This window comes from Astyanax mexicanus, chromosome 2, assembly GCF_023375975.1.
Source record: "Astyanax mexicanus isolate ESR-SI-001 chromosome 2, AstMex3_surface, whole genome shotgun sequence".
NCBI classification, from domain to species: Eukaryota; Metazoa; Chordata; class Actinopteri; order Characiformes; family Acestrorhamphidae; genus Astyanax; species Astyanax mexicanus.
In genome coordinates, this window is record NC_064409.1 from 27432515 (window position 1) to 27487635 (window position 55121).

At 37.8% G+C, this 55121-nt stretch overlaps 2 protein-coding genes across 3 annotated transcripts; one reads left to right on the plus strand and one right to left on the minus strand.

Annotated features, from left to right (window-relative positions):
• Positions 1-1801: 1801 nt before the first annotated feature.
• On the plus strand, positions 1802-17855 carry slc13a4 (solute carrier family 13 member 4). 2 transcript variants are annotated; one of them, XM_007237765.4, is made up of 16 exons: positions 1802-2294; positions 4736-4864; positions 7724-7860; positions 8513-8688; positions 8849-8903; positions 8984-9014; positions 9097-9171; positions 9254-9438; positions 11870-11989; positions 12345-12446; positions 13484-13585; positions 13800-13906; positions 14230-14366; positions 14465-14626; positions 16325-16462; positions 16641-17855. In XM_007237765.4, the coding sequence occupies exons 1-16, from the start codon at positions 2175-2177 to the stop codon at positions 16776-16778; spliced, it is 1914 nt and encodes a 637-aa protein (XP_007237827.2). In that variant the 5' UTR covers positions 1802-2174; the 3' UTR covers positions 16779-17855. The 2 variants fall into 2 exon arrangements, with proteins under 2 accessions (XP_007237827.2, XP_049330101.1); XM_049474144.1 differs by lacking the exon at positions 1802-2294 and adding an exon at positions 2594-2696.
• Positions 16826-32555, minus strand: LOC103022513 (cytochrome c oxidase assembly factor 6 homolog). Its single transcript, XM_007237768.4, has 3 exons — positions 32197-32555; positions 29249-29429; positions 16826-17729 (listed from the first exon to the last, which is right to left on the minus strand). Exons 2-3 carry the CDS (start codon positions 29390-29392, stop codon positions 17634-17636), a joined length of 240 nt encoding a protein of 79 aa, XP_007237830.2. The 5' UTR covers positions 29393-29429; positions 32197-32555; the 3' UTR covers positions 16826-17633.
• Between the last annotated feature and the right edge of the window lie 22566 nt (positions 32556-55121).

The following is a 55121-nucleotide window of genomic DNA, read 5'->3' on the forward strand; positions in this document are numbered from 1 at the left end:
GTGATTCTGGAATCGCCCCTGAGAACAGCGATTATAGCATTATTTATTGCCCTCTTTTGTAATACAAAGAGGTCTAAAAAATATTTGATCATGATCGTTCCGCGGGGTACTGCCCCAAACCCCCATCCACCCGCTAAACATTATCAAATAACCTTCATTCACAATAGTAGAGGAAAAACAATCATCAAGCCACGGCCAAAACTTCAGGCATTGTCACCACTTATATTATTCAAATTGCTCATACACTGCCAAAGCTTTAAAAAATAGAAATGTCCATTATGGTACGTTTGTTTTATATTCGCCTGCTGTGTAGTGTAATTATTAGTTGTACCTAAAATGAAGAAGCAGATCACGTACCCTTTGATTGTCTGATTCTAACGTCTTTTAAACCACACAATATTATCTACCCACATCTCTACCTACCAGCGGCGGAGTTGTCACAGTGTCTGTATTTAGTGTACCTGCATGTGGTTTGGGACACTGGATACAACAGCACATATGCTATAATTGTTTTTTTAACAATATCTTTAACAGGACATTTTTCCCTATGTGTGATGTGTGGCAAAAATAAATAACTAAAAAATAACTGTTGATTACACACTGGCAAATTTGCCGTGCATTACTAAAATGATTATCCATCGGACTTGTCTCATTTTATAAGGCAAATCAAAGTCCTTTTCTCAGATTAGAGGTCCTGTGTTTCAAAAGAACCGGTAAATGGGCAGGATTTAGACTGTTACACAACACAATGGCGGGGAAGACAGGTGAGCTTGTTGTTGGTTGTGTTGAGTCGCGGCGCGGTCCACTATCATGTGACACGCTTTACAGCTCAGTGTGAAATAATTTCCTCTAATAAATTCCTTTGCTTTCTGTCTGTTGTTGCCTCTGAATTCCAGTAGATGGCAACTTGCGGCTATTTTTAGGTTTAGGCAACAAAAACACTTCTGTTAAACTGACTTAGTTAGTCCGACGTGATCATTGTTTTATCTACAATTTTAAACTGTACATTTTGAATGGAGGTGGACAGGGAGGTTTTATTATAAATAGTGTTTGACAACCACTGCAGTCACTGTATCTTCCAAACTAAATTTGCTTTTTAAAATGTACATATTTTTTTTCCACACAGATAAGAACAAGACATTGTACATCAATACACACATATAGAAGGAATAACATGTTTACATCTCTTCCTTTTACATAAAATCTGTTATAAAAAAAACTTAAAAGCATGGTCTTTTTAATATACTTTATTAACAATACATAATACATTCCAAGAAAAGTCTCTTACTTGGGGGCGTATAATCCAAAACACCTTACATCACAAATGTACAGTTTATATCCACATTTGTTTTAATCTGTTAGAATGCCCTCGCGCATTCTATTTACAAACGTTTCGACCAGAAACAGTCCTATGCAGAGACTGCATATCGAAATGCACGTATTTTAAAACTATCTCACTTCACGCGCCTCAAACTATAATGCATTTGGTTAAGTTGTAATGCTTTCTCGTGCTGGTGCTTGGTCTTTGCTTGGTGCAAAAGATGATTCTTCAATGGTCGAGCGAGGTTCACACAGAGCATTCTCACTGTCTTCATGTGTATATCTTTAAGGCTAAGATGCTTTTGGGAAAGTGGGTCCAGTTTGAGATGACCATGTTCCTCTTTTCAGCGGAGCAATTATTTTATTACCAGAGCCCATTCATTCCCTGCCGCTACTAAGCCTTCACAGAGAAATGGGGCGGGGTCTGGGCGTGGCTTAGAAAGTACACTCACTCATAGAGCTTTAAATTTGAGCAGCAGACTGGAAAAAGTTTATGTCTTAAGGGACCAGTGTTTAATCTACCGAAAATTGGAAGGAAATGGCGAAGCACAGATAAGGGGCAAATACAAGAGGGGAAAACTTTTTTTTTTTCAACACACTGTATAAGTGTTAAAAGAAGGATTTGGGGAAAGTCACTGCACTGACCGCTCGTTCATGCCACAGGTTTTTAGTGCCATGCAGAAAGGAAAATACTTGTTTTGTTAGTTACTACCAAAGTCAATTATTTAGGTAAGCCAAGTTACAAACAGGAGGAGCGCTATTTAGAGTTATATCTGATTTGTACTAAAGCTGCTAATTACAACTTTGGACGCCTGAGGGAAACAAGACAAAAGAATACACCTAAAAAAAGTCAGATGAGGCTGGAGACCGCTAGAATGGACCTGTTCAGAAGATTATGGACGGCTCGGAAGCTCATTGTCGTGGTGATGATTCCGCTGTCTCTACTGCCCCTGCCGCTTATCCACCCGAGCAGTGTAAGTGCTTCCAGTGTTTCAGTTAGAGTGAGAACAGACTCTGAATTTAAGAAACAGTTATGAGCAAAAACGGGTAATGTAGTCTTCTTAACCTTAAACTTTCTTTTTAACCTTCTTCTTAAAGTGACAGTCAGGTTTTAGGTAAGAATGTGTAATTGCATTAGGCATTCTAAAAAGTACTTTCATAAGGTGCATCGTGGTGCAGTCTCTTATCAGAGTCTATGCGTTAATGATTTTAGCGAGAACTGTAGTGCGCTCTGTTTCAGATTGCCAGCTCGCTTCAGCTCCTGCATTTCTTTGGTTTAATTTGTGAATTAGAAGATGAAGACTGAGTTTGCCATTTTAAAATATGTGTTCACAGTAGCTCTTCATCATCATGGTTAGCTCCACCAAGTAATTCAGGTAAGACTGGTGTTTCCAGGAAAAGATCTACCAGACACCTCTGGTTTTAGAATGTGGCTTTGCCGGCATGGTACCAGAAGAACACTGATGACACTTTATATAATATTTTGCTCTCTCTCCACTAAGAAGACAACTTCTTTCAATTTAAAAGAAAAAATAAGGGCTGCTGCTTAAAGCGAGAATACTGTTGCCTATAAATTTTTTAAAAACTATCTCAAACTACCAAAACATCAAACATGAGAAATGCATTACTTTAAGCTGAAATACATGGGACTTAACAAAAGCAGTTCCTTGTGCTGCAGTGATATTTCAAGCTATAAAGTCATGTTTGAGTCTTAATAGATACCTCCAGCTGCAGAGTGACCTCTTACCAAGTTGAAAAGTTTCCAGACTTAATATGAAGCAAGATGTTGCTAAGGATGTTGTGTTTTGTTTGCTTAAATGAAGCATGTATGTGTTTCTAAAGATAACTGTTTAAAATTCTAGTAGCTTTGACATGTGATGTTTGCTTACAGATTGTAATGTGGAATCTGTTAAATTAAACAAGCCTAAAACCTATTGTGATGTTTTTACAAATGATTTATAAAGCCTCCAGGATTATTGTAATTAACCACACACTCACAATTCACAACTAAATCTATAGCATTCATCAGAATAAATAACTCTTAACAGGCTTTATCTGTTCTGGCTGTTATTCCAATCAGACAAGTCATTGACGAGTAATCAGTGCCAGTTAGAGTGATCTGTCCTTTTGTACACCACCGCCCTTTCCGATTAGTTTTCCATCAAAAAGTAAACTAATTAGCTTTCTTTTGTCATTGTTAGAATTTTTCCCCTAATCAAGGGTTTGCAAAAGGATAAAAAGACAGCCTTCATCAGTTAAAATATATTGACACTAATCCTTTCTCTCCCATAAGGCAATTATTGAACTGTGCAGTTGTGTCAGACTTTAAGAGAGTGTCTTTATCAAATTGTTTTGCCTATAGAATAGCTCAAAGTTATAGCATGGTGTGTTCTTAACATATTCTTTGAAATAGAGCGTAATCTTATCACAATTCCATGAAGAGCAGACCAGTCAGAGTCAGAGCATGCTTCCTCACTTTATTCACCAGAAAGGGACAAGAAATCAGAACAGGAAGCGTTCCAGGTCAAAACACTTAATGGAAATCAATTGTGTCTGAATGGACAGATTTCCTTGAGCAACAAACAGATTAGAGCCCAGCAAAACACCATGTGCTGGCCTGGAGCTTAATCTGCCAGCTATGCACATTACTGTGGCTTGTCTTCACCTTTGAGCCCAGCTACAGCTGGCAGGAGACTGTGAGGGAGAGTTGTGAGGGAAAGCATGCAAAGCAAAGCTTTAGCAGGTTCACTTATTATGGCAATGAACAAAATGCAAAGTATTTTAATAAAAAAAAGTAGAAAAGCTAAATGTGTGAAGGACAGCAAGTGTTTGATTAGTCATATATTTGCAGAGCTTCAACAGTCCATAATCAATGCATGGCAGCGATTATGATATTTGCAGTATGGTTGTAGAATGTGTAAGTGGGTAATTAATTCTGCTTGGCTGCTTTTAGCCTGTTATGAAATCTGATTAACACATCAATATGAATCGCCTGACTAACTTCCTCTCTATTCCAGCCTAACAGTCATGTATTGTATGCAGAGAGCTAGACAAATGAAATCTGCACTCCAGAAGAAAAAGGCATTAAATTAATTCGCTAATTAAATTTTACGCTAATTTTACTGAGTAATGAAGCTCAGCACTGTCTGTTTTTTGTCAACTTGTGAACAGAAACATAATATTTACTGATAATGAGCACAACACTTTTATTCAAAACTAATTCGAAAACTAATCACACAAATAATAGAAATAAAGTAAAGTAAACTGGGAAATCATACATGTCATATAAAATAACAACATTAAAAAGGTAAAGATGTAATAAGAAAAGTTTCATGTTTGATTTTATGTTATTTAATGATTGAATTACAAATGTTGATAGCTAATCGTATGCTTTTGGTGAACCCTTCTTTTGTAGGAATCATCCTGTGCCTATGTGCTGATCGTGACAGCTGTGTATTGGGTATCTGAGGCTGTGCCCCTGGGAGCTGCTGCATTGGTGCCAGCCTTCTTGTACCCACTGTTTGGGGTCCTCAAATCAAGTGAGGTAAAGGAATTTTTCCTACTTATTTCCTACATATATAACATAGCGTTGGATTAAAGCCTTACTATTTTTTGGCAATTAACAACGGCAATTTGAAACAGCACCCCTCATCATACACACACACACACACACACCTTCTGTAGTGATTAGTATGGTTTGCCTAGATTAGGAAACAGCAGGATATATGTTCTCTGTGATGAGAAGTGACATGTTGAAGATCGTGAACTAAGCAACAGGGAATTCAGTGTATAGAGTGGCGTAAAATATTTGCCCCCTACAGAGTTCTTGTATTTTTGATTATCAAACAAACTTTAATATCAGAAAAAGACAAATATAAAAAGTACTTTTTAAATTATAATTTTATTTATTAACCAATTTAGCCCTGTGTGAGCCCTGTTTGACTAGGCGCCAAGTACGCCAAAGCTTGAGGTGACGAAAAGATGGTCGGACATTCTCCTTCAGGATTTTCTGGTTTCATCTATTACAGCCAGTTATTCAGGCACTGAAGCAGCAAAACAGTCCGAATCTGAATCGATATGTTAGTTTTACACCAGATGTAATAAGACACAGCTTCCAAAATGTTACACTTTTGTTACGTTAGTCCAAAGAATATTTACCCAAAGTACTCCTGGAGATCATCAACATGTGTTTAGGTGAATGTGAAATGGGCCTTTGTGTTATTTTGGGTCAGCAGAGTTTTTTTTTGCCTAATTTTCTTATTTTCATCCAGTCTCTTTCTTATTATTGAATCATTAACACTGACCTTAACTGAGGTAAGTGAGACCTGAAGTTCTTTAAATGTTGTTCTGGGTTTTTTGGGGCCTCCCTCTAGATGAGTTGTTCTTGCCCTTTTGAGATCATTTTGGTAGGCTGGTCACTCCTGGGAAGGTTCACCTGTGTTCCATATTTTCTCTATTGTGAATAAAAGCTCTCACTGTCGGTTGCTTGAGTCCCAAAGCTTAAGAAATGATTTTTTAACCTTTTCCAGAAGGATAGATGATCAATTATTTAGTTTTCTCATCTGGTTTAAAATTTCTTCTGATCGCAGAACAATGTGTTGCTTTTTAGCTGCTTCATGTTGTCAGACAGGTTCTATTTAAGTGATTTCTTGGTTCTGCAGGTCTGGCAGTAACCAGGCCTGGTTGTGGTTAGTAGTGAAATTAAACTCATTTTTCTAAAAAGTGTGATTAATTACAGGTGATTTATAAGGAGCAAACACTTTTTCACATAGGGGCAGATTGGTTTGGATAGTGTTTTTCCCTCAATAAAACATTATTTAAAAAGTGATTTTTATATTTACTCAGTTCATATTTTTTTGATATTAAAGTTTGTTTGATAATCTGAAAAATGTAAGTAAAAGAGAAATACAAAGGGGCCAAATAATTTTTCATGCCACTGCAATATTGTATTTTAAAACTTGGTTTCTTTTTCACATTAACTATTAAAAAGGGGATTTTTTTTTCATTCTGTCTTTTGAAATATTTTCAAACTTTGAAAGAGAGACAAGCAGGAAGTTTGTGTGTGTGTGTGTGTGTGTGTGTGTTTGTGTGTGTGTGTGTGTGTGTGAAAAAAAGAGAAAGGCACAGATGAGCTTGTGTAACAGTCCTTCACTGTAGGGTCCCTGTCATGTACTCTCTTGACCTTCTGTGAAAAGCTCTCAGCAGCACATCTTAGAAGTACTGCTGCGCACACCTGTTTAATTAAAAGTAACAGAGGGGAGCTATTGTACCTGAGGGTCTTTCCTAGTAGGGAGTAATTAGATAGATTTAGTATGTATAATAAATCTCAACACATGTATCAATATAATGTATAACTCAGGTTGAATAACTGTGTTTGTAAATTGAATTGTCTCATCTAAACCTTCATGCTATTTATGACACATCTATTCATAACTGTTTTATTATTCTATATTAGAAGTATCTACAACAATGCCAAACAAGGCTGCACTATTAAAAGGAAAGGGAAAAGTAACACATTTGTAAATGGGATTACACACATATAGCTTAGTTTTCTAAATGTTTTACTGTATGAGTAACTTTAATCTTAATGACAGAGATTACAAAACATTCTTCCTACGTTACTAATCCATTACAAGTGCATTACTAATACAATTATGAAGTTTAATTAAAATGAAAAAAAAGATATTTGGATAAATGAAATCATGGTCAATAAAGTTTGGCTTCCATTTACAACAATTTACAAAAATCTCTTTAACTTCAAGGTAAAAATAGATTTCTACAACGTGGTGTCAGTTAAATAAAACACAATGTTCAAAAGTTATTGCATAAATAATGAGCCTTTTTGAGGTGGCAATGCAATGCTTTCTGAATTTACTATTTAATGTTATTAACAGAGGTTACAGAACATTCCAAATTTAATTTCACTTGCATATCCATCATGTGTACCTTTTAATAGCATTTTAATAAAACCGACTGATACATTACGTAAACCAAAATGCTGCATCATGTGACTAAATCCCATTGACAAACTTGACAAAGCAACCTGTTATCTTAAGTCTGTGTAATCGTGTTTAGTAAATATGCCCTTTTTACGCAAGTCTACCCCTTTATGCTCCAGTTCCAACACTGCGTTAACCCCTTATGTCCTATTTCCAATTGCTTATTTAGCAACCACCAAAATAAAGCACTGGTCTTTTTATTGTTGGGCAGAATACAGAGGGCAAAAAACTTGTGTAGCAACAGATGAGCTCCAGTAAAATCCAGTGAAAATAAAGGTTGATTGATATTGTGAACTTATAGAATGGCTCAGTGACCAACAGGACAATGCAATGCATCTTCTGTCATCAACTTATGGTGTTCTATAAACATTTCTTGTGTGCCTGTTTTTATTTGTTTTTTTCAGGTGGCATCAGAATACTTTAAGGACACAACCCTATTGCTTATGGGAGTTATATGTCTGGCAGCCTCCATAGAAAAGTGGAACCTGCACAAACGTATTGCTCTCCGTATGGTCATGATAGCTGGGGCCAAACCTGGAATGTAAGGTTTTATTCACAATTATTTACAACAATATATTTAATGTCAAAGTAAAAACAGGAAGTAGTCAGTTAAATAAAAATATATGTAATATTTGTAAAAAAAAAAAAAAAAGGTTTGCATAAATGTCCAAACTAATTTAACAGTTGGTGCTGCTAATAATCACACAGTTAGTAAAATACAATAGTTTTACAATAGTGCAATGCTTAGTTTAATAAAAAGGTCAGTGGATTTCTTTTAGTGAAAAAAAAATATTGTCAAAAAGCATGTATTTGAAATTTAACTTTAGCCACAAAAATAGATTATGTGCTACAGTTAAATGTCTAGTTAGATTGTAGGATTACCTGTGGTGAAGTAGATGTAATGGGGTTCTGTGTATGGACTGATTCAAATAAATGAATCATATACATTTTGTCAAAAAATAGTTGCAGCCACATTTAACTAAAATGCAAACCATGTAAATAAGCAAATAATGCTGTGTAAGGCTGTGTAATGCTATTGCTTGGCCTGATTGGACACAGGATGATATTGTTTATGTTGGGTATATGGGAACAATGTTGGATTGATGTGTTACATGCTGGTCAGAGGTTTAAGTGTGACATGTCATTGTTGGCCAGATATATTTTAGGCTAATTTTAGGGTTGATGTGTTACAGGTTGGTTTTGGGTTTCATGTGCTGCACAGTGTTTCTGTCCATGTGGCTGAGTAACACCTCCACCACTGCCATGGTGATGCCTATCGCTGAAGCTGTACTCCAGCAGCTTATCTACACTGGCATCGCTGACTCTCACGATGACTCTGACACTGTGGAGACACAAGAAGATGAAAGTGGTAACAAAGTTATGCATAAGAACATCACTCATCTTTTATTAAAATATATAAACATTATTAAAAACACCTGCCGTTTAGTGTTGACATTTATCATAAGCTGTACCGGGACACTTTTGCAGATGCTTGTGTTCTTTAAGTCACAATTTGATCATCTTTGCAGATAAAGAAGAGACACTTCAGAAGAATCAACTTGAGCTTTTTTACCACAAATACAGGTAAGTGTTCTATAATAAAATAAAATAAAATAAAATAAAATAAAATAAAATAATTGATCATGTTTATTTGATTTGTGCAGCTGTGAAAAACCAGAACTTTGCATGACTGAGGTAGGACATGTAACATCATCTGAACTATAATACCACTGTTCTGTAAATGCACCAAACCTAATATTCCTTCTTTGTGCTAAAGGAAGCTAATGGTCTTGCACTGAAGTCAGGTCTGGGAGCAAATCTTCCAATTCAGACAAATGGATATTTACCTGAGGTGAGAAGATAGCAAGCTAAGCAATGTAGGACTATGAGCTGAACATTCATATTTCATCCCTCATTGCTTTCATTTTTCTTAGACTCCAATTGACATGCCTGTTCCAAAGAAACCGAAAATTCGGAGAGACTCCTTGTACCCTACCAAGAGGGACCACATGATCTGCAAGTGCCTGTCTCTCAGCATCACGTATGCAGCCACAATCGGCGGTCTAATCACCATCACTGGCACCTCCACTAACCTCATCTTTGCAGAACAGTTCAATAAGTATGTTTTTTATAAATTGATTTTACAAATTGAAAGATAATGACAAAAAATATTGAATTTCTCGTTTCTTTAAACAGGCAACTTTCTTTTTCCACAGCATATTACAGAAGCTACAATATTATGCAGTGAATTTCGTGCCAAATGTTTTATGAAAAAAATTGCAATCAAAATGTAAAAAATCAAAATGAAAAATTGTATGTTTCCAATTCATTGGGCTACTGAGTTAGTTAGTTACCTAGTAGGTGAACTAGTAAAAAACTTTTAAATGAAGCAGATATTTTTTCCAGTTAAATGTCATACAAACGTTATGTTTCATTTTATTTATATTTCTCTAAGAAAGTGTTTTACTCCATTAAAAAGCTCACATTAGTGAAGTGTGCTAAATATTTATGCGCAAAGTATGATAGTTACCTAGTCAGTGAATAAACTAGTTACTTACTCAGTTAGCTAGTTACCTAGTCAGTGAGCTAGTGAGTTCCTAGTTAGTAAAATACTGAGTTAGCTAGTTACTTATTAAGTGAACTAGTGAGTTACCTAGTTATTGAGCTACTGAGTTAGTTAGTTACCTAGTCAGTGGACCAGTGAATAACGTTTGTGTGAAATTTAATTGGAAAAAGTATCTGCTGCTGCTGTTGTGTACATGAACCTGTTCGTTCCCATGTTTGGAAGAATGTTTGTAACTGGTCAGTCTCAGAGAAGGGTTCAGGGCACAGACATCATATAAAAAAACAACAATGCTCATTTTAATCAAACATCTACCTATAAATAGCAAAATCAGAGAAACTGATGTGGTCTGTTTATAGTATATATATATATATATATATATATATATATATATATATATATATATATATATATATATATATATATATATTAGGGGTGTCAACATTAAAGCGTTAACGCGCGCTGTTAATTTGGAATCAGTAAGGCGTTACTATTTTTTTAATGCAAGTTAATTAAGACACCAAGTTTGACTCCTACTTCCGCCGTAATCTACCCCACCCCCGCCCAACACACTGATCTATTTTCTGGCTAAATGACTGAACAGTGCACTCATACGGTGTCCAGCAGTTACACTCCGGTTCAGACTTCCAGCTTAGAGCCGGTTAGATTCACTGAGTTACTCCACTATAAAAGTAACTAGTTACCAATAAAAGTTACTATTGAGTTACCCCCACCCCCCATGACGTTTTTATTTATTTAAATCAAGCAACAGGTGTAGTCAATCGTAAGTTTAAGGTTTTTTTTATCAACCTCACTGTGATCTATAGTTCTATAAATCCGTTTTCAGCTTCTCCTCCATGGCTCCAAGTGTGTGAGGCTCGTACCACACACAGCTGAACTGTTTTGTCGGAGGGCGGGGCTGCGCTCATGCAGCGGCTCTCTCGCATAAATGAATAGGATGCGCTGTGCTGGTGGACGGGGAGAGGGTGCGTCTTTCTTGCATGCGCGCCGCACTAACACTACAATTAAATTTTAAGTCGCAGCCCACAAAATATCGTTCTGCCGGCCGCAAGTTTGAGATCCCTGATTTAAAGTGCTCACTACACAATACTTTCTCCCTCTGAGGATGAGCCTGCTGACCTCTAGAGAAACCCTGGTCTCATTCTCCCCTCCCTTGTGACTCGCACACACACACACACACACACATTTGCGCCTTTGTCTGTATGCGAGAAGTTCATTGAGCGGCTAAAGTAACGTGCGGTAACGGGGTGTCGGAAATGGTATTGGCGTTATAGTTACAGTCAGAGTAATTAGTTAGATTACTCCTTACTGAAAAAAGTAACGGCGTTAGTAACGCCGTTTATTTCAACGCTGTTACTCCCATCACTGCTCATCTCTGATATTTTTTAAATATTCAAATTCATAAATCATATATAAAAAATCACAAATAAAAAGTTCGAATTCATAAATCCTCACAACCAATTTTACAGTCAAATTTATCATGCATTCTTTATTCCAGCACCCTGCGTTGATTTTTATCTCCCCTCAATTACAAGTATATATTATTATTTTAGATGACACCACTAATATACATATATTTGCATTTTACATTTCCTACATTCATTCTATTTACATTTAAATATCCACCATATAATAATTTATGTAAATTATTATATGGTGGATATTTAAATGTAAATAGAATGAATGTAGGAAAAACAAATGCGATTAATCACAGTTAATAACAGAATTTTGTTGTGATTAATCGGATTAAATTTTTTAATCGATTGACACCCCTATATATATATACATAAAAATTGAACAGCCAGAGGGTAAAAAAACAATGATGCAAACAATTCGCACAAACTTTTTGCATACAAACATTTTGTCTGTGTAAAAGCAGCGTTTAGACATAAATCATAATGCTCACAATGCACAAACGTCAATCCAATACTCTGTCAAACAAAAAAATATTCAACCTCTTTTTCAGTCGATACCCAGAGGCAAAAGTCATCAACTTTGGCACATGGTTCATCTTCAGCCTGCCGATTGCTCTTATTATGTTGGTGTTAACTTGGATCTGGCTTCACTGTCTGTTCCTTGGATGCAAGTAAGAATAAACCACTGCTGTACTAAGAACACCTTCTACAATAAATATAGTGTATTTACCCATTGATATTTATCATTTTTTTAAGAATAAATATATAACCAAAATTCTTATATGTTGTTTTCGGAAAAGCAATAGGAAAAGTACACTACATGTGCAAATGTTTGTGGACACCACTTCTCGTGAATGCATTCAGATGTTACAATAGAGACAGAATAAACTATTTTTAATAGTCTTGATTATGAAAGAAATATTACACGAGCAGTTGTCCTAATACTTTTGTGCATATAGTGTTAGTATTCCTGTACTGGTTTTCAGCAAAGTCATATCCAGTGTCTGATTTTTAAACATTTCAAAGTTTCAGAGAAACTTGTTCTTGGAGTAAGAAACGTAAAACCAAACGTGAAATCCTCTCAGAGAAAAGGATCCATGAAGAATACCAAAAGCTTGGTCCCATCAGGTAAAAAAAAAAAAAACGTGTATTATGTGGATTCTAGGCTGGATTTGAAGGTGAAATTCAAAATTTAGATATTTTTTTTATACCCGTGCTGTAGGCACTCAATTAGCTGTGTGTGTGTGTGTGTGTGTGTGTCACTGTTCAGCTACTATTTAATCCTTTTAGTAATTATTTTTTATAAACATAGCTGTATTTGAATTACTTACCTTTGTAACAATGGAACAACTACATTGTCTTTACAACCACAAACATTTATTATATTGACATTTTAATTGATAGACCAACACAAAGTAGCACATAATTTTCAAGTGGATCAAAAATTATACATGGTTTTCAAAACTTTTTATCAGGTAAAAATCTAAACAAAAAAAAGTGTGACATGCAAAAGTATTCAGGCCCCTTTACAGTGAAACCCATAAATAAAATCCAGTGCAATCAACTGCCTTCATAAGTCACCTAATTAGTTAATAGAGTTGTATGTAATTTTGTCTCAGTATAAATACACTTGTTCTATGAAGGCCTTAGTGGTTTGTTAGAGAAGACTAGTAAACATACACCACCGTGAAACATGGTGGTGGCAGTATCATGCTTAGGGGATGCTTTTCTTCAGTAGGGACAGGAAAGCTGGTCAGAGTTGAGGGGAGGATGGAGCTAAATACAGGGCAATCCTGGAAGAAAACCTGTTGGAGGAAACAAAAGAAAATTCACCTTCCAGCAGGACAATTACCCTAAACATACAGCCAGAGCTGCAGTGAAATTATTTAGATAAAAAAATATTTTGTGTTAGAATTGCCCAATCAAAGTCCTGACCTAAATCCCACTGAGCTTCTGGGACATGACATGAAAATTGCTGTTCATAATCAGTCTCCATTCAACCTGAGCTTAGCGATTTTGCAAGTTCAAGGGGTATGAATACTTTTGCAAGCCACAATAATTATTTTATGAGTATTATGTTACTACCTCGTCCTACTGTTAGGATGCATCTATTTAATGTTTATAATTCATCATCTAAAGCACTCACAATCTTCCTTGCCAAACAGCTATCCTGAGGTTGTGACTGGCGTTTTCTTCATTTTGATGACTCTTCTGTGGTTCACAAGAGAACCAGGATTTGTTCCAGGCTGGACATCCCTGTTTGAGAAGTGTGTTAAGACCCTATATACCTATACCTATACATATGCATTGTAAATTTGCTTTTATTTGCATTTTATATTTGATAAATACAACAAATGCAACAGAATGTCAATAGTATAATTTGTTTACTGTTTACAGTTACTGTGTATTTAATATCTAAGGACAATGAAAAAATTACTTTAGAATGTGTCACACTGTCACTAACAGCATGCTGCCTTGCAGGAAAGGCTACAGGACTGACGCCACAGTCTCTGTGCTGTTGGGCTTCCTACTTTTCCTCATCCCTGCACGCAAGCCATGGCCATCTGCGTTCTTTAACAAGTGCAAAGGTCAGAACTCTCAGCATGGCTCCTTAACACCCATAAACTTTCACCCAGAGTGCTTCTTTTCTAAATACTTAATGATTGCTGCTCATCAGGCCACAGATCTATTATGAATCATAAGCCAGGTGCAACTAAGGTTTAGACAGACAAAATCTATTTTTATTTTGTTAATAGATAATGCAGTGATGGCTGTCAATGTTGCAACATGGAAATGAGTTTGGGCAAATATGTTCTTGGCTATAATTTATATTCAATTAAAGATCTAGTAAATTGTACAACAGTGCCCATTCATGGCAATATTTGAAAAATCTCGTCTTCTGTTCATACAGTAGATGATGATGATGATGAAGAGGATGAGGAAGATCCCTTGGCTCCCATGATCACTTGGAAAGACTTCCTAAGATTGATGCCATGGGAAATTGTAATTCTGGTTGGAGGAGGTTATGCACTGGCAGCAGGGTGTAAGGTAACGTCATCTCTTAGAAGTCTCTGTTACCTTCATTTAGCATTAGGGATGCATGTGACTGTCAAAGCTTGAGTTCACTCTTGTGGCTAACCTTGCAGGTATCAGGGTTGTCCATGTGGATCGGTCGACAACTGGAACCAATGAGCGGCCTACCCCCATGGGCCGTCACACTGCTGGCTTGCCTGCTGGTGTCTGCAGTGACCGAGTTTGCCAGCAACCCTGCCACCCTCACAGTGTTCCTGCCAATCCTGTCTGCCTTGGTAAGGAAACATAGTGGACACAAATAGTATTAATATTAAAATAATGAACACTAAACCAGTCTGTGTAGGCCAAACTGCTTGGAAAATACACCATCCAGTTGAATAAACCACTTTTAGTAACACTTTGTTACATACCTGAAATGAGTATGTGATCATAATGATTGTCAGACACATAGTGCATTGTGTTATTAAAGGGAAAATTATAAGTCTTGTCTAGGGGAATGTCTTGAAACAGCTTTACATAAAATGTCAGGGCTTGTTTTTTTTATTCTTTTCTTGCTGAAGAAAGAGAAAGATTGATACATAAACTAAGCATGACTAGACTTCCTTAGTGTCCATTTTATCCCCAAATGTATATCTCAAACCAAGTTCTAATTGAAAGCACTAAAGTCTCTTTGTACTGATTTTTTTAACCAGTGTAGAAGGAAGCTGGACCATTTTTGGCTTTTTAGGCTAACACTGATGCGGCTACAAGAAACCAGTGATAGAGACACAGAAAGGATGTATAATACGACTGAACTTTTAAAGGTCAAGGACAGGCCAAGGTGCTTGATGAGACTAAAATGAGCCTAAAAACACCTAGAAAGATAACTGGTTACCCACAACTACAACTTCAAAGTAGAAAATTGAGAAATCACTGTAAACATCTGAATTTTCTGGAATTTGCCAGTTTGAAGCCAGAATGGTTGGGAGTTGATTCTGGGAGAAAAGGAAAGACAGCAAGTTAAAGACAGCACATTTAAGAATTCAACTGAAGCAAAGAAAGCAAAGTCCATTCTCTGGTCAATGTATGTTGATGTTGGTGTTGTGAAGAAAAAGGGGTGTGAGTGGCAGTAACACAGGTGGATGAAAAGGATTTTGGGGAAGGTGGAAGAATGATGGGGAGGGTTAAGGCAGGAAAAGATACTGGAAAGCCTGTGTGGGTCTGATGCTGAGTAGAGTTTAGATTCTCTGTCCCAGCCTGACCCAATGTCCAACCTGAACTGGGACATTGCTGGAGAGCGGTTGAAGTTGGGTCAAATGAAGACAGCAGACAAAGAAGAATGGCTGGCCACAGCTTGTCTGACAGTAGTAGGTTTAAGTCACCACACAAAGGAGGTGTTCAGTTCTTCCAGAGTCTCCCAGGAGACAGAGAAGGAAAAAAACAACAATAATTTGAAATTCAGTTGGAAAGCTTACAGTAGCAACATTGGATTCAAAGTTGGAAATTTTAAGATGTGAAAAAGGGAGTGGAGTAAAGTGCCAACAACTGGACAAGAACAAACCTGTGCCAATCTGTTGTGCAGAGTGAGAGATTGAGAAAGCAGATGACATTAACAGTGCACATGTATTCAAGTATTGATCTGAAACAGAAGGTCTGGAAACTGGATACAAATTCAGTTCCGACATATTTTTGCTCTGTTTTGCTCCATCTTGGAATCCTGAAACCCACCATGCAAATTTTTTTTGCCATATTTCCCTTTTCGGTTAATAACCAGTAAAAGAGCTACCCCCACATCATGAGAGTGCATTGTCTCTATTGCATACCTTTTTTAACAACTTAAAGCAGTTTGAGGCAGGTGTGTGATGATATTCTGCATGCAGTCTTCACAGTATATGTAATCGCCAATTGAACCCAATTGTTTACATTTAATTGAATCATCATGTTTTTTTTTTGATACACACTGATGTGACTCTTAACCTTTTCTGTCATTTTAGTCAGAGACTCTACAGATAAACCCTCTGCACACTCTCATCCCAGCAACAATGTGCGTGTCCTTTGGAGTAATGCTGCCTGTTGGAAACCCACCCAACGCAATTGTGTTCAGCTATGGGCATGTGCAGATTAGCGACATGGTGAGACATTAGCAGCCAATTTTTCTGACCCTGTACTAATATGCCAAGAATGATATAATATCAGCTAGCTATACAGAAGCTCACATGCACATTCAATGTGTGCAATTAATGAACGTAGTACATTGATAAATTGTTTGTATGACTCATTAGTTCTCCTGTGTTTCCACTCATGTTGCAGGTTAAAGCTGGTTTTGGAGTCAATCTGATTGGTGTTCTGGTGGTCATGCTGGCAATAACAACATGGGGTGTGCCCCTTTTTCAACTGACAGAGTTCCCTGCTTGGGCTGTAATGAGAAATGTTACTGGCAGCTTGTAGCAAAAAAGCATTTTCCTTCCACAGAAAATGATAAAGGACACATTGAATGTATGCCGAAAAGGTCTATTTTTTATTTTCTTATGATGGCCTCAGTTTGTGTTCTTGTGCAAAGTGCTAAAAGTGATTTCTTTGCCTTAGTGAATACAGGGAGTATTAAGGCATTTACTTTGGAAATGTAAACAAACTACACAGTTTGCATGAAGAAAGGTTATTACAAGTTATTTACATATCAGGGCTGTAATATGTCTTGAGGTGTAGTTTTGGCATTTAGACTGAGAGAAAAAGTTGTTTAATTTTACACTGTCTACAATTAACTAACAATAGGAAACCTAAATCTCTTATTTACGTTTTTGTACTGACTGAATGCAAAAAGTCTTGTTTAACAGATTTGCTTCTAGATATTTAGCAAATAAAATTTAACAATTTAATATGTTTTTTTTCAGCCTGTGAAATTACAGAATCAGGAAAAAAAAAACAATTGTGTTATTACTTACAGACCATTAACTACTGTAAATATATACTGAAATGCTTTATTACAATATGAATGAAATCAACAGTGAATCTATGTAAAATTTAATTTATCTGCAACAAACCTATGTTCCACAAAAAATATATATTTTCAAACCAAAATAAAAAGTACTGCCAGTGACTTGTATTAATATCACACATCTTTGAGGCATTTTAAGTCACATAATTCAATAATTCACAGAATGTGCAAAGAAACTGCTGCATCTTAAAACAACCACATGTAATGGGGATGCACAGGCTGTAGAAATCTGAAGGGACTCTTGCCATTGTGACCACAGCAGAGGTATTCCAGGCTCCAGCATTGTTGCCCATGTACAGTCCGATGTTCTATAACTTTGGTGCCCCCTCTTTAGGTTTGTATCCCTCTTTGTCAATTTTTTCCTTGTACTTCAGATAGTCTCTTCGCTTGTTGAAGTACTTCACCTGTCAATGCAAAATAGTACACACTTGGACTCTTTTCTTTTTAACAGTGTAAATACATTGTAAAGTTAGTGTTATCTGGATTAAAATCACTTGGTGGGTAGTACATCACACTGCATGTATAATGTTTGTTGGACTTATTCATTGCTTGAAGTGTATTTGTATATATACACAGTATTTAAATACAAATACAGTGGTATGAAAAAGTTTGGGCACCCCTGATAATTTTCATGATTTTGCATTATAAATCACTGGTTGTTTGGATCAGTAATTTCAGTTAAATATATCATATAGCAAATGAATACAGTGATATTTGATAAGTGAAACATATTTTATAGAATTTACAGAAAGAGTGCAAAACAAATCTCTATCCCATTTTCTACCCAATTTACAAGGCTAATTACCCAACCCATCACTAGTGATGCCCCAACAAAAGGAGCGTGAAGACTAGCACGTGCCTCCTCTTACACATTCATTTGTTATTATTATTTTTCTTGGCTTGCCACTTTGGGAACTATGACTGTGGTCTTCCATTTCCTCACTCTGTTCCTCACAGTGGAAACTGACAACTGAAATTTCTGAGATAGCTTTTTGTATCCTTCTCCTAAATCATGATGTTGATCTAGGTTTTCAGGTCATTCTTCAGAGAAGATACAAAGAGGAGAAAAACTTGCAATTGGCACCTTAACCCTTTCTCATAATTGGATTCACCTGTGTATATAGGTCAAGGATCAAATTTAGGCACCTGACTAATTTAGTTTAAAGAATTGTTGCACACTTTTTTGTAAATCCTATAAACTTCATTGTACTTTTCATACAGTCATATGAAAAAGTTTGGGCACCCCTATTAATTATCCTTTTTAGTTCTAAATATTTGGGTGTTTGCAACAGCCATTTCAGTTTGATATATCTAATAACTGATGGACACAGTAATATTTCAGGATTGAAATGAGGTTTATTGTACTAACAGAAAATGTGCAATATGCATTAAACTCAAATGATCTAAAAACAAAGATTGTTTAACATAGTTGTTCAGGGGAAGGATACAAAAAGTTGTCTCAGAGGTTTAACCTGTCAGTTTCCACTGTGAGGAACATAGTAAGGAAATGGAAGACCACAGAGACAGTTCTTGTTAAGCCCAGAAGTGGCTGACAACAAAATTACACAAAAATCATCAATGGTAACGAAATGTATTAACCAATGAAGGCCTAGATTTGGAGTCACACACAAAATTAAAGTGAACAAACACACTACAGGCTGATCCAACTTTGATGCAATGTTCTTAAAAGTTAAAATGTCTAAACCCCTTCTAAACCCCTGTATATAGCGATGTTACTATACATATATAAGGAAGTGGGAATTATATTCAGATATTTCCAGCAAGAAAAAATAGATACTAGACAATATTGATTATATTAGTAATATAATACAGGAAATTGACAAATCCTGCACCTAACAGCTGGGGTTATGCATAGGGCTCAGCCAGGATCTACTACTCACTCAACTAACAACAATAGCAAAACCACCACAATCTGATACTGGCTCGACAAGAATCCAGAAGCACAGCCTAACACTATGTTCATGGTCCATTGCCTCAACTGCCAAGTAACAGACCTACCAAAAAATAACCTATGAACACATAGAATCCCTCCTTAATCTAAGCTCACTTCCTTTAACTATGGCAACAACACACTTACCTAAGCACAATCACACACAATAAATCACATTATAAGTTGCGTGAGCAGAACACAGCAACCACTACCATCTGATACTGGCTCGACAAGAATCCAGAAGCATAGCGAACTATGTTCATGGTCCGTGCCTCAACTGCCAAGTACTCAGACGTCTACAAAAACTCATGAGACAAATTATTACAAGAGCAGGACCACACCAATCCCCTTCATCCAAACTTTAACACAAACTTCAGTGCAAGCTCTTCTCAGGGGTCATCAGGCAGGCACCTTCCTTCGTCAGTGTTTCGCTGAATTAGGCCCACGACACCTCCAGAAGGCTCAACAGTGAAGTCTGGCGTCCCAGACCCACCCCCCTCCAAGCCTGCTGTAGAAGCACAAACTCATTCCCTTCCCCACGTAGCCTCAGCCCTTCTGAACCACAACCACTGACTAGATCTTTCAGCTACATCTAACAACTCCAACACAAACTTCAGTGCAAGCTCTTCTCAGGGGTCATCAGGTAGGCACCTTCCTTCGTCAGTGTTTCGCTGAATTAGGCCCACGACACCTCCAGAAGGCTCAACAGTGAAGTCTGGCGTCCCAGACCCACCCCCCTCCAAGCTTGCTGTAGAAGCACAAACTCACTCCCTTCCCCACACAGCCTCAGCCCTTCTGAACCACAACCACTGACTAGATCTTTCAGCTACATCTGACAACTCCTTCACTACAGTCCTTAGCACACGACCTCTAATTCCGAATTCAGACAGCAGTCTTGTGGCAGACTTCGCAACAAAGCCTCTAGTACCTACCTCTACCGGTCTAATATACGCTTGCCACCCACGCTCTCTCACCTCAGCCACCAAGTCTGTATACTTCAGCCTTTTCCTTTCATAAGCTCCATCTACCTCGTCTTCAAACGGAACAGTCAGCTCTATAAAATACACTATCCGCTTACTTTCAGAGTACAACACTACATCCGGCCTCAAGGTTGTAACCAGAATGCACTCTGGGATCTGCAGTTTACTACCTACATCCACTAATAACTTCCAATCTCGTGCATTGGCCCACTTACCAGCAGTTTTCAAGCACTGTGCTGTTTCTCCACTATGCTGCCCCTCACGCACAAACGTTATTACCCTACTGCAACCTACCACGGGCATGTTATTAACTTCTAACCGTTTCTTATCAAGTGCACCTGCAAGAGATCTAAGTACCTGATTATGCCTCCATGTGTAGCGCCCCTGGGATAGACTCACCTTACATGCCGACAAAATGTGCTTCAGCGTGCCACTTCCTGCACATAGCTTACAACTTGGATCCTCACCCACCCACTGAGCAAGGTTTTGTGGCGTTGGCAGAACATCATATGTAGCTCCCAAAAGAAACTTTATACGGCCTGTATCCAATCCCCATAACTCTCGCCAGGTGATTCTCCGCTTCTCTACACTTTCCCATCTCATCCACTGCCCCTGTTTACTCTGCCCTGCTGCTTTTGCCCTCCTTGCTTCCTCCTCCTGCTCACGAATAAACCCTGTAACCATACGCCTTTTCTCAGGTGATGTGGCCTTGCCGAATGCTTTCCAAGAATCACCTAAACCTAATCCTGCCCTCCCATTTTGCACCTGCCCCACAACATCCCTGTGCTCCAGTGCCCTCCTTGCGGCTTGAGTAGCTTCTCGAGCATTCCACTTTCTCCCAGACCTAGTCACTGGTGCTGTTGCTTTAACCAGCCCGTCTTTTGACCCTAACAACTGCATTTCACGTCCTACCTTAGCACATTTGAACTCCTCAACCAAGCTCGTCAACGGCAGTTCCAGCATCCCTCTCCCACACCACGCCACACTACTAAGGCAACGCGGCACCCCCAACCATGTCCTTATAGCCTTGCTCATAACCCTTTCTAACCTCTCAACCTCAGAAATCGGAATATCATAAACTGTAAGTGGCCACCTTAGACGAGGCAACAAACCAAACTGCAGACACCACAATTTTAATTTACCTGGCAGAAAAGACTTATCAATTCTATTAATGGCCTCCACCATTTCTGTCCTCAACCCTTCCACCTGCTCTTTATCATTCAGTGCTGCAGTATACCACCTACCTAAACTCTTAACTGGCTTTTCCAATATAGATGGTATGACTTCTCCCTCCATCATAAACCTTTCTTGTATCAATTTCCCTTTAACGATTGATACACTACTAGACTTGCTCGGTTTAACTTTCATCCTAGCCAGCCTAAGATTATCATTTAACTTCCCTAGCAGTCGCCGGGTACATGGCACCGTGGTCGTTAATGTTGTCATATCGTCCATAAACGCCCTAACTGGTGGGAGCCGGGTGCCATCATGCAGCCTCTCCCCGCCTACGACCCACTTAGAAGCCCTAATAATCACCTCCATTGCCATCGTAAACGCTAGCGGTGAAATTGTACAACCTGCCATTATACCTATTTCCAGTCGTTGCCAAGATGTGACACACTCCCCTACACTAAAGCAAAACTGTATGTCTTCAAAATAGGCTTTAACTAACCTTGAAATCTCTTCTGGAACCCTAAAAAAATTTAATGCCTTCCACAACAATGCATGCGGTACCGAACCAAAAGCATTAGCCAGATCTAAAAACACCACATGTAGATCCTTTTTCTCGGCTCTTGCTGTTTGAATCTGATGCCAAATCATACTATTATGCTCTATGCAACCAGAAAAACCTGCAATTCCTGCCTTTTGTACAGACGTATCAATTAAATTATTTCTTTTCAGGTACGTTCCTAGTCTACGTGCAACCACACTAAAGAAGATCTTACCCTCCACTTTCAACAAGCTTATGGGACGGAACTGATCAATAGCCACAGAATCCTTTTCTTTTGGATTAAGAACACCACCTGCTCTGCGCCACTCCTTTGGAATAATCCCCTTCTTCCACACTATAGCCATTAGTTTCCATAAAAACTTCAAAACATCTGGTGCACTTTTATATAATCTATATGGAACCCCATTTGGCCCTGGGGCAGAACCTGCCTTTGCAGCCTTCACCACCTCCTGAACCTCACTCCACCTAGGGGGGTTAACATCCATTTTCCACTCTATATCACCTAACGGCGGCATGTCTGCTGGTAGGTCCAGGTCGCTAGACCTTTCCTTCTCTGTGTAAACACTCTTAAAGTGCTCCTCCAACTCCCTCTTTCCGACCTTTAGATTTCCTGATTTCTCCTTACTAAACAGACTCTTAACAAACCTAAATGGATCTCTAAAGAACTCTATCCTAGCACGCTCCTTCTTCTTCCTCCTTTTCCTCATAGCCTCTGCTCTCCGCAATTTTACCAACTTACTTCTCAACTCCTCCTGCAATAACTCAATGCCCTCTCTTTCTGCCTCATTCCCCTTCTTCCACTTCTTTCTGAGTAACCTTGATTCCTTAACCAGTTTTTCTATTTCTACCTGCCGCCTTGATTTAACTACATCTTGACACTTTACGTTCCTCTGCACAACACCAAATCTTGCCATTCCATAATCATAAATGACTTTACCTAGCCTGTTCAATTTACTCTCTGCTGTTCCCTTCAAACCCTCAAGCATACCTTTCAAATCATCATTAATACTCCTCCATGCCATCTTGTCTCCTGTGCCTGGCCATTTAACTTTGGATCTTTGACCGATTCCTTTCTCCCTACCCATCTGCTTTCCCTTAGCCTTTGACCTATCAACACCTCCTTCATCCTCCACTCCTTCTGTGCTTAAGTTAGCCTCCCTAGTATCAAAGGTATTGATATCCTGCGGACTGTGGCACGTAACCTGCCGCTGGACTTCAGCCGACTGACTCAAACAATTCTGTTCAAAGTATTGTTCAATGCGGGGCCCCTGCACTCCTTCACTCAAGCACCTCATCTTTCCTTGGTGTATCCTCAGCCCTCTCACTGATGTGACCTTGCTCCACCCACACACACAGGTCAGCAACTCCTTTCCACTTACCATCCCACCTGCCTCTATGCTTAACCCACTTCTCGTAGTCATGTCCGTTCCAGAGTCCGTAACCATGTTATCCGCCTATGAGTCATCTTCCACCCCTGCTCTCGCTGACTCCTGGGGTATTGCTTTTTTCTTTTTCAATGTAGCTTGCTTGGTTGCACACACATGGTTAACCATGGTGGCTGCTACCATGGATTGCCAGCCCATGGCAGCACCGTTAGGGTCTATTCCCTCTTGTCAGCTGTTTTTCCATGCTGTCACAGGGTCTTTCCTCTGTTGTCAACTGTTCTCTTCACAGCAGTCACTAGCTTAACTAGATATCAAGTAATATAATACAGGAAATTGACAAATCCTTGATATATTAATTATATAACGTTATATTTATTTATGCAAACGGAAACTATTTACTTTTATGAGCATTGATGTTGATTGTGCATTTGTAATATATAATACAATATTAATATAATATATTAACGGCACAATATATCATGTATACCTACTCAAAACAGGAAGTATGAGAGATTATATACTTTTGAAAAAATGTAAAAAATTGCAGAATTTCAAATAATGTGGAGAAAGCTGTCACATCACAGAAATGCTAAAGGCTTAAATATATATTTATTTGACTATTTACTGGATTGATTAACAACTAAATGTATGTGCACTGCACCTACACTTAAGTAAAACAGTATGCAGATTGTAAATGAAAATATAGCTGATGCTTTAGGTAATGTTCAGTTGGCTGTGAATAAAAATCCTATAAAAACTATAGAATGGAATGCACGCAAATAGGAGTCGGATTCTGGAGTAAGCTGCAATAGTTCAAGCATTAACGGAACAAACAGGCTTAACAGCTGGTCCTTTGGCTCATTGAAAGTTAATGCTCCATTCCATTTTCTTATAAAGTCGGATGTTGAAGAAACTGATATCACAACCAAGTTGACTTACAAGTTTTAATGCGATTTAAAAATATAGTAGGGCTGCAACGATAGGTTGGCATAATCACCAACATCGACTATAAAAATAGTCAAATGTAGGGGTTTAGACTTCAGATATGTGGTTTATTTGATAAGAAAGCGGCTAGGTGAAAAAGCGCTCCTATGTTTTCGGTAGAGGCGGTGGTCTTGCGGTTATTTTTAACAGCAAGATCACTGTTACTGAAGTAAGCATTACATCTGCTAATTCTTTTGAATGTCTCACCATTAAGTTACCTGGCTCTGTCACTGCAATACTAGTGTATCGTCCACCCAAACCTAATCCATTATTCCTGCCCGAGCTGTCTGAACTGCTCACTCTTGCTGGCACAATTTATGCCCGCTTGTTGCTGGTCGGTGACTTTAATATCCAAGTTTCAACCCATGACTGCAAAGCTGCCTCTGATTTGAGCGTCTGTCCTTGAGCGCTTCTCTTTTACACAACATGTACACTTTCCCACGACAAATGTCGGACCCTTGACTTCTGTACCTCCTCGCTGCCCGTTCTCAACCCTCACTCTCTTTTGTTTCCACTCTCTGATCATAAACTTATCCCGTTTACTGTCCCTTTGATCTTCCCCCGCCACTCCACCAAAAAATGTATCTCTTTCCATAAGACTCAGTCTATTGACACTTCTTTTCTTTTCTGCCCCTCCTCTCCTGAATCACATGCACTGCTGCTAAATTCCGCCCTCAGTGAATCCCTGAATACACTAGCCCCCCGAAAAACAAAAATGGTGACCTTTTCTACCTACTACTCCGGGTATACTGCAGATCTACGTAGCATGTTACAGGTTGGTCGTCAGCTAGAACGTCTCTATAAAAAGACAAAACGTACTGTTCATGCGAATGCCTATAAGCAACATCTGTCTGCATATAGAGATGCTGTTAGTGCCGCTAAGACAACCTACTTTACTGACCTTATTAACAGTCAGCATAGAACAAACTCTCGGCACCTTTTCTCAACAGTTGATAAGCTCTTTAAAAGTCCAGACAACACTCTTGTTCCCTTTCCAGCACTCTGTAACGCTTTCTTACACTTCTTTGACTCCAAAAAAGCAAATATTCATAGATCCCTGATCTCTGCTTCTTCTGGACACCCCTCTCAATCCTCTCATACTACCCACCCCTCCCATTTTAATGTTTCTTCTGCCTCTCTTTCTGCTTTTAACAGTATTGACTCTTCCTTTGTCACTAACATTATAAAGTCTTCTAAGACCACAACCTGTGCTCTAGATCCACTCCCCACCAACTTAACTAAAGCCTGTTTACCTGCCTTGCTCCCCCACCTCACTGTTTTCATCAATCAATCACTTCTCCTTGATCAGGTTCCATCTGTTTACAAAACTGCTGCAGTCACTCCTATTCTAAAGAAACCTGGTCTCGACCCTTCTGACCTCAACTATCGCCCTATTTCCACTCTTCCCTTCCTGTCTAAAGTCCTTGAAAGAAATGTGGCCTGCCAATTACAACATTATCTTGAATCACAAAACTTATTTGAACCCTTTCAATCTGGTTTCCAACCCTTTCACAGTACCGACACGGCATTGGTCAAGGTTATTTATGATTTACTGGTAGCTGCTGATGCTGGTGCTTTCAACATTCTTTTACTACTAGATTTAATTGCTGCATTTGACACAATTAACCATTCTATCCTTCTATCACGACTCTGTGAACTTGGCATTGTTGGCACTGCCCTGGAATGGATCTCATCTTATCTAACAGACAGAAAACAATTTATTTCATTGGCTGGCTATTCGTCCCATACTTCTGTGATTAAACACGGGGTACCACAAGGATCAGTCCTTGGACCTCTCCTCTTCATCATCTATATTCTTCCTCTTGGGCCTCTGTTGCGTCACTTTAACCTTGACTTTCACCGTTTAAGCGGACAACACGCAAATTTATCTTAGCACTAGCTCTATCAATAACCCACCCACTACTCATTTAGAAAGCTGTCTCTCTGTGATCCAGAACTGGATTTTCTCATGCTAAACAGTAATAAGATCAGCACTAAGGCAGTCCTCAATCAAATTCCTACTCTCTCTCTCAACTTTGGTGGTACAGTAATTTCTCCGAGTCCGAAATTTGGCCGTTCTTCTAAATTCCACTCTCTCTTTTACAACTCACATCAACTCTGTGGTGAAAACTGCATTCTTTCATCTCTGTGCATCTCTTTCTCAGTCCACTGCTGAAATCCTCCTTCATGCTTAAATTTCCAGCTAACTAGATTATTACTAGATTATTTCTCGCTGGCATTAGTTCTTCCTCTATCCATAAACTTCAGATGGTACAAAACGCAGCTGCCCGTTTACTCACTCACACTCGCACCCATGAACACATTACACCTGTTCTCCATAATCTTCACTGGCTCCCTGTTAAATACAGGATTCAATTCAAGATTCTCTTACTTACCTATAAGGCATTAAATAATCTTGCACCTCCTTATCTTTCAAACCTCCTTCTTCCTTATAGACCATCTCGATCCCTTAGGTCTGCTACTGCTGGACTTCTTAAAGTCCCAGCCTCTAAACTCTGTGGCTTTGGTGATCGGGCTTTTTCCAGACTTGCTCCTCAACTATGGAATTCTCTCCCATCTGCAGTCAAACAATCCTCCTCTCTTTCCATGTTCAAATCGACTCTCAAGACACTCTTTCTCTTGCCTACGGCCTTCCTTCTGTTTAATGTGCTATACCATTTATCCCTGCTGTCCTGTTCTCATATTAGGTTGATTGTCACCATTTGTTGTGTAATGTTTCTATTTGTTTCCACTAATAATGACTGTAAGTGTCTTTAGGTTTTAGAAAAGCTCTATATAAAAATGAAGTATTATTATTATTATTACAGCTTTAATTTAACTAGCTAACCTAACTTTAATTTAACTAGCTAGCCTATCTTTAATTTAACTAGCTAACCTAGCTTTAAGTTAACTAGCTAGCCTTGCTTTAATTTAACTAGCTAGCCTAGCTTTAAGTTATAAATTATAACTAGCTAACCCAGCTTTAAGTTATGATTTATAACTAGCTAACCTAGCATTCATTTATAAGTTATAATTAGCTAACCTTTATTATAATTTATGTTATAACTAGTTAACCTATCTTTAATTTTGGATTTATTACTAGCTAACCTAGCTTTAATTTATAAGTTATAACTAGCTAACTTAGCTTTATTTTAACTAGCTAAACTAACTTTAATTTAACTAGCTAACCTAGCTTTAATTTAACTAGCTACTTTATCTTTAGTTTAACTAGCCAACCTAGCTACCAGCTAACCTAACTTTAATTTAACTAGCTAACCTAACTTTAATTTAACTAGCTACCTTTGCTTTAATTTAACTAGCTAACCTAGCTTTAAGTTATAATTTATAGCTAGCTAACCTAGCATTCATTTATAAGTTATAATTAGCTAACCTATCTTTAATTTATGTTATAACTAGCTAACCTGGCTTTAATTTAGGATTTATAACTAGCCAACCTAGCTTTAATATATAAGTTATAACTAGCTAACTTAGCTTTAAGTTAACTAGTTAGCTAGCTAAATTAGCTTTGAGATATGTCAGAAGGATTTCTAAACTTCTGAATGTTCCAGTGAGCACTGTTGGGGCCTGGAAGTGGAAAGAATATCATTTCACCATAAACCAACCTCGACCAGGTGCTCCTCGCATGATTTCTAACAGAGGAGTGAAAAGAATTATCAGAAGAGTTGTCGAAGAGCCAAGGACCACTTGTGGAGAGCTTCAGAAAGACCTGGAATTAGCAGGTACAATTGTTTCAAAGAAAACAATAAGTAATGCACTCAACCGCCATGGTCTGTATGCACGCTCACCACGCAAGACTCCATTGCTGAAAAAAAGCATGTTGAAGCTTGTTTAAAGTTTGCTGCACAACATTTAGACAAGCCTGTGAAATACTGGGAGAATATAGTCTGGTCAGATGAGACCAAAATTGAACTCTTTGGATGCCATAATACACATCATGTTTGGAGGTCAAATGGCACTGCACATCACCCCAAAAACACCATACCAACAGTGAAGTTTGGAGGTGGGAACATCATGGCGTGGGGCTGTTTTTCAGCATATGGTACTGGCAAACTTCAAATAATTGAAGGAAGGATGAATGGAAAAATGTACAGAGACATTCTTGATAAAAATCTGCTGCCATCTACCAGGATGATAAAGATGAAACGTGGGTGGACATTTCAGCAAGACAATGACCCCAAACACACAGCCAAGGAAACCCTCAATTGGTTTCAGAGAAAGAAAATAAAGCTGCTAGAATGGCCCAGTCAATCACCTGACTTGAATCCAATAGAAAATCTATGGAAAGAACTAAAGATCAGAGTTCATAGAAGAGGCCCACGAAACCTTCAAGATTTGAAGACTGTTTGTGTGGAATGGGCCAAAATCACACCTGAGCAATGCATGCGACTAGTTTCTCCATACAGGAGGCATCTTGAAGCTGTCATTGCCAACAAAGGCTTTTGTACAAAGTATTAAATCAATTTCAGTAAGTGTGTTCAATACTTTTTCCCTGTGCCATTCCACATTATTAAAAAAAACTTAATTTCTGGACATCTATGGTTTGAAAAATATGTCAATAGCACCTCTAGAAATATATTTACTTAGAAAAATGGAGACGTGTTCAATACTTATTTTACCCGCTGTGTGTGTGTGTATATATATATATATATATATTATATTTTAACCATTTTTTGTCATCTGTAGTTTTATTTTAGTAGGGGGTGAAAAAATGGATTACAATCAAAAATCTGGTTTTTGGGTGAAAAAAATTGAAGATTAATTTTAAGGCCCTAATAGCCCAGCACTAGTGTACACACAAGCCAAGACTGGTACAGTCAATTTGGCTTCTACTACTCTATAAAATCACACTTGCAATAATATGAATACTTACCCACTGAGCAGGACAAAGCATCTCAAAGTCTGTTTTATATTTTTCACAAGCTGCTACGTCGTCTCGATTATGGTCCAGACACTTCCAAAACTCATCTCGAGCTCCCCAGCAGGCCCGTCTCTCCTGTGAGTTTGGAGCACTCATAGCTTGATGCTGAATCCAAGGTTAACAGCGAGGTAGGCTGGGAAGAGGAAGAAAATGAATCTACTGTAGTTAGCTAACTATAGCTAAAAATTATTTTAGTTATAAATGCTTAGCAAAGTATATTGGCATGCTATTAGGGAAAGGAGCTAATTTAATTACTTTAAAAAAACGTTATTTTGTGTGAAGCTTTTTTGTATCATTTTTTGTTTTTAGTTTGTGATAGATTGTATGTCTTATTAATATAATTTTATACACAATGAGTATAAAAATCAATATCTTGGTAATTTACTATTATGTACAAAATCTACAAACGTTTACAGACTTTTTTTTGTTTCTACTGAATGCTTGAAACTGTCATACTATATAGTTATACTACATAAAACTGTACTATTATTTTGTTTAAAAATGTATTCTTTTTTAGATATTGTCACCAAGAATATTAAATCACAAAAACAGCCTGTAGATAAATTACCTACCAAATCTAACTTAAATAGAACAGGTTAACAGCTAATTGCTAATAATAACTTTGACAGGTAATGCACTCACTCTCAACCTATTCAAATATTATATACAACTATCATTAACTACTGGCACCAGATAGTTTGTAAAGTAATGTTTGAACAGTTAAAAGAAACATACTGAGATGTGTGACTGGAGCTGATCTGTGAAATGGTAAATGCATGTGGGTTGTTTCTAATCCATGTATGTAAACCTGATGTAGAAATACAAAATCTGCTTCTTTACAAAGTAAAAAAACAAAAATGAAAATGAAGATTCAAAACAAAAGCACAGTAATAAGCACAGTTTAACAGAAAATTAATGCATGTCATTTTTGACCCATGCGTGCATTAGAGGGGTAGTGACAAAAAGGACTTTTATTTAAAAAAAAAAAAGGCAGACAAAAATAATATGAATGTATGATAATCAAAAGCAAGTTAAAACATAGCCGCAAGTGGAAATCATCGGGTTCAAGCAGTTGGTGTTTGAACCCAATGACTGCCACTTGCGGCAATATTTTTACTTGCTGGTGCCTACTACACCATTGAATGATGATGTGTAAGAGTTCAAGTTCAATACAATTTGAGACACTTTTACACACTCAGACATTGTCAAAAGCTTTTCACCTGTTATAACTGTAGAGCAGAGATATAGAAACATGATTAGTGTTTTAAAATATATAGCGAGTTACAATTTGCCAAAAGGTGTCTACATGTTATGAATTTTGATCAGGAGACTTCAACAAGAATTGTCACATTCAAACTTTGTTCAGATTGACCTTTTGATCTTTTCAAAATAAGCTGAGGTTTTTGACCAAACAAGTCAAAAATAAAAGAAAGGAGTGCATTGTCTGACAAGATATGTAATTACAAAGTTGTTCTAAATCTAGCACTAAAGCAAATGGCACCAGTTTTTCTGTAGACAGCAAACTATGATTTTTTTTTTTTTTGTTATAATATTTTTACAATATATTTGAGAGCTGTTGTGTCCCCTAAAGGCCAACCTGGGTAGAAATTTGCTGTCTTCATCAGAGTGATATTGTACAAAAGTGCTTAACACTGTGAGATGAGAGCAAATACTGTAGAGTTACAGCAATTTTTGTTAGAAAAGTCCAAGGACACACTGATTGCTTAAAGCATGGACACTATTTTAAGTGAAAATGTCACAATGTTTTATTAATATTTATCTACAGACTCTACAGTGTGCAACAAGACCAAAAAGGAGGTCATAGCTCAAATAGCCAAAGACTAGTTTGATTTAAGCTTTGATTTAAGGATTGGTATAAATTTCTAGAACTAGTTTGCAAGAGTTATATTATGCAAATAAAAAAAAAATCTAAGTGGGCGGAACTTTGAGAGGCACTGATCCTATAGCTGTGTCTCAATTCAGGGACTGCATTCTTCGAAGGACGCGGTCTACGAAGGTGTGTCCTTTGAAGGATGGTTAGGCTGTGATGGCAGTACTGAAATGGGACAGTCTACCCTACGGAGTATTTCCTGTTTCCTGTTTGAGATTCTACCCGCCACAACCAAAGTCAGAGCTGAGAAATGAGCCAGAGATTTAGATTCTCGTTTTGCTTCAGACCACAAAATACCAAATTAATTAAGTCCAGGTTAATTAACTGTGCAGCTACTTAAATATTTTAAATATGAACGGGTGGAACTGAACATAAACAAATAAAAGGGCGTTTGAAATGAAGTTGGAAAAAAGAGAATAAATTTAAATAAAGTATTATGTTATATTATTTATTATACATATTATATAGTATTATGTATTTTTTTATATATAAATACTATATATATATATATATATATATATATATATATATATATATAAACTAAACAATACTTATAAATAAACTAAATAATGCATTAATACACACACACACACACACACACACACACCCATACATATATATTATTTAGTTTATGTAAATAAAGTATTTATATATCTATAAACTATTAACATATAACCACATAAACATGATACTACATATATAAACTAAATAATACTTAATCAGCCTTCAAATGAGTCCTTCGAAGGATGCAGCCCCTGAATTGAGACACAGCCTATAACTACCTACCAAGTTTCATTTCTCGGTTTAGGCAGTTACGGTTTAGGGAGCACAAATGCATTTTCAGAGGGAAAAAAATAAAATAAAATAAATAAAAAATAATAAATAATAATAATCTTATTAGGTGCTTGAACCCTAATAAGGAATAATACACTGAATACTGAATGACTAAATGAAATAACTGCAAAGATATAACTAGACAATTAACACTCAGCCCAACTAACGTACTTACCAAATACATGACCCGCTACTCCACAACGACTTCAGTTCACAGCACAGCAGACCTGCGCTGCGCTGTGCTAAACTGAACTGAGCGGTGTGAAAGTCAAGGGCACAGTCTCTGGTGCTCTACAGCCCTCACTGCTCTGCGTTTGCCTCTGCTTCTGCTTCTTTTTCCGGAGCTCTGGCGGGGCTCAGCAACTCCAGCCGCATGAGTGCCCCTGCTGAGCTGGAGTGTACAGTGCAGTCTTCAGGATGGTGAAATGCAGTGGGAGAAATTGGGAGGGAAAACTACAAAATTAAATAAACCCATTAAAAAAGCTAATTTGAATGAAACAGCCTCAAAAACAACAGAAGCTGCGTTGACGTGGTACAAAGTGCTGCTTCTCCCTACATTATCCAATTGCACGTTCTAAGAGCCAACCGCAACTCTAGCCCTGCAGTTCTAGATCTGCAGCATAGGCATCTCATATACACATTATATCTATGATTTTAGACCTGCAATTCTAGACGAGCCGTAGTTTTAGACCTGCGCCACCTAGCGGCTTGGAATTGACGACAGCCAACTGCAATTCTAGACCAGCCGTTACAGAACTGCAGTTCCAAGGCGTAGGCATCTTGCTTCACCGCTGCTCTCCGAAGAACAGATTGTACGGTAATAGCTATATTTGACCTTTAGATTGCGCACGTGGCGTTTTGCTGCAGTTATGAGGAACATGTCTTAGGTAGGGGTGTCAACGTTAAAGCGTTAACGCGCGCTGTTAATTTGGAATCAGCAACGCGTTACTATTTTTTTAACACAAGTTAATTAAGGCACCAAGTTTGACTCCTACTTCCGCCGTAATCTACCCCACCCCCGCCCAACACACTGATCTATTTTCTGGCTAATCGGCTAAACGGTGCACTCATACGGTGTCCAGCAGTAACACTCCGGTTCAGACTTCCAGCTTGTGCGCGTGCACACACGCACCACACACCCGCACTGCACCTCATCTCTGATTTTTTTTAAATATTCAAATTAAGTTCGAATTCAGAAATCCTCACAACCAATTTTACAGTCCAATTTATCATGCATTCTTTATTCCAGCACCCTGCATTGATTTTTATCTCCCATCAAACATACAAGTATATACTATTATTTTAATTGACACCACTTATATACATATATTTGCATTTTACATTTCTTACATTCATTATTTTATGTACATTTAAATATCCACTATAATAATTTACGTCTGAGGAAAAACAAATGCGATTATTCGCAGTAAATCACAGATTTTTTTGTGATTAATCGGAATACATTTTTAATCGATTGACACCACTAGTCCTAGGCTAAGGTCAGATAAATCTGAGAAACTTTAAAGTTAATTGTTTACCTGTGAAGGGAAAAACAGTTTATCAGTTTTTATTGTGAACGTTATATTTTATTATTACAGAACCGGGTTAAATAGGATCTGTGATGGAGTCAGAACCTGATTTAACTAGCGTTAAGCCAGCGAGATAGAAGTTAAAAAGCCAGTGTGGCCACATTGTCAGAAACGATTCAAGTAAAAAGTATATAGTTCGTTTTTCTGTAGATTTATTTTTTTTAGTTTATAAAGCTTCTGTAAATCATTGATTTAATGTGGAAATGTGGTGAGATGTTAAAGTGGCTGGTTTAACCTAGCTACCTAGTGTGGAAGGTCTTTCAACATTAAAAATATTTTTAAAAATTAAGGTTAAATCTAGGTAACAGATCGATATACTCAAAAAAATAAACTCACCCTGTTGTTGATTTTAATCAAGTATTTTTAATTAAAATTACTTAACAGCGTTGTGTTAGCAAGAGAAACCTGAGTCAGTTGGACTGCTGTGATGAAAGTCAGTTAAGTTGTCTGATTTAATTAATAAGTGCATGTTTGGTGAACGCATCCCAGTGAAGTAAACTCAACAGGCTGGCTACTTTCTTCATCCGGGACATTCGTCAAGTACCCCTCGCTGCAGAACCACAAGTCCAGGGGGTGGGGCTGGATCTGATCCAACTCTTCCTACGTCGTGTTTTCATTGGTCTGAAGCAGATCGGACTCTTCCGCATCCGGTTTTACTCACTCGTTTTGATTGTGTATTAATATCTGTAATAATAAATGAACATGGTTGCTGGTAGATAAGACACTCATTGGCATCCTTTATTTTAATTATTTATTTTTTATTTTGTCTTTAGGCCCTTTTTATTAAAGATAAAAAATGAAATAGTTAATATCTATATAGGAAATGTACAGCATTTTATTATGTTTGTAATCACAGACATGTAACTTCTTTTAAATCTGTATTGTGTGATTTAAATGTGCTACGTAGCAAATAACATTTTGATCTATAAACGGTAAAAGTCTTAAGGTTAATTCCTGGTCGGGAAACGTAAGGGACACGTGTTAAGTTTAAGACGAATTGAAATGCAATGACTTAAAACCAATGAAAAGAAGATATGGGTGGTCAGGAGGTCAGGCTCCACCCCTTGGACTTGTGGTTCTGCAGCATTCGTGGCTATCTGTGGACTTCTCTTCAGCAGCAGCGCCATTTTCTTTTGGAAAAGCAGCGAGTGCGGTGAGTATTTGTCATAAATATGTATATTTGAGCTGTACTTGATAATTTATTAAAAGCGGTTCGTGTGTATGGGGAATTTAGGTAAGAGAAACCTCACTGTGTAATAAAATATCTACCTGGCCAGTCAGCTTCATGTTAGCTAGAGCTAGCTAGCCAAGTTAGCATTAGCGTTTTTTTTAATCACAAAATGACGGAATCAATCACGGAATTGCGGTCGCATCATGTGGGTCTCGTAACCTCATATAGTGTAACGTTACATTTTAATTTTACGTGTATCTGGATACTCATATCTGCCAACCAATGTGTGAATTACGAGCTATGCTAGCGCTAGGGCGCTAGCGTTAGCTTGCTAGTGTTAGCTCGCTAGCGTTAGCACCCTAGCGCCAGCATAGCTCGTAAAACAAACTTTTAAACTCAATTCACTTTCGATCGCATCCTAGGGGCGTTGTAACCACATATAGTGTAAAATATAATTTTATGTGTAGTTAATTATACTTGTCTTCAAATGTGTCAGTTATGAGCTTCGCTTGTGCTAGGGCGCTAGTATGCTAGCGCTAGCAGGCTAGCGTCATTAAACAGCCAGTCTCGGAGTTGCGTTAGTACTGTAATGTGGTTCACACGGTAAATAAGGGATATTTTGTGAAGTGTTTTTGGTTTAACTAGACTTGGCTCATACCCACAGGGAAATACAATGTTTGAAACAAATAACTTAAGTGCACCGGTACTCATTTTTAGCTTTAAACCAAGTTCAGCTTGGCTGATTTAACATAAACAGAAGACCCGCTGAAGCCACACAGTCCACTTAGTTTGGTTTAATGCCCGCGTATTCTCCAGTAAACTGGCTTTGGTAACGCAGGGGTACTTACGAGGCTGAAGTTGGTTTGATATTCGCAGCTCCAGATTCGTTTGGCTCGATATTCGCAGCCTCGTATTCCCCGGCTGAAGTTGGTTTGATATTCGCAGCTGCCGCTTCACTGAACCACCGTGAACTAAAGGGAGCGTTCACAAACACCCGCTGTTTATATTAAACACCTCACAGATCAACACTGAAGGAGATAGAATGAAGAAAAGCAGTACATCTGTTTATTAACAATGTAAATATACAATATCGTATTAAATATAATTTTGTATATTGTAAAATATTTATTTTAATTACTGAATTTATAATTATATATTACAATAAATAATTAAATATATATTTAATAAAATTATATTTTAAAAGCCATTGCGCTCAAAAAATATGAGGCAGATGTTCAAGTGTGATTTTGAAGGACTTTTTCATCTTGGGCCAGACCAAATACACATGATCTGAAGAGTACTAGTCTTCTACTTTAATAAAAACCTGGAAATAGCCTGGCCCAAGCAGATTTTATACTTTAAAATGAACTGGCAACCTGGAATACCGATGCATAAAGCACAATTTTTTTTATGTAAAGCTGATGTTCCAGTGTGATTTTGAAGGACTTTTTCATCTTGGGCCAGAACAAATACACATGATCTGAAGAGTACTAGTCTTCTACTTTAAGGAAAACCTGGAAATAGCTTGGCCCAAGCTGATTTTATACTTTAAAATGAACTGGCAACATGGCATACCGATCCATAAGGCACAAAAAAGTTTAATTTAAAGCTGATGTTCTAGTGTGATTTTGAAGGACTTTTTAATCTTGGGCCAGAACAAATACACATGATCTGAAGACAACTAGTCTTCTACTTTAAGGAAAACCTGGAATTAGCCTGGCCCAAGCTGATTTTATACTTTAAAATGAACTGGCAACATGGTATAACGAGCCATTTTGCACAAAAAAGCCACTGTTCCAGTACAATTTTGAAGATTTTTTTAATCTTGGGCCAGAACAAATACACATGATCTGAAGAGAACTAGTCTTCTACTTTAAGGAAAACCTGGAAATAGCCTGACCCAAGCTGATTTTATACTTTAAAATGAACTGGCAACATGGCATACCGATCCATAAGGCACAAAAAAGTTTAATTTAAAGCTGATGTTCTAGTGTGATTTTGAAGGACTTTTTAATCTTGGGCCAGAACAAATACACATGATCTGAAGACAACTAGTCTTCTACTTTAAGGAAAACCTGGAATTAGCCTGGCCCAAGCTGATTTTATACTTTAAAATGAACTGGCAACATGGTATAACGAGCCATAAGGCACAAAAAAGTTTAATTTAAAGCTGATGTTCTAGTGTGATTTTGAAGGACTTTTTAATCTTGGGCCAGAACAAATAGACATGATCTGAAGACAACTAGTCTTCTACTTTAAGAAAAACCTGGAATTAGCCTGGCCCAAGCTGATTTTATACTTTAAAATGAACTGGCAACATGGAATACCGATCCATAAAGCACAATTTTTTTATGTAAAGCTGATGTTCCAGTGTGATTTTGAAGGACTTTTTCATCTTGGGCCAGAACAAATACACATGATCTGAAGAGTACTAGTCTTCTACTTTAAGGAAAACCTGGAATTAGCCTGGCCCAAGCTGATTTTATACTTTAAAATTAACTGGCAACATGGCCTACCGATCCATAATGCACAAAAAAATTGAATATAAAGCTGATGTTCTAGTGTGATTTTGAAGGACTTTTTAATCTTGGGCCAGAACAAATACACATGATCTAAAGAGTACTAGTCTTCTACTTTAAAGAAAACCTGGAATTAGCCTGGCCCGAGCTGATTTTATACTTTAAAATGAACTGGCAACATAGCATACCGATCCATAATGCACAATTTTTTTATGTAAAGCTGATGTTCCAGTGTGATTTTGAAGGACTTTTTCATATTGGGCCAGACCAAATACACATGATCTAAAGAGTACTAGTCTTCTACTTTAGGGAAAGCCTGGAATTAGCCTGGCCCAAGCTGATTTTATACTTTAAAATGAACTGGCAACATGGTATAACGAGCCATAATGCACAATTTTTTTATGTAAAGCTGATGTTCCAGTGTGATTTTGAAGGACTTTTTCATCTTGGGCCAGACCAAATACACATGATCTGAAGAGTACTAGGAAAACCTGGAAGTAGCCTGGCCCAAGCTGATTTTATACTTTAAAATGAACTGGCAAACTTTGAAAGACTTTTTCATCTTGGGCCAGAACACATACACATCAGATGAAGAGAACTACTCTCCCACTTTGAGGAAAACCTGGAATTAGCCTGGCCCGAGCTGATTTTATACTTTAAAATGAACTGGCAACATAGCATACCAATCCATAATGCACAATTTTTTTTATGTAAAGCTGATGTTCTAGTGTGATTTTGAAAGACTTTTTCATCTTGGGCCAGACCAAATACACATGATCTGAAGAGTACTAGTCTTCTTCTTTAAGGAAAACCTGGAATTAGCCTGGCCCGAGCTGATTTTATACTTTAAAATGAACTGGCAACATGGCCTACCGATCCATAATGCACAAAAAAATTTAATATAAAGCTGATGTTCTAGTGTGATTTTGAAGGACTTTTTAATCTTGGGCCAGACCAAATACACATGATCTGAAGATTACTAGTCTTCTACTTTAAGGAAAACCTGGAATTAGCCTGGCCCGAGCTGATTTTATACTTAAAAATGAACTGGCAACATGGTATAACGAGCCATAATGCACAATTTTTTTTACGTAAAGCTGATGTTCCAGTGTGATTTTGAAGGACTTTTTAATCTTGGGCCAGACCAAATACACATGATCTGAAGAGTACTAGTCTTCTTCTTTAAGGAAAACCTGGAATTAGCCTGGCCCGAGCTGATTTTATACTTTAAAATGAACTGGCAATATGGAATACCGATCCATAATGCACAAAAAAATTGAATATTAAGCTGATGTTCTAGTGTGATTTTGAAGGACTTTTTAATCTTGGGCCAGAAGAAAACCTGGAATTAGCCTGGCCCGAGCTGATTTTATACTTTAAAATGAACTGGCAACATGGAATACCGATCCATAAAGCACAATTTTTTTATGTAAAGCTGATGTTCCAGTGTGATTTTGAAGGACTTTTTCATCTTGGGCCAGAACAAATACACATGATCTGAAGAGTACTAGTCTTCTACTTTAAGGAAAACCTGGAATTAGCCTGGCCCGAGCTGATTTTAGACTGCACAATTAATTGGCAACATGGCAGCACAAAAAAATATTATTTAAAGCTGATATTCCAGTATGATTTTGGACTTTTTTTTTCAGACCAAATACACATGAGATGAAGTGTTCTGGTATTCTCAAAATCAATGCTTTATATTCATTATTTCTGTGCAAAATGGCTTTCATGTCATGTTGCCAATTCATTTTAAAGTATAAAATCAGCTCGGGCCAGGCTAATTCCAAGTTTTCCTTAAAGTAGAAGACTAGTTCTCTTCAGATCATGTGTATTTGTTCTGGCTCAAGATTAAAAAATTATTCAAAATTGTACTGGAACAGTGGCTTTTTTTGTGCAAAATGGCTCGTTATACCATGTTGCCAGTTCATTTTAAAGTATAAAATCAGCTCGGGACAGGCTAATTCCAGGTTTTTCTTAAAGTAGAAGACTAGTACTCTTCAGATCATGTGTATTTGTTCTGGCCCAAGATGAAAAAGTCCTTCAAAATCACACTAGAACATCAGCTTTACATAAAAACAATTGTGCATTATGGATCCGTATTCCATGTTGCCAGTTCATTTTAAAGTATAAAATCAGCTCGGGCCAGGCTGATTCCAGGTTTTCCTTAAAGAAGAAGACTAGTACTCTTCAGATCATGTGTATTTGGTCTGGCCCAAGATTAAAAAGTCCTTCAAAATCACACTAGAACATCAGCTTTAAATTAAACTTTTTTGTGCATTATGGATCGGTATGCCATGTTGCCAGTTCATTTTAAAGTATAAAATCAGCTTGGGCCAGGCTAATTCCAGGTTTTCCTTAAAGAAGAAGACTAGTTCTCTTCAGATCATGTTTATTTGTTCTGGCCCAAGATTAAAAAGTCCTTCAAAATCACACTACAACATCAGCTTTATATTCAATTTTTTTGTGCATTATTGATCGGTAGGCCATGTTGCCAGTTAATTTTAAAGTATAAAATCAGCTTGGGCCAGGCTAATTCCAGGTTTTTCTTAAAGTAGAAGACTAGTTCTCTTCAGATCATGTTTATTTGGTCTGGCCCAAGATGAAAAAGTCTTTCAAAATCACACTAGAACATCAGCTTTACATAAAAAAAATTGTGCATTATGGCTTGTTATACCATGTTGCCAGTTCATTTTAAAGTATAAAATCAGCTTGGGCCAGGCTAACTCCAGGTTTTCCTTAAAGTAGAAGACTAGTTCTCTTCAGATCATGTGTATTTGTTCTGGCCCAAGATTAAAAAGTCCTTCAAAATCACACTAGAACATCAGCTTTATATTCAATTTTTTTGTGCATTATGGATCGTTATTCCATGTTGCCAGTTAATTTTAAAGTATAAAATCAGCTCGGGCCAGGCTAATTCCAGGTTTTCCTTAAAGAAGAAGACTAGTACTCTTCAGATCATGTTTATTTGGTCTGGCCCAAGATTAAAAAGTCCTTCAAAATCACACTAGAACATCAGCTTTATATTCAATTTTTTTGTGCATTATGGATCGGTAGGCCATGTTGCCAGTTAATTTTAAAGTATAAAATCAGCTCGGGCCAGGCTAATTCCAGGTTTTCCTTAAAGAAGAAGACTAGTACTCTTCAGATTATGTGTATTTGGTCTGGCCCAAGATTAAAAAGTCCTTCAAAATCACACTAGAACATCAGCTTTAAATTAAACTTTTTTGTGCCTTATGGATCGGTATGCCATGTTGCCAGTTAATTTTAAAGTATAAAATCAGCTTGGGCCAGGCCAATTCCAGGTTTTCCTTAAGGTAGAAAACTAGTACTCTTCAGATCATGTTTATTTGGTCTGGCCCAAGATTAAAAAGTCCTTCAAAATCACACTAGAACATCAGCTTTATATTCAATTTTTTTGTGCATTATGGCTCGTTATACCATGTTGCCAGTTCATTTTAAAGTATAAAATCAGCTTGGGCCAGGCTAATTCCAGGTTTTCCTTAAAGTAGAAGACTAGTACTCTTCAGATCATGTGTATTTGTTCTGGCCCAAGATTAAAAAGTCCTTCAAAATCACACTAGAACATCAGCTTCATATTCAATTTTTTTGTGCATTATGGATCGGTAGGCCATGTTGCCAGTTCATTTTAAAGTATAAAATCAGCTTGGGCCAGGCTAATTCCAGGTTTTCCTTAAAGAAGAAGACTAGTACTCTTCAGATCATGTGTATTTGGTCTGGCCCAAGATTAAAAAGTCCTTCAAAATCACACTAGAACATCAGCTTTATATTCAATTTTTTTGTGCATTATGGCTCGTTATACCATGTTGCCAGTTCATTTTAAAGTATAAAATCAGCTTGGGCCAGGCTAATTCCAGGTTTTCCTTAAAGTAGAAGACTAGTACTCTTCAGATCATGTGTATTCGGTCTGGCCCAAGATTAAAAAGTCCTTCAAAATCACACTAGAACATCAGCTTTATATTCAATTTTTTTGTGCATTATGGATCGTTATTCCATGTTGCCAGTTCATTTTAAAGTATAAAATCAGCTCGGGCCAGGCTAATTCCAGGTTTTCCTTAAAGAAGAAGACTAGTACTCTTCAGATCATGTGTATTTGGTCTGGCCCAACATGAAAAAGTCCTTCAAAATCACACTAGAACATCAGCTTTAAATTAAACTTTTTTGTGCCTTATGGATCGGTATGCCATGTTGCCAGTTAATTTTAAAGTATAAAATCAGCTCGGGCCAGGCTAATTCCAGGTTTTCCTTAAAGAAGAAGACTAGTACTCTTCAGATCATGTGTATTTGGTCTGGCCCAACATGAAAAAGTTCTTCAAAATCACACTTGAACATCTGCCTCATATTTTTTGAGCGCAATGGCTTTTAAAATATAATTTTATTAAATATATATTTAATTATTTATTGTAATATATAATTATAAATTCAGTAATTAAAATAAATATTTTACAATATACAAAATTACATTTAATACGATATTGTATATTTACATTGTTAATAAACAGATGTACTGCTTTTCTTCATTCTATCTCCTTCAGTGTTGATCTGTGAGGTGTTTAATATAAACAGCGGGTGTTTGTGAACGCTCCCTTTAGTTCACGGTGGTTCAGTGAAGCGGCAGCTGCGAATATCAAACCAACTTCAGCCGGGGAATACGAGGCTGCGAATATCGAGCCAAACGAATCTGGAGCTGCGAATATCAAACCAACTTCAGCCTCGTGGGGTACTTGGAGTGTTGTGTGACTTGCACAAGCTTCTGTAGGACAGATGCTGCGCATGCTCAGAAGTTCAGTCCATGAACGAGAAACGTCGGTGAGGATCGCGAGGCAGGTGAAAGGCGGGCGAATCTTGATCCATCCGAGTAATTATCGTAGCATATGTGCTTTTTTGTAATGTAATCTTTAAAGGTTATATATGTAAGTGTGTGATTAGATTTAGGATTTTATGGCCTTAGTGTACCAAAAGCGGACACATAGCTAGCAAACTTCCTTGCTTGCTGACTAGCTAGTTAGCTATATAGCCAACAAAAATAGCCTGACTGACTGACTGACTGATTGATTAATTAATTAATTTGAATCGTTACTAAAGCTGCTCTGCCCTGATGTCACATTATTTTAAGTTTTTCAAAAATACACATATATTTCTTAATAAAACTGTTTTATAGACAAACAGCCAACAAAACTCACAAGTAGCTCCTCCTTTGTTAAAATCTGTATTTACTGTATAATATAACCTGATTTTAATAAAGTACAGTCTCTAACGCTTAGCCAGATAGTTTAACCAATATTAGCAATGGTAATGACTGAGTGAATCCTGTTTAAACTCACCTCAACTGCAGTAATTTAACCCAACGTGTGTGTTTAAAGGGTGCAAAAAGGAATGTATCAGCAATTAAGAGCAGTTCTTAAATGCTGTGTTGATAATCAGAATGTAAGGTTTTTGGAGTTAAATGGATAACCAAATGTTCATTTGAACATTACAATGAATAAAATAATTTTCAAATTATTCTAATACAAGTTCAGGTATTGCTATATGTATTGCTGTTTGATAAAGTGCAGCATTGTGGTAAATGTGTTCAAAGTCTGACCACTTGTGGTCATTGGGATTGGTTCAGAAAATCATACCAGGAAATGACTTTAATATCCGTGAAAATTGTACATTTATGGAGAAGTTATCTTTATTTCAACGATGATCACACTTATGTACAAATGGGCTCCACTGTGCTAAAACAAGGCTATGTAAGTTCTGAGAGCAGCCCACCCCAATATTTACATAGCCTTGTTTCAACACAGTGGAGCCCGGATCAGACATAAGAGGAATATTGTTCTGCATATTACACCTCAATGGAGTGGAACAGTGATTTTGAAGTTGTAAATTTACTTCTTTAAAAATGATTAATAATCAAGAAAATCCTACAAAGTGCACCTTTTAAATAAAGTGCATTTACACTGTTTATGCTTGTCTGCCTTCACACACACACATGAACATTCTATTCTTAATTCATAGGATGTAATATAATATAGACCTTTGCAGCTGTAATAGCTTCAACTTTCACTTCATAAAACACGTCTCCTCCTATAAGGTCCTGTGGCTGAGTTGCTTCTGTTCCCAATCGGTTTCACTTATAATACCACTGACAGTTGACTGCATCCTTAGTAATGAAAAAATTTCACGACTGGACTTGTTGCACAGGTTGCAATCTTTCACTGTGCTGGAATTCACTGATCTCCTGAGAGTGACTCATTCTTTTACTAATGTTAGTAGAACAGTCTGCATGCCTAGGTGATTATAGGTTTTATACACCTGTAGTGGACATGTAGGTGATATACCTGAATTAAATGTGGATGGGTGAGTCATTACATTTTAGCAATATTGAATATTTTTGTCCTAATTAAATGTTAAGATTATTTTGTATTATTGTATATGTTAAGATCATTTTAGTTGCCTTTATTGTTGTCCGATTACTTAAACATCACTAGCCAATTTTTGGGTATAGCGCAATCGGAGGAGTACAATAGGTAATATATTAATGACCTTAATTAATTTGACCTTTATTTTGATTAAGGTCATTGTTGCTTATTGTAATATATGCAGATATGATGCAATCAGAAATCATGAAGTAACAATTTAGTAGCCTAAACTGTTTGCTTGTGCAGTGATCAGCAAAGGTGTTAACAGCTGTACAGTATAATAGAATACCTTGCACGTTTCTCTTGCGTTTTTGCTGCAGAATGATGCCATTGAAACAAGAAGAGCATGTGTACTGAAGGCACTAATTGTCTACCTGAATGAAGACCCTGAAAACCTCATTAGGGAGTATCTTGTAAGGATTTTTTTCTTCTGCTTTCCACAAAATTCACAGATTCACTAGTTTTATATTTTAGACTTTGTATTTACATGCAGTGTTTTTAGTAAAGTAGTTAATTATTGATTTTTATCCATATGCATATTTAACCCTCACATCCTTCCCTCAACAAAGACAGAAATATTTGTCACAACTGCATAGTGAAATTCCTTTTACTAACTTAATTAGCAGCAGTGCTAAAGCAGTTTCATTTCTCAAATTGATGATTGGAAAAAATTGATTGGAATTGGTTGTGTGTGTGTGGGACTATGTCATTTGGCTGAAGGTGTATTATTTCTGTCTTTCAGGATGTTGAGGACAAACAGGAGATGGAGCAGACAGTTCTGGGAGTCTTTGCTGTAAAGAAGGAGGGGGCAGAACCCACAGATGACCTGGAAGATGTCTGTATAGTCATCGAAGGAGTGGAAGTACTTCGCACCCTTGGTAACATTGCAAATGCAGTTGCCATTTTATTTGGCCTCATGTACTCCCTGGATTTGAGCTACCCAACCAATCTTAAGTACACATTTGAGGTTCTGCAGAAAGTTGTTATGGAACTGGATGACAAACAACTGTCAAGAAAGGCTCAAGTGTTAAAAAACAAACTGTTTGAAGGGAAAGTGTAGACTTTGAAAGTGAGTGCCACTTCAGAGTATTCCAAAGAGGACAACTTTGACCTGAGGTATTTAAAATCCAAAACAATTTGAATGTTAGTGTTCTGGTTTTGTTTGAAGTTCTAATGTTCGATGTTTTAACGTTTTAAAAATGTTCACAAAAGGGAGTAAGGAGGAATATTAAAAGCCAGAACAGGAAAACGCCATGCATCAAAGGGTATTAAGAAATTTTCTTAAAAGGAACCCTGCCTGGTAGCACTTATTTTTTAATATGTAGTTATTACTCTAAATCACTAAGCTATGGTGTGGGAAAAAAAAGACAATAAATTATTAGTTTGAGAAGTGCTTTTATTCTACTTATTTGACATACGGGTGCCGCCATTATTTTGCACCATATTAGGCTTACAAGTGATACCAGCTGGGGTTCACTTTAAATGTAGCTATTTTCTTAATTGTTTGATACAAGGTTTCCGTTACCCTTATATTAATGCTACAACATTTATCATCCTTGTTTCTATTCACATTGTCTATCTGAACAGCTCCACTGACCATACAGTAGCACTTTTTAGTCTTATAGTCCTTTCTCTCTGGCTTTGTGTGCACACTGGATTTGAGCAACCCAACTAAAATTAAGGTACACACTGCTCCACCATGATCCATTTGACACAATCACAATCATGCCAGTGTCACTGCAATGCTCAGAAAGACCCACCACGCAAATAGCTGCTCTATGGAGGATAAACGTTTAACTAATTTGAATATTCAGATATTGGAATATGAGTAAAAAAATTAAAGTTTCAATTTATAAAGAAAACCACTGTTTTTAAATGGTCAATATACTAACTAATTCACATGATTTAAGTAAGCACTGAGTAATAGAGGGGGGAAAGATTGAGGTCCATTTATAATTTAAAATAAATATATTATTCAATATAAATAATTTTTATAAATAACATATCGATAAGTAATTATTGTGACAGGCAAGAGGATAAAATAGGCATACTAAATGCAGTCTGTAATTATAAAACTAAACTGTGTCTAATAGGATCAGTGGAGCTAAAAAAGTGAGGGGAAAAGTAAACAGAAGTCACTGGTACCATGTTTTACGTGTATTGGTTTAAGCATGGTGTTTTGATAATGATCTGGCTAATGTGTTGCACTTATGGAATTGATAAGCAAAGGAAATTTTATTTTGTTTACTTGTTTATTTTATGCCTTATTATATTGGGTCAATGTAATAGAAGATGTGTTTTTTTCTGATTTTTTAAAAATTATTTTATCATAATTAGAAACTGCTGGCATTGAAAAGAGATGTTTTAATATAAAGTTCTTATTAAGTCAGATGTTTTTCAAGTCTCAAAAGTAAACAGGAAAGTTCAATTCAGGCAATTTTATATTCTCTATTGGAAGATGTGTTTTTTTTTTTTTTTTTTTTTTTTATGAAGAAATAAAATGATCTAATGCAGGGTTTCTTAACCAGGGTCAGGTTTTGACATACTTCTTGGGGTTCTCGAATGTAAAGCTAATTAAGCGTGTTTCTTTAGGCTAACTGTGTATCGCGTTGGATCCGGATTGCTATCCTGTTTTTCTTTTTACTATATCACAGACTTATTAATCTCAATCTTTTTCCGCTGTGATTTAATGTGTTTGTTTAAATGCAGTTCGGAAGGATGAAATTGTAACTCAGAAGCAGTTGTGTTTTATCTAATGTGTTTCTAATGAGTTGAAAGGGATTAAGAGTTCAGAAATGTAAGATGTTCAAAAGATTTGTAACAGTTCAGCTAAAGGTTGTGTGTAAGTAAAGGTAAATTGGGATCCCGCTTACTTTTTGTTGTGTGCACATTGCAAAACAGCCTTGTAAAAGGACAAAAAATACCAATTAAATGTTGCAAATGACCATAAAGGACTACTTTTTTTGCAATGTATGCAGTTGACCATGGTTTGTCTGTGTGATAAATAATTATTTCACAGAAACAAAGTGATTGTGATTTGAATTTACTATTGGAAAATGCTGACTGTCAGATTTTGCTATTCAGCTTAAAATAACTGCAGTTGTAACAGTTAGTTATGTACTGTTTTTGTAAACTAGTTAAATAGTTTTTAGAAAGACATATATTACTATTGAGAAAGACCTAACTATACTTTGTAGTTTCAACTTAACTGACTTAAATTTTGGTAAACCAGCAGTTATGTTACATTTACATAAATGACTTAGGTCAGTATAATGAAATACCTTTCTGTTGTCATTAATCAACACAGTTAATTAAAAAAGAAAGAGCATTTTGTTGAGTTTATGTTGGTCGATTTAGTTATCTATACACAAACCTGTTAATTTAATCCAAGCTAACTTTGACACCAATATATTGGTTGTAAATAATCTAGTCATGTTGTGTTTACATAATACAGCCATGTTGGTATTACAAAAAATAGTCACTTGAATCCTAAATAAATGATTTAATTTATCAAACACAACTCAGTTTAGTGGAAATTGTTGGCATAACTGGATTAAGTAAATCCAACGAATTATTTTTTTGAGTAAAAAAAAAATAAACTATAACGCCAATACCATTTCCGACACCCCGTTGCTGCACGTTACTTTAGCCGCTCAATGAATTTTTTTTAAACTTCTCTCATACAGACAAAGTCGCAAATGTGTGTGTGTGTGTGTGTGTGTGTGTGTGCGTGCGTGCGCGAGTCACAAGGGAGGGGAGAATGAGACCAGGGTTTCTCTAGAGGTCCGCAGGCTCATCCTCAGAGGGAGACAGTATTGTGTAGTGAGCACTTTAAATCAGGGATCTCAAACTTGCGGCCGGCAGAACGATATTTTGTGGGCTGCCACTTAAAATTTAATTGTAGTGTTAGTGCGGCGCGCACGCAAGAAAGACGCACCCTCTGCCCGTCCACCAGCACAGCGCATCCTATTCATTTATGCGAGAGAGCCGCTGCATGAGCGCAGCCCCGCCCTCCGACAAAACAGTTCAGCTGTGTGTGGTACGAGCCTCACACACTTGGAGCCATGGAGGAGAAGCTGAAAACGGATTTATAGAACTATAGATCACAGTGAGGTTGATAAAAAAAACCTTAAACTTACGATTGACTACACCTGTTGCTTGATTTAAATAAATAAAAACGTCACGGGGGAGAAGTAACTAGTACTTATAACTAATTACTTTTTCAAAGTAACGTGCCCAACACTGGTTGGGGTTGTGATGCTGACAGCATGGATGTATTTAAAAAAAAATAAAGGTTAAGGTAAATTAAACGTTAACACTATTTTTTTGTTAACAACTTAAAAGGTTGTTGTGGGGGTGGTGGTATTTGGTTGTGTGTTTGGAGGGGATTGTTTTAACTGAAACTGATCTCTATAAAATGTTTTACACAAAAGTGGCATTAAATTACATATTAAAGATTATTAAGTATTAATTAAACAACTAACTTTTCTACCTGAGTTAGTTTTCTTTACTATTAATTTAACCAAAACATAATGTGTGTCTTTTCAACCAAAATTAGATGTTGTAAATATGTCTTCAAGAATGAAAATGTAAAACATTAAAATAAAACGAAAATAAAAAAATTAAATAAAACAAATAAAGGTAATAATAAATAAACAAAAATAAATAAAATAAAATAAGAAAAAAGATAAACTAATAAAAAAGTCATTTAAAACAGTCACAGGCTTTCTGATGGTGATTAGAAACTAAAAGTTTAAAATGATTCAGTGATCCCAGCGAGGTGAGCTTCAGTGATTCCTGTAGTGAATTCCAGCTTGCTTGTGCACTGAAGCTAAAAGCAGATTTTCCCAGTTCAATAAAAACAATGGGTACCTGACGATCCAGCTACTGGAGCGAGTCTGATATGTATTGTTATTAATTGAGATCAGTGAAGAGATATAAGATGGCAAATGCCCAGAGAGTGATTTATAGGTAAAAATTAGCCAATAATATTCTCTTCGTGCAGCTAGTGAGGACCAACAAACTCTATCATATAGTGTACGGTGGTGAGTAGTGTAAGGGTCGCCAGTAATAAATCTCAGAGCAGAATGGTAGATTGAGTCTAATGGTTTGAGAGCACTGGCGGACGCTTTTTTATAAGTTACATCACCATAGTCCAGGACTGTGTTTCCTCCCCTGTAATTTTTCACCATGTGTGTCTAATTTGTAGCTCCGCACTCTAGCCCCAGGTGCTCCCATTTCCAGTGTTGTATATATAGTCCTCCCATGTCACTTTGTCCTCATCTGTCTTTGCACTAACCCATTTTGTTTTGTTTCTCAGCGTTTCTTTGTATTTCACAGCTCTAGTTCTTAGTTCCGTGTTTTTCTTAGTTTAGTGTTTATCTTCTTCTTTATTTCTTGTTTATTTCTGGTTCTCATGTTTATTGTCTTTGTTTAATTCTTGTTTGTCCTTTTGTTATTTCTAGTTTCTGGTTTATTTTCCTTGTTCTGTTTTGTTTACTTTATCTAGCCTTTTGTTATTAGTTTGTATCTTGTTTTCTTTCCTTTGTTTTCCTTGCTCAGTTTAGTTTATTTTAATCTGTTTTAGTTACTCGTTTGTTTCTTTGATTAGCCTCTTTGTTGTACGTTATCGTTACCCCTCGTTTGTTTTGGTGTGTTTCTTTAGTTATTTGTTTATTTGTTTTTGTTATTTATTTAATAAATAAATATATTTATTACCTGCGATTACGTCCACCTCCACGTCTTCCTGCCTGAGATTCATGACAGAGCCAGATGCAGAGACATTTATATTCACTAACTTGTTCAATGGTGGATTCTGTCAGAGTAGTAATAGTTCTGGAATTTTAAAATACTATTTGAAAATCTTGAAAACCAGCATGAATTTGGATTTAATCGCATTTAAAACCAACTTGAGATCATATAGAGCAGTCTGTAGAGTGTTAAAAGAAGTTTTCCTATTGCAGCATGTGCAGAATCTGCTGAGCATTATAGGATTGAATCATCTGCATAAAGGTGTAATTTGCAGTCTAAGGCAGAGGACTCCTTTTGTTATGGGTTGTAGGTCTGATTTATGGTTACCAATAGACACATTGCTTCCTGCCAGAAGGGTAATCCAGGGACCACAGAGTTGCATTATTGCTTAATCCAATCTTGTGTAAAGAACCTAATAGTAGATCATAATTAACAGTTTCAAAAGCTTTTGTAAGATCAATAAAAATGGCAGCACAGTACTTCTTCTTGTCTAGGGCCATGTATAGATCATTTAAAACCAGTTTGGTTGCAGAGATGGTACTGTGTCTTTCTCTAAATCCAGATTGATAGTTATACAGCATAAAGTTATCATAAAGAAAAGACTTGAGCTGGCTATTCACTAGGGATTCTAAAATTTTAGACAAACAAGACAGTTTTGAGATTGGTCTGTAATTATTTAGATCTGCTGCATCTCCTCCTTTATGCAGAGGAATAACATGAGCTGTTTTCCAGATACTGGGAATTCTGCAAGATAAAATAGAAAGATTAAAAATGTATGTAACATGTTCTAAAATAACTGGGGTTGCGAGACGCAGAAGGTAGGTGTCATGGATGAGAGGGATGGAGAGGATGGACGTTAATGCAGATACAACTTTAATATTATCAAACAGAAAACTACAGCAAATAAAACAGAAAGCAAACACGAGAAAACGCAAAACAGGAATACAAGACTGGAATAACTAAAATAACAAAGATGAGATTAAAGAATAAACAAAACTAAGAAAACAGTAACACTAGAATCAAAAACCAACCTGACATACACAACAAGATAGCACACAAAAGACTCCACAAGGAACACTGAAACAGAGGGGTTTAAATAGACAAGGAAAGTGAGGAACACCTGGGCCAGGATAATGAGGGGGCGGGGTTACAAACAAGACACAAGGTGAGAACACTGATGGCTAAGGCGGAGACAGGGACCAAAACACAACAGAAGCACATGGCTGGGAACATGACAGGAGCACAAGGGAACAAATGAGGGGAAAAACACAGGACAGACACAGGCTAATATATGACATTCCCCCCCTCAAAGGCGCCACTACCAGAGGCGCCGAGAGAGAGGGAACAGAAGAACATAAGACAAGGCTAGACAAGACCTGGGGACGAACACAGGGGCTGGAACAGAGTCAGGAAACTAGACAGGGGGTGCTAACTTGGACTGGAACGGAGACTGGACATTGGACAAGGACGCAGCTTGGACAGAGGGCTGGACATTGGGCAGGGATGCAGACAGGCAGGGGACATGAATAAAGACTGGACAGGGGACGAGAACAGAGACTGGACAGAGGGCTGGACATTAGACAGGAATGCAGACTGTACAGGGGGCTAAAACACAGACTGGACATTAGACAACAAAGGACATTGGACTGGACAAGGGATGGGTACAGGGAGTGAACAGGAGACACGAACGGGAGAGTAGACTGGACAGGACTGGACAGGGGAACAGGGACAAAAACATTGACAGGGACGGACACAAACACAGTGACAGGAACAGGAACTGAGACATTACTGGAAATGGGTACAGGGACACAGACAGGAACTGGAACTAAAATGGGAATGGACATGGGTACAAAAATGGGTAAAGACCCAGGAATGGCACAAGTCTGTGATACTGTCTGTGAGGCCAGTCTGGGCACAGTTCTGGGGGTGAATTCCGGAGGTCTTGGGGCTGGCCTAGGAATGTGTGAATGTGGGGTATATATGGGATGGACGTTAATGCAGATATAACTTAAATATTATCAAACAGAAAACTACAGCAAATAAAACAGAAAGCAAACACGAGAAAACGCAAAACAAGAATACAAGACTGAAATAACAAAAATAACAAAGATGAGATCAAAGAATAAACAAAACTAAGAAAACAGTAACACTAGAATCAAAAACCAACCTGACATACACAACAAGATAGCACACAAAAGACTCCACAAGGAACACTGAAACAGAGGGGTTTAAATAGACAAGGAGAGTGAGGAACACCTGGGCCAGGATAATGAGGGGGGCGGGGTTACAAACAAGACACAAGGTGAGAACACTGATGGCTAGGGCGGAGACAGGGACCAAAACACAACCGAAGCACATGGCTGGGAACATGACAGGAGCACAAGGGAACAAATGAGGGGAAAAACACAGGACAGACACAGGCTAATATATGACAGTAGGGGTCCAGACCGTCCTCACCTATTGTTTTCCGAGGATTAAGTAAGGAAAGGGCATTAGCCACTATGTATGGAGTGCAGGTCTGGAGGGTGAAGATATCGATTTTCTGGGAAGCAGTAGTAGTGATGATAGGCTGATTTACAGGCAGGTTTGAGTCAGTGTTTTTAACACAGCTTCAGTAAAGTGTACATTAAAAGCTTGCCACAGTTCTTGCTAGTCAGAGATCAAATTACTATTGACTAGAATTTTAGTTGGGATTAGTTGGGAGTTGGTTTTGAGAAAGTTTACTTCTTTCCACAAATCTTGTGGATTAGAGGGGCTAGCAATTTGGTTGAGGAAATAATCTGATTTGGATTTTCTAATTGCAGAGGTGCATCTGTTTCTCAATTGTCTAAATCCAAGCCATTTTTCACCTTCCCCTGTGCGTCTGGCAATTGACCAGGCTTTCTTTGTTTATTTACTCCGTTTGTTTATACCATTAGTACTTATTGTTTGTTTAGTTTATGTTCTCTAGTTTCTCTCGTTTGTTTTGGTTTACTTTATTATTCCGTGTTCTTTGTTATTTGTTTATCTTTGTTATTTATTTATATATATAAATTTCCCCTTTACCTGCACTTGCGTCCGTCTCCTCGTCTCCCTGCCTGGGTCATTCCTGACAGATAGACCGACCAACATGGACGTAGCGGGTACTCCGTGGACCGGATCCAGGATGGCCATTCGCCGTACTCCAGGCGGGATCCCGGCGCAGGAAACTTTGAGGCCTCATGGCTGCAGGCATCGGGGTAAGCGCTCTAAGGGATCCCGCCAGCCGGAAAAAGACCCCTTTTCCGGGGAGGATTTTCCTGGGGGGGGGGCGATGAGGGTTGGTGAGATGAGCCTCGGTGCCTCCGAGTATCCGAGGCTCACAGAGCGGGACCCGTGGGGTGCCAGCCCAGCAGCTCGGAGGAGGAAGACTTCCCTCCTTCACCAGCTCATCGGCCGCTGCCGCATATGTGTCCACCCTGGCTCCTGGAGGAAGCAGCAAACACTCCGGGGAGATCTGCAGCAGTGTCAGCCCTCCAGACGCCGTCTCCCATCCGTCCTCCTCCCAAGGCGCTCTCCTCACCGGCACCTAGAAAGCTAGCTAGTTTCCCCAGTGGCTAAGGCTCTAGCATCTCTGGCGCCTCTCAAGCTAGCTCCTCCTGCGGCCAAGACACTCTCCTCTTCAGTGGCTAAACCACGCTCGGTGACTTCCGTGGCGGCTGTGAAACCTCAGAACTGTAACAAAAAACATAGGTGGGTGCCCAGGACTGGCAAAAGTCCGTGGGGAAGTCCAAAGAGCCAGCCTGGGCACCCACCTATGTTTTTTGTACCCCTGTCTCTTCCTGTCCTGGTCCCTGTGTCTGTATTTGTTCCAGTTCCCGTTCCTGGTGGTTTCTCCGTGCCTGTCCCTGTCACTGTGTTCGTGTCTGTCCACGTTGATGTCCTCGTCCCTGTTCCAATGTCCGGTCCCGTCCAGTCTCCGTCCCCTGTCCAGTCTAGTGTCCAGTCTTTGGTCCCGTCACCTGTCCAACCCTTCGTCCAGTTCCCATCCAGCCTCCGTCCCCTGTCCAGTTCCCTGTTCAGTCTCTAAGCCCTGTCCAGTCTCCCTTCAAGTCTCTGTTCCCCGTCCAGTCTCCATGTCAGTCCCCGGTCTCATCTCTTGTTTTTTCCGGCCTCTCCCCGCCGTCAGCCCCCGGGGTTCGATTTTACGTGCCTCAGGAGCTGCACGTTTAGGGGGAGACTTCTGTCACGTCCTGGCCTTGTCTCATGTCTCTGTGTGCTTTCCCCACGTGACCTGTGCTCCTCTGTGTCTCCTGTCTCAGTAGTTTTCCACCACGTGTCTCATTTGTAGCACCACCCCTTCCCCAGGTGTTTCCACTTTTAGTGTGTTTCCTGTTTGGTTAAATAGATCCCCTGTGCCACTTGTCCCTCGTCGGTCTTTGCACTAACCCCTGTTGTTTGTCTCTCCATGTCTCTTTGAATTTATTTCTTGTTTCCTATAGTTCCCTGTTTATTTTTATATATATATATCCCTGTCCCTCGTGTGTTTCTTTGTTTATTTACTCCCTGTTTGTTTATATCATTAGTACTTCTTGTTTGTTTAGTTTATGTTCTCTAGTTTCTCTTGTTTGTTTTGGTTTACTTTATTATTCCGTATTATTTGTTATTTGTTTATCTTTGTTATTTATTTATATATATATTTATTAAATTTCCCCTTTACCTGCACTTGTGTCCATCTCCTCGTCTCCCTGCCTGGGTCATTCCTGACACCAATATTTAGTAACTTTAACTGCACTGAGTTTCACACTGCATTCCAAATTATTATGCAAGATGGATTTAAGAGTCATAAAGATCTTTTTTTTTTTCTTAATTAAACTCATGGATGGTAATGTATCTCAGGACTCTTTGGATGAAATCAATGAAATCAATCTCAGACACCTGTGATGGTTAGTTTGCCAGCTGAGCCCAATTAAAGGAAACTACTTAAATAGGATGTTCCACATTATTAAGCAGGCCACAGGTTTCGAAAATGGGAAAGAAAAAGGATCTCTCTGCTGTTGAAAACATCAAAAAATGCAATGCCTTGGACAAGGCAAAATGAGAGGTTTCTGCCAGGCATGTTCATCAGTTTAAGAGAGCAGCTGCTAAAATGCCATTACAAACCGGCAAACAGGTATTTGAAGCTGCTGGTGCCTCTGGAGTTCCACAAACCTCAAGGTGTAGGATCCTTCAAAGTCTTGCTGTGGTTCTTAAACCTACTATTTGGCCACCCATAATCAGAACTCACATGCAGAAACGGTTGCAGTGGGCCCAGGCATACATGAATACCAAACACCTCAAAACTCCGCAGTGACAGGTAGGTCTGAATGACTACCGGCCAGTAGCCCTCATTCAGATAGTCACAAAGTGCTTTGAAAGACTGCTTCAGACCCACATCAAAGCCACCATCAACGTCACTGTGGATCCGCACCAGTACGCATACAGGAAGACACTGATAACGAAACTCTCCTCACTTGGACTGAGCCCTTCACTGTGCGACTGGGTCCTAGACTTCCTGACCAACAGGGTGCAGTTTGTGAGGATTCACAACATCTCCTCCCCACCATAATCCTCAGCACTGGCTTCCTTCAGGGCTGTGTGTTGAGCCCCCTCCTGTTCACACCTCTCACATATGGCTGCTCACC

Coding starts and splice junctions, on each gene's coding strand:
- slc13a4 (XM_007237765.4), top strand. CDS start 2,175: ATGAGGCTGGAGACCGCTAGAATGGACCTGTTCAGAAGATTATGGACG. Junction 7,861..8,512: donor GCTGGGGCCAAACCTGGAAT/GTAAGGTTTTAT, acceptor GATGTGTTACAG/GTTGGTTTTGGGTTTCATGT. Junction 11,990..12,344: donor TGTCTGTTCCTTGGATGCAA/GTAAGAATAAAC, acceptor AACATTTCAAAG/TTTCAGAGAAACTTGTTCTT.
- LOC103022513 (XM_007237768.4), bottom strand. CDS start 29,392: ATGAGTGCTCCAAACTCACAGGAGAGACGGGCCTGCTGGGGAGCTCGA. Junction 17,730..29,248: donor TGCTTTGTCCTGCTCAGTGG/GTAAGTATTCAT, acceptor TTGCATTGACAG/GTGAAGTACTTCAACAAGCG.